The 71871-nt window shown below is 40.2% G+C and overlaps 3 protein-coding genes across 7 annotated transcripts; all 3 read right to left on the bottom strand.

The window, feature by feature from the left end:
• Window positions 1-4014: 4014 nt before the first annotated feature.
• ZSCAN16 (zinc finger and SCAN domain containing 16) lies at window positions 4015-10513 on the bottom strand. 4 transcript variants are annotated; one of them, XM_007973374.3, is made up of 4 exons: window positions 9310-10513; window positions 8174-8641; window positions 7174-7312; window positions 4015-4668 (listed from the first exon to the last, which is right to left on the bottom strand). In XM_007973374.3, the coding sequence occupies exons 2-4, from the start codon at window positions 8558-8560 to the stop codon at window positions 4148-4150; spliced, it is 1047 nt and encodes a 348-aa protein (XP_007971565.1). In that variant the 5' UTR covers window positions 8561-8641; window positions 9310-10513; the 3' UTR covers window positions 4015-4147. The 4 variants fall into 4 exon arrangements, with proteins under 4 accessions (XP_007971565.1, XP_007971566.1, XP_072861852.1 ...); XM_007973375.3 differs by having other exon boundaries at window positions 8174-8587; XM_073005751.1 differs by having other exon boundaries at window positions 8174-10513.
• Window positions 10514-43011: 32498 nt separating this feature from the next.
• Window positions 43012-52197, bottom strand: ZNF165 (zinc finger protein 165). 2 transcript variants are annotated; one of them, XM_007973371.3, is made up of 4 exons: window positions 51771-52197; window positions 46719-47129; window positions 46283-46421; window positions 43012-44007 (listed from the first exon to the last, which is right to left on the bottom strand). In XM_007973371.3, the coding sequence occupies exons 2-4, from the start codon at window positions 47127-47129 to the stop codon at window positions 43100-43102; spliced, it is 1458 nt and encodes a 485-aa protein (XP_007971562.2). In that variant the 5' UTR covers window positions 51771-52197; the 3' UTR covers window positions 43012-43099. The 2 variants fall into 2 exon arrangements, with proteins under 2 accessions (XP_007971562.2, XP_007971561.2); XM_007973370.3 differs by having other exon boundaries at window positions 51208-52172.
• Window positions 52198-61475: 9278 nt separating this feature from the next.
• On the bottom strand, window positions 61476-62755 carry LOC103221926 (putative olfactory receptor 1F12P). The gene has a single exon (XM_038005650.2). The coding sequence runs from the start codon at window positions 62412-62414 to the stop codon at window positions 61476-61478; it is 939 nt and encodes a 312-aa protein (XP_037861578.2). The 5' UTR covers window positions 62415-62755.
• Between the last annotated feature and the right edge of the window lie 9116 nt (window positions 62756-71871).

The following is a 71871-nucleotide window of genomic DNA, read 5'->3' as shown; positions in this document are numbered from 1 at the left end:
TGTCTGGCCCAGAATGTCAATAGAAATAGTTTCTCAAGGTTGAGAAACCTTGCTCTAGAGGATCTGAGTAAGACTGACTGAGATACCTACTCTTTTAAAACCTCAGCCTAACTCCCTTGTAATATTATGATGGGAAAAACAGGTTGTTTTGAAGCATTTCTGTTTCCATTTGTTTCCACTGTTGATGGATTTTGTGATGAGACTATAATAAAATAATTTCATCCTCAGGATAAGAATGTAGACAATTTAATAAAGCTAATACAGTGTGTGCTGTACACATAAGACTCAAAGTACCTTGGGATCAGGAGCTAGTCTTTTTACCTTTATATGGCTTGTATCAGATGATCCACTGTCTCCAACAATGATTGATGCCAATATATTAGAATCACTTGTCTATCTTTCCTATCTCCATCCCTTGTTTTATAGTTGTTCCTCTCCCTATGCCCTTGCCCTCCTTTTAAAATTATTCTCTTTTCATCCCTTTCTCCTCATTTTCCCCCTCTAAATCAATACCCACCGACACCTCCTATAGACCCTCCCTCAACACTCATCTATTTGTTCCATTCATACCTGTTGACACCCTCACTTAGAACTGCCAGTTCACTACCATCCCATCTGTGTCTGAGAGAGCTGTCCCCCATATTCCCTATAGCTGTCTGTTGTAATTACTGTCTTGTTAGTCCATGAAACTACAAAATATAAATTCTTGACTCCTCCCCCAGAAAAAAAAAACCCCTCCAGAAAGATATGAAGAACAACAACACATTTGCTTTCGACACAACTCTCTGAGGAACTGCTTTTGATGTTCAGGGGTTTTTTTTGTTTTTTTTTTTCAGACCAGGTGCTGTCCATTCGGGATGGCTCTCTTCTAGAACTGATACAGTGTCCAAAATATTACACCTCCTCTTCCAAGAAATGTGGCTTGATTGAGCTGTGTTATTTCCAACTGGTTGCACTCCCACCCGTTTCTTCTGTGGGTTTCTACATACTTACTAAGACACTGCCTGCGTCTCCATAGTACCAGCAACTACTTCAATTTCCTTTGACCTCATGCCTCTTTTGCCTTTTGCCTGCAATTATCCTAGATCCCACTGACTGTTCTTCTCTTACCTACATCATGCTAGGCTGTCTCTGGCCCCATGTCTTTCTGTCCCTCCCTGACTCTTACCGTTACCCTTCTGATTAACATTAGACCAAACCTGTGGTGGGCACTGTGGTGGCAATTTGGAATCAACATAAAATCTAAAAAGGGTAGAATGGTTGTAGTGCTCCAGACTACTCTTCACTCAGCCTTTAAGGGTGCAGAACTCTTAAGACTAGAACAGCTCTTTGTACATAATACGTATTCAAAACTACTAGCTGAATGGAATGTTCTGTCATATATAGCAGAAGTCCCCACGTCCCCGCCATGGCCAGGAAATCAGGAGGTGAGGGGCCAGTGAGCAAGCAAAGCTGAGCTCTACCTCCTGTCAGATGAGCAGTGGGATTAGATTCTCACAGGGTCGCAAACCCTATCGTGAACTGCACATGCGAGGGATCTAGGTTGCACTTTCCTTATGAGAATCTAATGATAAATGAAACCACACCCACTTCCCTGTCCCTGGAAAAATTCTCTTTCACGAGACCAGCCCCTGGTTGCAGAAAGGTTGGGGACTGCTGATACAGAGGATAAAGGAAAATCAGTCTGTCATGTGTTTACCAATTTTAGGAAATCTACTCTTGGGGTAGCCAAAATCATCTTTCTTACCATTGCAGAAGCCTCCCTAAATTCAAGGAAGGATAAGATCAGAAACGTGAGTTTCCCCTTTAAAGATCTGAACACTTTCTAAGCATTGTAGTGTTTCTCAGAAAGATTAAAGGTAAAGGGGGAAAAGCCATTATTCAGAAAGCACCTAACTTTATTTTTAAAATAAGGATGTTTCTAATACTAATATTAAATATTTCATACTTTACTTTTCAGGACCATTAAAGAAAATCCTTTCTTTGACTGTTTCAAATACTTTGAAATATTGCTCAGGTAATTATAGTAAGTCACAAAACAAGTATTCGTGTGAAACCTGACATTAAAAAATGTGTTGATGTAAGATATTCAAAGTAAATATACATTTTTTTAAAAGGACCATTATGTTAAAGGGACATAAAAGCTCAGTTTATGTTTAGGGCATTATGAGAAATACCTCAAGATTCATTTTCTTGGTGGGGCATGGTGGTTCATGCCTGTAATATCCAGCACTTTGTGAGGATGATGGGAGGATTGTTTGAGGCCATGAATTCGATACTAGCCTGAGTAACATAGTCAGACCCTATCTCTAAAACAAACAAACAAACAAAATACCCAGACACAGTGGTGTGTGCTTGTAGTCCCAGCTACTCGGAAGGCTGAGGTGGGAGGATCGCCGGAGCCCAGGAGTTCCAGGCTGCAGTGAGGTATGATTGTGCCACTGTACTCCAGCCTGGACAATGAAGCTAAACTCTTTATTATTATTATTTTTTAAAGATTCATGTTCCTATAGTTGTAGACATAAAAATGATTCTTATAGTTTTCCTGATCTTAAACACAACGATAAAGCAGGTGTTCTTAATAGATATCTTCAATTGAAATCTCTTAATTTTAAACAAGAGATTTGAAGAGATTAGATCACTTCTTTCCTGATTGTTTTGGTGATCATTATTCCTAGAACTAAGCAAAGAACCAGAGTTCTGCTCTTGGCAGTTTGATTGGTGGTGTGAATTTGAATGTGCAAGGCCTTCGGCCACAATTCCTGTCATGGTATAAGATTCTCAAATTAGAGATGTGGCCAGGTGTGGTGGCTCACACCTTTAATCCCAGCACTTTGGAAGGCTGAGGTGGGCAGATCACTTGAGTTTGAGACCAGCCTGGCCAGCCTGGCAAAATCCTGCTAAAAATACAAAAATTAGCCAGGCATGGTGGTGCATGCCTGTAATCTCAGCGACTTAGGAGGCTGAGGCAGGAGAATCGCTTGAACCTTGGAGGTGGAGCTTGCAGTGAACAGAGGATCACTCCAGCCTGGGTGAAAAAAAGACAAAAAAAGTGTATATCTGTGCTATCCAATATAGTGGCCACTAACATGTAGCTATGAGCACTTGAAATGTGAGGAACTGAATTTTCCATTTTATTTGAGTTAATGTGAGTACTGGCCCCCAATCTGGACAAACTGGACCAAGTTAGATCAACCCCTTCCTGTCTCCCTCAGTTTAAAATAACCTGAAATCCAGAAAAGAAGTTATCTATCTAGTTATAGATCCTTTCCTCCCCCCAGCAACTCCTAATGATCACAGACTGCCTTCTCCTCCATTTTGTTTTCCTCAGCCTCCTTTTTCTCTTCTTTTTGAGATAAGGTCTTGCTGTTGCCTAGGCTGGAGTGCAATGGTGCAATCACGTCTCACTACAGCCTTGAACTCCTGGGTTCAAGTGATCTTCCCACCTCAGCCTCCTAAATAGTTGTGCGGGACTACAGGTGTGTGCCACCATGCCTGGCTAATTTTTCTTAAGTTTCTGTAGAGGTGGGGTCTCGCTGTGTTGACCAGGCTGGCCTCGTCTTCTGATGGCTTATTCTTTATCACTTGCAAACAAAAATTTCCAAAAAAGAATCATAATCCCCATTTTAAGATAAAAAAGGGATATTTAGGATATTATATGAGTAATGATGGAAAACAAATTATTAGCATTGTTTTATATCTTAATCTCAAAAGTATTTTTCATCTGTTTTAACTTGTCAAAACATACCTGGTGAGCTTCCATTATCATCATGTACAGAAGGGGAAATGAAGGCAGAGAAAAACTGTATGTCTTGCCTAAAGTCAGACAGTGAATGGTCAACTAAAAGGATCTAGAGCAGAGACAGAATTAATTCACTGTCTTTCATCCAGGAACCATTGATCTTGGACTGCAGGTGAGCAGTGTTGTCAGTAGACAAAGCTTTCTAAAAGAATTCTTGATTCCCCCTCAAAACTGAACTAATTTGAAATAAAAGGACATTTTACTCAGGTAGATTCTTTGGTGCCAGAGAAGTTTAATGATGACTGAAGCTTTGACCACATTGAGGAAACTCAAGGTTTCTAAATTAGATTCTCTGATAACTAGTTAGGCCTGAGTGTCTAAAGAACTTTTGATATCACTACTATATTAGTAGAGTTTATTTGCTGTATGAATTCTTTGATGTCTAATAAGAGCTGAACTTACTCGGAAAGGTCTTCCACACTCATCACATTCATAGGGTTTTTCACCTGTGTGGATTCTCTGATGTTGAATAAGACCTGTGCGCCCACTGAAATCTTTCCCACATTCTTTACATTTATAGGGTTTTACTCCAGTGTGTACTCTATGATGTCCAATGAGATGTGAGCGCTGAATGAAGGCTTTTCCACACTCGTCACATTTATAGGGCTTCTCTCCAGTGTGAGTTCTCCTGTGTTTACTAAGGTCTGAGCTATGACTGAAACTTTTCCCACATTCATCACATTTATATCGTCTTCTTTCCCTCTGTTGCCATTCTGATCTGCCCTCATTTTCCATAATATCTTTGGACTTAGGATGCTGAGGAGTATCTTTGTTCAGTCTGTCATTTATCTCCCCAAGGAATTCCTTGTCTTTGGGCATATCTTCCTTCTGGAACAACTCTTCATTCTTAGTCCTAGTTTTATCACCTGTAACAAACAAACAGTACACAAATGGGTCCTATTGTATGTTTGAGAAGCAAACAGCCTATGGAAGAAAGAACATGTAAATGTTATAAATGTATTATAAAATAATGAGAAGTCAACAACACACATATCAAATATTTGGTACCATCTTATTTTTGGTATCATCATAGCACAGAGTCACAATGGAGGGAAGAAATTAAGAAGGAAGATATCAGCAGAAGAAGTTGTTTGAGAGTAGATTAAGAAGAAAAGGCAAAAATAGAGCTCAAGAGATAAGCTAGCAATACTGTATAAGGGAAGAAGGATAAATGAGAGGACTATAGATATGCCAAGGATAATTAGAGAGACTGGAGAACAAAGATGGGGATGGAGGTAAAAGTTTGGGAGAAACATGCAGGGGCCTGAAACATAGGTGGCAAGTAAAATCAAGTAAAAGTGAATGGAGAGGATAATAGGATTTGGGGTCTGAGAGGAATATAGTGAATAGGAACCATCCAAGTAGAGGCGTGTGTTTGAAGGATAATAATTATCTGGAAGCAGGGTGACAACATGCAGGTCAGGGTAAACAGGAATGAAAAGGAATAGGAAATGACAATGGATAGTCAGTGTATATGCTGGATAAAATATTTTTTTCCTGAAACTGATGTTCTTGCTGTTATCGCCTCCTGTCTAAATCCTAGCTTAGTGGTTTCTAACCTTACTGTGCATCAGAATCAGCTGGATGGTTTATTAAAACACAGATTGCTGATTTTCCCTCCCACAGATGACTCCTTATCAGAATCAAACTCAGAGCAGTTGCTATTCTTAGAATATTATTCTGTGATGCTATTTTTTTTCTCTGTTTCTTTGCCTAAAATGTCACCCCCTTTCAGTTCCCACATGACCTTCTCAGCTCAAGCAAGCCTACTCTGTGATACTTTTGCAGGTGCACCTTAGGGATAGCTATCCTCTTTGCAGTTCACAGTGTATCTCTAGTACAGTAATTATTATGCTATTGTAAGTGCTCACTCTCCTGCTTCTTGAAGAGAAGTAATGTAAGTGTCTTACCTTTGGATTCCTTACATTTAGTATAGTGCCTGGCATATAGCTGCTACTTAGTAAATGCTCAATGAAAGATGAATGAATCAAAAGATGGGTTGAGCTAGGCACAGTGGCTCACGCTTATAATCCTAGCACTTTGGGAAACTAAGGTGGGAGGATCACTTGAGCCCAGGAGTTTGAGACAAGCCTGGGAAACATAGTGAGCCCTCTCTTCTAAAAAAATAAAAATAAAATAAAAATAAAAAAGAACAGATAGGAAGTTCTCAATCTCACTTCTAAAGTCAAACAGTAACCAGTACTCCACTCCTAGAGTTAAAGCACTTAAAGGCTTCTTTATGTTACATATAATTAAATGTCATCCTTTCCAGATAGCAGCTAGGAACATCTTCGCTCAAAATAATCTTTCGGATTAGACAAATCATCGGCTAGGGATCCTACAAAATGGGAGAACTATATTGGTAAAACTTAAGTAGTAAGAATACAAAATAGGCTGGAGTATAAGGAACTACCCGGAGAGGCATTATTAGACATGAGAGCCTCTAGAGAAAGGGCGGTAAGCACTGAAAAAGGTAGGGTTTGGACAAACTGGAATTTAAAATTCACCTGCTTTTTAATGTAGCCTGGGGGATACACTAGACACCCTCGTTTGTAATTAGGGAGCTGGGATGGGGGACCAAACCCAGTTAATTTGACATGCAGATAAAAACAAGAAACTTTGCTGTACTGACTGATCATTGTCTCTTTTCCCTACTTCTTTCATCATGGGAATGTGTTATGGATTGACTTGTCTTCCTCCACAAATTCACACTTTGAAGCCCTAACCCCTTTCAAACATTACTGTATATGGTGATAGGGCCTTTAATGAAGTAATTAAGGTTGAATGAATTCATAAGGGTAGGACCCTAATCCAGTAGTACTAGTGTCCTTACAAGGGGAAGAGCCACCAGGAGTGTGTGTGTACAGAGAAAGGCCATGTGAAGACACAGTAAGAAGTCTGCAAGCCCAGGAGAGAAGCCTCACTAGAAACTAACCCTGTAAGCATCTTCTTCTTGGACTTCCAGCCTCCAGAACTGTGAGAAAATAAATTTCTATTGTTAAGCCACCCATAAGTCTATGATATTTTGTATGGCAGGCCTCGCTGACCAATATAGGGTGCCATAAGTTCTCCTGTCTCAAAATGGAAATTTAGGGAGATTTGGAACTAGAATCATTAGATAACAACAGAATTATAAGGATATTAAATAAACTGCATCCTCATCCCTTGGGCCAAATAACAGCTTTTTTTGTCCAGTGAGAAACTAAAATATAACTCTATCATGGAGCAAGGGTAATAACAGGAGAAAACTATCCACAGTGAGGTGGAGGACAAGCAGGGAATCTTTAAAAGGAGAAAGTTCTCCTCTCACCTAAGGAAGCACCTCTTTCCCCATATACTTCCCTCATATACTAAGAGCTGTTCCTGCTTACCATTCCTTTGTAGTTTCCCAGCTTCCTGCTCCAGTTGGGTCGTCTTGGGATGGAGCTGGACAGTCAGTGATTCATATGGCCTTCCCAAGGGGGCCAACTTGTCCATGAGTATGTCCTGTCTTTCTGAATTGCCTGGGACCTAGGGAAAATAAGGTGTGTAAGGTGAACTTTATGGAAACTTAAGTAACTTCAGATAATCAAATGAAACATCTGCCAGGGACATAGGAAGGGGGCACAAATTCTCATTTCATTGTAAATGCCAATAATGGCTAGGAAAAGGAACAGAGGCTAATCTCTACAATTCAGGACACTACAGAGTAAAATTCAGTGTCTCTTCTTTCATTGATCTGCAGAAGTCCAGGATCAGAGCACTGGGATTTGGAAGGTAGCTTAAAAATCATCTAGCCCAACTTCCAGCAAATGGGAGCATTTCTTCTATAACCATGCTGTCTGATACAGTAGTCACTAGCAAAATGTGGTCACTGAGTACTTAAAATATGGCTAGTACAAATGAGATAAATATTGTGGGTTAAAAATATATTTCACTTGTTTTTGTTTTTTTAATGTGGCTACTAGAAAATTTAAATACATATACAGCTTTCATTACATTTCTGTTGGACAGGTCTATTCTGCAATATTCTTGACATCTACTTGAATCTCCGCTTGAATACCTATATGGAAAGGGAGTTTCTTATGGGGTAGCCTGTTTTATTTATGGGTATCTATGAATGGCAGAAAATTATTTCTTTTCCTCTGATACCTGATTGCCTTTTGGTAACTTCCCACTGATCTTAGCCTTCCAAACAGGCATAGAATCAGTCTAGTGACTCTTTTCTCTTTACCCAGCCACACTTTAATTATTTGATATAGGTAGTCAGGTCCTTTCCTATGCCTTGTTCTTTAGAGTATAAATATTTTGAGATGTTTTTTCATATGCCTTTTGCTTTGGCTCCGTCCATATGCCCTTATCACTCACAGCCAGATGACTGCCCCTTCACACCTGCTTTCCAGGTTCATCAAGCTCTCTCTCCAGATCCTCCAGCACAGTCACTGCCTCCTCTCCAGTCTCTGGATGGTGTGCCTGCACCCATGCTTGCAGGTCTTTAGGAAGAATGCTCAGGAACTGTTCTAGCACCAGCAGGTCTAAAATCTGCTCCTTGGTGTGGCTTTCTGGCCTCAACCACTGACGGCAGAGCTCCCACAGCTGGGTAAGAGCTTCACGGGGTCCAGGTGCATCCTGATAGCAGAGCTTCCTGAAGTGCTGTCTACAGAGTTCCCTCCTGTGAGGACTGCACTTTGGTGAGCTGGAATACTGTCCCCAGTAATGGTCTTCTGCCTTAATTATCGGAAGTCCTTTTCGTTCCTCAGGTTCCAGGGCTGTGGTCATTCTGGGCTCTGTCAGGAGATTTATCCTCTATGTGGGATTGAGTCAAAGAGAATCTCTTAGAATCCTGCCTCAGAGACACTCCTAAGGCATAAAAAGTTGTTACCATAGAGAAATTACAAAAATTGCTGTGAACATAAACACATCATAATGAAGCCAAGCCACCAGAAGTCAATCAGAGGAAACAGTCTTATAGGAAGCTGAAAACAACAAAACAAAACAATAAACAGTGACGCAGGGACATAGTTTGAATCTGTGCTCTATTGTGTAACTTAGAGGAAGTTATTTATTTGGACTAGAACTACAGATCCTCATGTACAATTGTCGTGTGTTACAGGGTTGATACATAGATTACATGAGAACGTATGCAATGTCTCTGGCATGGCAGCAGGCACTAGTAAGCACTAAATAAACACCAAGTATTAACTGCTTTGTTAAAAGGCTCTTCATTCTGTTACTATGAGATGCATGGCCATTTGTGTCCCCAGGATTCACTGGTTATAGGATATGTGTGCCAACCCTGGAAGGGAATCAGATGCCTCTGCAAAGGAACCCGCAACCAGTGTCCCCCTTCCACCCGTCCTCTCCCAGAAGGTCGGGCCAACTCCTCTCCCATAGATCTGTTGGGGGACGGAGGGAGGGAGAGGAGTATTACACTCTGCCCGTGACAGGGAGGTGTGGGGAGGGTGTTGCTGCTGACCACAGCTGCGCCTTGTCCCCTTTTCTCCACCTGGGAGCCGGGAGACACTCACCTTACGCTCGGGGAGGAACAGGTGCAATAGCTAGCGTCCTTTGGACAGCCCCGAACAAAAGACTAGACTCAAAGACACCAATCAGCGCCCGGCCGCTTTAGCCGGGCACTTCCGGGCCGCTCTAGGAAGCTTCGCCTCTGTGGCAGCTTTAGGGCTTGCCTCCTCAGCCCTAGGCAGTGGAGCCACCCGGGTTCTACGCCTCGTATTGATGGGACTGCGGGGCCTGCGACCAAGTCTTATTTCTACTTTTTAAAAATGTTTTCCGGTTTAATTATTAAATAAGTAATATGGATAAGTAATGCATTCACATACATTTATTAAAAAGAGTAAATGTCCCCCAGCGTCTAGTTTGACAGTATTTTTCGTGACTTGTATATCCTTCCATAGATATATTACACCGTTATAGATTGTCCGCGCTTTTTCCCCTCTGCATAAAGAGTAGCATTTCTGTAACTTTCTTATTTTTCTTTTTACCAAGTGATCTTGGTAAAGACTGTACATAACTGTTTCCTTGATCTTGGTCTTTTTAAACAACTGCACAGTATTCAACTGTGTATTATGTGCCGTAATATATTAATAAACTACCCCATTGGTGGTCATGAGGTTGTTTCCAATTTTTCTTTTTCAAACATTGCTGCAATAACTTACCGTGAACTCACGTTTTTCATGTGTAAGGATATATCCATAGTCTGCATTTCTAGAAAGGGAGTTACTACAGCATAGAAGAGGGAAATTTGTACTTTTGTTAATGCCAAATCACCAATCATAGAATCTACTAGCAATATTCTTATTTACCTATACTTGTCAACACAGTGTTATAAAATATTTTGATCTTTGCTAAACTGATGGTTGAAAAATGCTCTTAGTTTTTCCTCCCTCTTCCCGTTTCTTCCACAAATATTGATTTACCTACTATGCCAGGCACTACTGTGGAAGCTGGAACTAATTTTGAGCAAAACAATGCCCTTTCTTTCATGGAATTTATAATCGTGTGTGTGTGTGTGTGTGGTGGCAAGGCAGGCAATAAACCAAAAAATATATAGTGTATAGATGGTGAATATTAGTGCTAAGGAGAAAATAAAGGAAATAGGGAATTTGGAGTGAGAATGAAGTGATACAGTTTAAATAGGATATTCATGGAGGACCTGACTAGTAAATTGACATTTGGGCAAAGATTGAAGGAGCTGAGGGAATGGGCCATCAGGGATAAAGATGTTTCAGGGAGAGGGATAACAAATGCAAAAGCCTGGAGTGAGGTGTGTTTTAAGTAATTTGGGCAAAGGAAGGATCCTTGTTTTTCTGGAGCTGAGTGAGCAAAAGAGCATTGGGTGGAGAGAGAGTGAGAACCTTCTGTGAGTGCAAGGGTATTTGTACTCTAAAATGATAAAATGCTAAGCTACTGAAAGTTTATTTTCTTTTCTCTTTTTTTTCCTTTTCCTTTTTTTTAAGTGATGGGTCTCATTCTGTCACCCAGACTGGAGTGCAGTGAGTGGTGTGATCATAGCTCACTGAAGCCTGAAACTCCTGGGCTCAAGTGATCCTCTTGCTTCAGCCTTCTGACTAGCTGGAACTACAGGTGTGAGCTACACAGCATGGCTCATTCGAGATTTCTGAGTAGAGAAGTAACATGATTAAACTTGGCTATTGAAATTATTATTTTGGCTGCTATGTTAACAGTAGACTTGAATGTGAAGGGGTTGGGCAAGGGCAGAAGCAGGGAGACAGGTTGGAAAACTGGACTGGGAAGGGGCTTTTTAAGAATAACACAAAACCCTAAAGACATAAAACTGAAAAGGCCATGGAGGAAAAGATAAATGAAACTGGTCTTGTAAAATTAAAATATTTGAATGAAAAAAGTAAAAATAAAATATAAACTAAAAGTAAAATATGCCACACATCTAAAAGACACAGCTGATTTTCCTTATATACAAAGACCTTTTATCTTACCAAAAAATAAAAATATGAACAAGCCAATAGAAAAACAGACAAAGTACTTAACCTGCATGCATTTATTGTCAGGCCTCTGACAATATGATACAAAGCCATCATAACCCCTGTGACCAGCAAGTATACATCCAGATGACCTGGAGCAACTGCAGAACCACAAAAGATGACATTCCACTATTGTGATTTGTTCCTGCCCCACCCCAACTAATCAATCGACCTTGTGACATTCCCCCCGCCCCCCACAATGAGTCTCATGATCTCCCCACCCTGCACCTTGTGACCCCCGCCCCTGCCCACAAGAGATAACCACGTTTAACTGTAATTTCCCACTACCTACCCAAATCCTGTAACACTGCCCCATCCCTATCTCCCTTTGCTGACTCTCCGTTTGGACTCAGCCCACTTGCACCCAAGTGAAATAAACAGCCTTGTTGCTCACACAAAGCCTGGTGAACTCTCTTCACACGAACTCACGTGACATTTATAGAACACAAAACTAAGAATAATGAATATGAAAAGATTCACTTATAAGAATTTAAATAAAACAAGAAAGATGTTTAAAAATCTTTCAGATTGCTAAAGACAAACAATTTATAATATTCAGTGCTAGGAAGTGTATGGATATATGGGCATACTTATTTTTAGAAGGTAAGACTTACTTAGAAGGTGAGAAGTCCATACCCCTTGATTCAATCAAAACTTAGCTTCCTGGATTTATCTATATAGAAATGCTTACTTAAATGTTTGAACGTATGTACAAAGAAGCACTGTTTATTTAAATTGGGAAACTCGAATGCCTAATATTTGGAATTTAAATTTCTATATGTCTATTCATTAAAATACCACCCAGTTTTTAGAAACTAAGAGATGCCAAAGGTATATTGAGTAAAATAAAAAGTTACAAAAGATACGGTATGATTGTTTTTGTGAAAATTATTATCTTAAAAATGTTGGCCAGGCACGGTGGCTCACACCTGTAATCCTAGCACTTGGGGAGGCCAAGGCAGGCAGATCACGAGGTCAAGAGATCGAGACCATCCTGGCCAACATGGTGAAACCCTGTCTCTACTGAGAATACAAAAATTAGCTGGGCGTGGTGGCATGTGCCTGATAGTCCCAGCTACTCAGGAGGCTTAGGCAGGAGAATCACTTGAACCCAGGAGGTGGAAGTTGCAGTAAGCGGAGATCATGCCACCGCACTCCAGCCTGGTGATGGAGTGAGACTCTGTCTCAAGAAAAACAAAATAAAGTAAAATAAATAAATAAATAAATAAATAAATAAATAAATAAATAAAATTCACCGTGAGTATCAGTTGGGGGTAATCTTAAGGAGAACTTGCATTTTATACATTGTATATTTCTGGAATATTTCAATTTCTTATGAAGATTTGCTACTGGGAAATGGGGAAAGATAATTGTTCTTAAAACCCTATTTATTCTCCACAACCTACAAAAAAATTTTCCTGTTTGGAGAATTTCATCAATATCTATTTTCCTCCTCTGAAATTCTTTGCCTGACAAGTCAAAGATAAGTAATGAATTCACATAAATTTATTAAAAAGAATAAATTTCCCCAGCATCTAGTTTGACAATTTTTTTGTGTGTGTGTGAAATGTATATCCTTCCGTAGATATATACCTTTTGTAGATATATACCTTTCATCTTAAAGGAGTTATGCCTTGTAAAAGGGTATAATTCCTTTAAGATGAAAATCAGATTCAAATTCCCTGTGCTTTTAAACAGTAAATATAAGTGAGCAAATAAATTTGTGTGAAACATTTAGAAAGTGTAGATATAAATAATTTTCAAATAAACTTTAGAACACTCTCCACTCTGGGAAGAAAATTTTAGAAAAAGTATAACCCCTGCATTTCTTTCCATTAGAAGTACATGATCAAAAGTCAAAGTCCCTTTTTCCCTTGACTGTGACATAACAAATAGCAGAGGAAAATAGCCTGCTAACAGTTTTAAAAATCTCAATGAAATTAGTGATTTTCTGGGAAAAAGTATTAGTTCCAAAATTCATTTGAGAAGTAGAAAAATCTAAATAAACTAACCCTACCCTAAAGACAATAATTGAAAATGTTATGAAAGAATAATCTCTGGACTCAGATAATTCTGTAGCATTTTAATTTTTCAAAAGCATTTACATGTGTGTGATGAATTCTTTCTAACTTTTCCATTTGGAATATACAGAAATTGGAAGAAAAAGGGGGAAATCTAATTACCTAATTACCTAAATACAGTTGAGTTTGTTGTAATTTCCTTTCAATTTTTAATATTTTACATAGTTGTGATTATATTATGTAATATATTCAGTGATGAAAAGAACACAAGCACGGCTATGCTGCTTGACTTTGTTTATTTTTTGAGACGGAGTCTCGCTCTTTCCCAAGGCTGGAGTGCAGTGGCGCTACCTCAGCTCACTGCAGCCTCTTCCTCCCAGGCTCAAGTGATTCTCCTCCCTCAGCCTCCCGAGTAGCTGGGACTACAGGCGCACACCACCATGCCCAGCTAATTTTTGAATTTTTAGTAGAGACAGGGTTTCACCATGTTGGCCAGGATGGTACAATCTCTTGACCTCGTGATCCACCCGCCTCAGCCTCCCAAAGTGCTGGGATTACAGGTGTGAGACACCATGCCCGGCCCGCTACTTGACATTTTAATGTAATAAAAACTTGTCATTTTATTATAAACTTTTCATAAGAATAATTTTGTCTATACATTGCTTAAAAAAATATATAGAACCTAAAAGAAGAATTGGAAAGTTTACATTAAATATATAAGGTGCTTGGTACAATGTCTGAACCACAGTAAGTGCTCAACAAATGGCAGCTACTATTGCTATACTTTATAAGGGCTTTTCCTTTTGCATGTATCATTTATTTAATTCAGAATGAGTATTATTATCTCAGAAAATACTGTTGCAGGGTGGAGAGGGGGAATAGACAAACATCTTCCCACAAAGGAGCACTCTGGATGCCTCTGGAGAAGCCAAGCATATATTTTTGCTCCTCAGGAGAACCTTTTTTGCTGAAGTGGCATCTAGGCTGAGCAGGATTCAACAAATTGGGGCCTAGAGTGGTAGACAGGAGAGGTATCCTGTGTCAACACTCAGAGACTAACACAGGGCAAGGATCCTGAGTGGCCCTCAAGGAATAGTAGTAAATTTAGATTTGGGTTAGGATTCTTCATATAAGGCATTTGGCTTACATGGCTTGGAAATAAAAGGTTGATTATTACTCTGAAGTCAGTGATAAAAAGAACATAAAGTACTCCTACCTCCAGAGACCTTCAGCTTCCATCTCACATTTCTCTAAAGGTTGCTGCGTTCTCCCCTACTATACTTTCACTAGCTTGGCTTCCATTTCCTCTTTGCAGTTTGTTTTTGTCATGTTCTTGTCCTTTTTAACCGCTTTTTCCCTTCCCCCCTTCTAATTTCTCTTCACTTTCCTTTGCTCATAGAGTTTATTCCCATCCTTCCCTTATTCTTCACTGCTTTTTTCCCCCTACCTCTCCATTTTCCCACTTTGGCCCCATTCTACCGTTTTTCCCACAACTGCTCCTAATACTAAATACTTCAAATGTAAATTATTCTCTCCTCAGTTTAATACCTGCTTTTGGCCCAGTGTTTTTTCACTATTACACTTAATGTTGACCCCCTTCATGTGTTTTTTATCTTACCCAAAGAACTAGTCTTTAAGGAGTCTCCTAGAAGCTATTATAGTTGACTTCCCATAGATTACCTACAAATTCTATCCAAATAAAATTTCGAAGTGGCTTTCCTCTAACTTCAGGTGATCAAAGAATATATTTAAAATTTTTAATCTAAATCTTCAGATTTGTTAGCAGAAAACCTATTCTTCATAGAAAAATTTAATTGGAAGGCTAATATATAAAACTAATGAAAGTGAAGCTGTTTGGGTGGTAAAGCATCTAGAGTCCTTGAAGCCTCACTAAGAAATCCTTAGGGCACACAGTTTAAATGGGTGAATGAAGGGGACAGTGAAGGGGTGGCCTGCCCCTCCACACCTGTGGGTGTTTCTCGTTAGGCGGAACGAGAGACTTGAGAAAAGAAATGAGACACAGAGACAAAGTATAGAGAAAGAAAAAGTGGGCCCAGGGGACCGGCGCTCAGCTTACAGAGGACCCACGCTGGCCCAGTCTCTGAGTTCCCTTAGTATTTATTGATAATTATCTTTACCATCTTAAAGATAAGGGAGTCGCAGGACAACAGGATCATTTTAGGGAGAAAATTAGCAGTAAGACATATGGATAAAGATCTCTGTGACATGAATAAGTTCAAAAGAAAATACCCGTGCCTTGGTACTCATGTGCAAACAGCGAGTCCCACCTTATGCCTTAAGGCGGTTTTCTCCTATCTCAGTAAACAGAGCATACAATCGGGTTTTACACCGAGATGTTTCATTGCCCAGGGACGGGCAGGATTTTTAACCAGCAAGCTGCCTTCAGGCACTTGTTTAACAAAGACACATCCTGCACAGCCCAAAATCCATTAAACCTTGAGTCACCACAGCACATGTCTCTTGCAGGTCAAGGTTGGGGGTAGGGTCACAGATTAACAGCATCTCAAATACAGAACAAAATGGAGTCTCTTAATGTCTACTTCTTTCTATATAGACACAGTAAGAGGCTGATCTCTCTTTTCCCCACAGGACAGTATAAAGCAACAGAAGCTGTGTGGCAGTGAGGACCGTGTCCAACTGGAGAGTAGAATGAATTTGAATGAATTATTAGAATGAATTATTATTTACACAGGTAGGATGGTTCAGTGAGGGTAAAACAAGATTCGTCACGCAAATTCCCAGTAACCTTTCACATCTTAAAGATGGCAAACAGTCCAAATGGGCTGTATTTGGCCTGCACAGGCATTTCCCCACCCAATGCAGTATTTTTAGTACTTTGTGTTCTAGGTGAGAGTAGAATGAATCAGCTCGTCAACTGCTGCCATGTGGGAATGTGGTGTCTAATGTAGTCACGTCATGCATTTTTGTAAAAGTATCTGGAAAGTTAGATTTTATGTGAAATCTCCAGATTCTTAAATAATGGCAATAGTTTTAAATATTTTTAAAAATACTGCATTGAGGGGAAATGCCTGTGCAGGCCAAATACAGCCCACTTGGACTGTTTGCCTTCTCTAAGATGTGAAAGGTTACTGGGAATTTGTATGATGAATCTTGTTTTACCCTCACTGAACCATCCTACCTGTGTAAATAATAATTCAGTCTAATATTACAAAATGGCTTTTGTATTTCACAATGCTTTTAGGGTAAGTAAAAAGCTATGTTATACCCAGACCGTTTGTTCCCCAAAGAAGACCACCAGAGTCCAGAGTCAAAGGCAAGCGGCAAGGATCTTTACTACAAGTTCGAACTTGGTCCCTCCATTCCACAGCATACAAGAGGACCTCGAACAATGCGAGTGCTTGCTTTTTATAGCCCGATGTAAACAGGATATGTAAAGTTACAGGGAACAAGGTAATTCTCTCGGTTACAGCATTACAATTGGTTAACATTATACATTTAGCATTCCTTATCGGAGATCTCCCAGGTGATGTTTTTCTGAAGTTTGAAAGAAATATGGAGGAATGTGTTTGTGCTGGGCTCAGGAAGTTGGGAGATATATGGGGGATGTGCCTCATTCCTTTCAGCTATAGTATTTTATCAAGTTAAAAAAATACAGGGCTTTTTTATGTAGATCAGATGTTCTAATTTCACACTCTAGAGAAGATTATTACTCCAACTTTAAAGAAAGCAAATGGAAGGGGAGAAAAAGGGAAGGGGAAAGAGAACAGTAGTAATTGCTAAAACCTCCAATATATGTCTAATAGAATTTTTAGATTTCCTGAGCCACTTGCTTTAGAGACATTTTGAGAGTATGGAATAAGCCCCTGCAGAGTCCCAGTTTATCAGGTGATGTGCCTAATGGCAGAGAATCAGAAAGCCTTGTTTAGCAAGCCTGCAGGTGCTTGCCCATTTCAGCCTTCACATGTATTTTCTTTCCTTTTTTCTGGGACAGAGTCTTGCTCTATTGTTCATGCTGGAGTATGGTGGTGTAATTATAGCTCATTGCGGCCTTGAACTCCTGAGCTCAAGCAGTCCTCCTGCCTCAGACTCCTGAGTAGCTGGAACTACAGGCATGCACCACTATGTCCAGCTAATTTTTAAATTTTTTGTATGTTGTATGTAATTTTTTGTTATATGTAATTTTTCTATGTTGCCCAGGCTGGTCTTGAACTCCTGGTCTCAAGTGATCCCCCACCTTCACCTCCCAAACTACTGGGATTACACGCCTGAGCCACCATGCCTGGCTGTATTTTTAAATGACTGCTGAAATTACAATAGTGATTGCAGAGTTCCCTACAAGACTGTATTGGTGGCATCTTTTTCTAGTTGGGCTTTTTTGATGTTCCACAGGAATGAGCGTAGATGAACAATGTTGCACCACGCTTGACATCACCGGGGCTTCTTTTCAGTGTGGATTTGCTGATGTAAAATGAGGTGTAAGCTCCGCTGGAAAGGTTTTCCATATGCACCACATTTGCAGGGCTTTTCTCCAGTATGGGTTCTTCGGTGTCCCAAAAGATGTGAGCTGTTACTGAAAGCTTTCCCACACACATCACACTCATAGGGCTTCTCTCTACCATGGATTCGCTGGTGTCTAACAAGAGCTGAACTGTATCTGAAGGCCTTTCCATGCTTGTCCCATTCATATGGTTTCTCTCCACTGTGGATTTTCTTGTGATAGAAGAGGCCCAAGCACTAGCTAAAGCTTTTCCCTCACTCACTACACTGCTGTGGCTTCTCTTCAGTATGAACTCTGATGTTGTCTCAGATATGAGCTCAGAGAGTGAAAATAGATTTAGAAACTTAGAAACCTTTAGAAACTTAGAGACCTATAGACTTAGAAACTTAGAAACCTTTAGAAACTTAGAGACCTATAGACTTAGAAACTTAGAAACCTTTAGACTTATAGACTTAGAAACTTATAGACTTAGAAACTTAGAGACTTAGAAACTTAGAAGCTTAGAAAAGCCACACCAGGTGGCCATCTAAAAGCACCCACCCAATGACCAGGTGGCCATCTAAAAGCACCCACCCAATGACCAGGTGGCCATCTAAAGCACCCACCCAATGACCAGGTGGCCATCTAAAGCACCTGCCCGATGTCCGTGTGGCTATCTAAAACACCCACCCAAATTCCTGGAACTCAAACAGAAGAACAAGTCCGGGAAATACCCCGCGCGGGTTCAAACCAGGTTCAAACCAACCAATCAGAGTAAGACACCTTGCTCAGGCCATAACCTGCTCCAATCATCTTGTGCCTCAAGCTTTGTGAATTTTTGTGGTTTTTGCCTTTATAAACTGCCTGTACTAGGCATTCGGGGTCCTGTGGCCAACTTCGGACATAGGACCCTAGCGCGCTAGCAATAAATCTCTCCGCTGTGACTTCCGTGTCGAGTGGTCTCTCGTGACGACCCCTGCCCAGGAAGGAATCTAAAAACTAGGTTCCTACAGAGGATTTCCCACAGTCATTACACTGGTATGGTTTCTCTTCCGTGTGAGTTCTCTGGTGTCAAATAACATCTGAGCTGTCATGAAAAACTTTCCCACACTCACTACATTGGAAATGTTTCTCCTGTGTAGGTCCTTCAATGCTGAATAAGATATGAACTGTAATAAAAGACTTGCACACTCATCACACTGATAGGGTTTTATTTGGCTAAACTAAAATTTACTGATGGTCAGTAAGTTGTGAGCTCTGAGTAAAAGTTTTGATACATACATTACATACATGAACAGCGTGTCTTACCGGTACAGATTCTTTTATGTCTAATGAGGCTTGAGTTTTGAGTGAATGTTTTCCCACATTCATCACACTTATATTTTGTCTCAGTTGATTGTGTTTCTCTGATATACTACTTTGCTTTTTTTTTTTTTTTTTAAGACGGAGTCTCGCTCTGTCGCCCAGGCTGGAGTGCAGTGGCGCGATCTCAGTTCACTGCAACCTCCAGCTCCTAGGTTCAAGTGATTCTCCTCTCAGCCTCCCAAGTAGCTAGGATTACAGGCTTGCACCACCACACCTGGCTAATTTTTGTATTTTTAGTAGAGACGGGGTTTCACCATGTTGGCCAGGCTGGTCTCAAACTCCTGACCTCAGGTGATCCGCCCATCTCTGCCTGGAGTGGTGGGATTACAAGCCACTGTGCTCGGCTCTCTGATATATTTCTGTCCATCCTTCATGTTCTTGGGTTTCTCCTCATTCAGAAGCCTTCCATTGATTTTGCCAGGCAAATTTTCTTGGGATTCCATATCTACAGTAAGTTCCTGCCCTTGAATCAGTTCTATATTATTGATTCTGATAACATAATCTGAAATAAAAAGTAGAGCATCCAAATGTCACTGGGGTATACAGGAACTAAAATCATATACTAGAAGTAAATGGCTTAAATATACTAACAAAATGGTTTTAAAACATTTGAGGAGGAAATTGGGGGATGGCAATGGAAGAGAGGATGGACAGAACTTTGAAGGCACGATTGAAGAAAAGAATGGAGAAAAATAGGGAGGAATGATAATCATGATCCAATGAGCAAGCACAGTAAACAACAGAAGAGATCTAAGATAAAAATATGTTCACCAGGAAAGGCCGAAAGTTGAGTAGAGAAAAATAAAAAGAGAGACAGGAAGTCAACAGTGGCAGGTACCCCATGAGTGCCATGAAATAGTTCTGTGCAGGTTGCCCTGAAGGCCTCTGGGAATACTGAAAAAGTCAGGGAATCAGAGCACAGGGAAGTATCCCATTTCCCATGTGCAGAACAAACAGATTAGGCACCTTAGACAAAACAAGATGTTATCACGGGGATAGAACAGAAATTACTTTGGTCCCTAAAGACCTCACTACTTTTTTTGTAGAGAACACTGGGGATCTGTCAAGCTTGAAACGGCATTCTGTGGGTCATTTCAGACTTCCCAGGCTAACAGTCACTAATAGAGAGAAGGTTCTTTAACAGACCCTCAACTTGCATCTGTCTTTGCCCAGGGGATCCATGTTCCTATAATTCCTCTGCCTATATTTTCTGGAGAGGTTCCTCTGAGCAGGGTCTCAATACCCTCATTTCTTCAGGGCAGGAGATGTGGCCATATCCTCAGTAATCTATAGTTTTTGAAAACATGAGATTTTCATACCCAAGGCATATTTGCCTGAACTTAATCCCATTTTTAGGACCCAGAGTAAAGGGGAGAATTTGTAACTACATAGGAAGAACACAGAGAAAAGCAGTGTTTTGAGTGGATAAGGAACATTAAATGGAAAAAAAAACAAAACAAATCATGAAGACAGCTGAAGCACTAGGATACGGACAAGTCACAGCTAACTCTAGGCAGAGGCAGTGGGATTCATTGTGCTAAAATGTGTTGACTAAACAGACTCGGATGAAGAAGAGAAGGAGCCATGGTGAGACAGTGAATTCAAATCTTTGAGAATGTGAATGAGGAATAAAGTTCACTAAGCAATCTGTCTGAGAAAAATGACTCTCATCTGGGTCTTGGAACTTCTGTGAAGGGCAGGAACAAGGGATGAGGCAGAGCTGAGAAAGCACATTGCCAAGAGTGAGATCAACCTTCTCTGGGGGCCTTGTTTTACACCAGAGCCTGCAATAATCTTCACCATACCAGCTTGCCACACTGCTTAAAAACCCCTCACTGTTAGTGGCTATTTAAGGTTATCTTAAAGTCTTTGGGTACTTCAAAACTTGATGTTACAGCTACCTGTCTTGGTCCATTTTGTGCTGCTATAACAGAATACATAGACGAGGTAATTTATAAAGAACAGAAATTTATTTCCTGACTTCTGGAGGCTCGAAGGTCCAAGATCAAGATGCTAACATCTGGTGAGGGCCTTCCTGCAGTGTCATCCTAGTCAGAAGATGGAGGGGAAGAGAGAGAAAGAAAAGGGGAAAGAGGTGTTGGAGGAAAAAACACATCAAACTCATCCTTTTATTAGGAACCTACTCCCATGATAACTAACCCACTCCCACAATAAAGACATTAATCTTTTCATGAGGGCAGAGCCCTCATAACCTAGTCACCTCCTAAATATCTCATCTCTCAACACTGTTGCACTGAGGATTGAGTTTCCAGCATGTGAACTCTGGGGGACAGGTTCAAACCATAGAGCTACCTGAAATATATCTGTGTGCAGAATCTGAAAGCAAATTGCACAGATACACATTTATAAAAGAACATAGTCTTTTAGAACCATTAGCAGATAAAAAAGTGACTATCATAGATGGCATCCAAAAGACTACTACAGATATAGTAACTAAAATCCATATTAGCATCAGAAGAAAATATATGGATTATTATAAAAAAGAAGCACAACATAGAAACTCAATTAGTAACTGAATAAAAGAGGTTGAGGAAAATGGTGTATTTCCAGTCAAGATGGCACAGTGAGTTTGAAGGGGTGGCCTGCCCCTCCACACCTGTGGGTGTTTCTCGTTAGGTGGAACAAGAGACTTGAGAAAAGAAATGAGACACAGAGACCAAGTATAGAGAAAGAAAAAGTGGGCCCAGGGGACCAGCGCTCAGCATACAGAGGACCCACACGGGCACCAGTCTCTGAGTTCCCTTAGTATTTGTTGATAATTATCTTTACTATCTTAGAAAAAGGGAAGTGGCAGGATAATAGGATCATTGTAGGGAGAAGGTCAGCAGTAAGACATATGAATAAAGATCTCTGTGACATAAGTTTAAGGAAAAGTGCTGTGCCTTGATAAGCATATGCAAACATCTTCATAAACCTTTTTAGTGCATAAAGAGCGGCATTGCGCTAGCAAGTCCCACCTTTCGCCCTAAGGCGGTTTTCTCCTTTCTCAGTAAACAGAACATACAATCAGGTTTTACACCGAGATGTTCCATTGCCCAGGGACCGGCAGGAGAGAGATGCTTTTCTCTATCTCAACCGCCAAGAGGCCTTCTTTCCTCTTGTACTAGTCCTCCTCAGCACAGACCCTTCACGGGTGTCAGGCTGGGGGACGATCAGGTTTTTCCCTTCCCATGAGGCCATATTTCAGACTATCACATGGGGAGAAACCTTGGACAATACCTAGCTTTCCTAGGTAGAGGTCCCTGCGACCTTTGGCAGTATACGTGTCCCTGGGTACTTGAGATTAAGAGAATGGTGATGACTTTTAACCAGCAAGCTGCCTTCAGGCACTTGTTTAACAAAGCACACCCTGCACAGGCCAACATCCTTTAAACCTTGAGTCACGACAGCACACGTCTCTTGCAAGGACAAGGTTGGGGGTAGGGTCAAAGATTAACAGCATCTCAAATACAGAACAAAATGGAGTCTCTTACGTCTGCTTCTTTCTATATAGACACAGTAACAGGCTGATCTCTCTTTTCCCCACAGAATTCATACTTCACCTCCAAATACAAAAAGTAATAGATAAAAATTAAAAATCTGTAAACACATCTGTGCTTAAAAAAAAAAAAAAAAAAGGAAAAGGAAAAAAACCCAACAAGATAAACATTTCTGTGTACCAGAAAGGAAGCAAAAACACAGAATGGTGACTATAGCTGAAGCTCTGGGCCTGCTGGGCTCCTGGTCTTACAAAATGACTGAAGTCTTGTCACCAGGGGAACCTGGAGAACTACAAGTGCTCCATGAGAGGAGGGACTGGCACCATCACACTGCATGGTACCAAAGGCTAAGTGGAACAGACAGGCACCCACATACACAAGTACCTTAACATGCACAGAGCAAGACAGTACCCTGTGACCAAGAACCATGTGAAGTCATCTGGAAGCCTGTGACTACGTTGATGATATTTGTGATATCACATGGAACAGGAGTACTAAAATATCACTGTATAAAACCTCGTTCTGGAGGAGGAGGTGCAGGTAAAGGTACAACAGAATTGGTAAACAAAGAAGAAGAGAAAGTAAATAGACCAGAACTCCAAATGAGGCTAGAAATAGAAATTTCTAAACGAATGAATTGAATGCTAAGAAAGATGGTGACAAAATCACCAACTGGAAGATGAATTCAATCCAGATGAAATTACTTTCATCAAACAGCCTGATGAAATTAATAGATTAAAGATATGGGGAAAAAAGAAAAATAACATACCATCCATGGCAAATAAACATAAATTTATGAAACGAAATAAGCAGAACAAGGATAATTGCTATGAAAACTGAATAGAAATTTTAGAAGTAATAGTTTTTGAAATAAAATCTTCAGTGGAATGGATAAGCTGAAGACAGTCAAAGGGAGAATAAACTGGAAGATAGTAGAAGAGGAATCCACTAGGATGTACCACAGAGAGACAAAGACATAAAACGTGAAAAAGCAGTTAAGTGGAATCGATGATTGGTAAGTGGTTTTAATGAGTACATATTGGAAGCTCCAGCAGATGATAATGTAAAAAATAAAAAAGATGCTTATTTAAGGAACTCATAACTGAGAATTCCCCAGATTGAAGAAAAACATGGGTATTGGAGCAAAAGTGCATTTATAGGCCAAGCAAGCTGAACAAAGATAAAACCGTATTGGACATACTTAGTGAAACTCAGAGCATAAAAGTTAAGAGTAAATTTAAAAAGCTACTAAAGAGCTTTTAGGAGGAAAAAATGTTAAAGGCAGTCAGAGAGAAAGGCAAGGTTATCTACAAAGGGAAGCCCGTCACACTAACAGCAGACCTCATTCAGGAGGAAGTTGTTCAATTTCCATGTAGTTGTGTGGTTTTGAGTGAGTTTTTTAATCTTGAATTCTAATTTGATTGCAATGTGGTCTGAGAAACTATTATTATTTCAGTTATTTTGCATTTGCTAAAGAGTGTTTTACTTCCAATTATGTGGCTGATTTTAGAATAAGTGCCCTGTGACACTAAGAAGAATGTATATTCTGTTGATTTGGGGTAGAGAGTTCTGTAGATGTCTCTCAGCTCCACTTGATCCAGAGCTGAGTTCAAGTCCCGAACATCCCTGATTAACATCGATGTGAAAGTGCTCAATAAAATATTGCCAAGCCAGATTCACCAGCACATCAAAAAGGTTATCCACCATGATCAAGTTGGCTTCATCTCTGGGACGCAAGGCTGGTTCAACATACATAAATCAATAAACATAATCCATCACATAAACAGAACCAATGACAAAAAGCACATGATCATCTCAATAGATGCAGAAAAGGCCTTGGATAAAATTCATCTTTTTCATGTTAAAAACTCTCAATAAACTAGGTATTGATGGAACATATCTCAAAATAACAAGAGCTATTTATGACAAACTCACAGCCAATAGCATACTAAATGGTCAAAAGGTGGAAGCATTCACTTTGAAAACTGGCACAAAACAAGGATGCCCTCTCTCACCACTCCTATTCAACGTAGTATTGAAAGTTCTAGCCAGAGCAATCTGGCAAGAGAAAGAAATAAATGGCATTCATATAAAAAGAGAGGAAGTCAAATTGTCTCTGTTTGCAGATGACGCGATTGTATATTTAGAGGACCCCATCATCTCAGCCCCAAAACTCCTTAAGCAGATAAGCAACTTCAGCAAAGTCTCAGGATACAAAATCAATGTGCAAAAATCACAAGCATTCCTATACACCAGTAATAAACAGCAAAATCATGAATGAACTTCCATTCACAATTGCTAAAAACAGAGTAAAATACCTAGGAATACAGCTGACAAGGGAAGTGAAGGATATCTTCAAGGAGAATTATAAACCACTGCTCAAGGAAATAAGAGAGGACACAAAGAAATGAAAAAATTCCATTCTCATAGAAAAAAAGAATCAATATCATGAAAATGGCCATACTGCCTAAAGTAATTTATAGATTCAATGCTATTCCCATCAAACTACCACTGACATTCTTCACATAATTAGAAAAAACTACTTTAAATGTAATATAGAACCATAAAAGAGCCCATATAACCAAGACAATCCTAAGCAAAAAGAACAAAGCTGGAGGTATCATGCCTACCTAACTTCAAACTATATACTACAAGGCTACAGTAACCAAAACAACATGGTACTTGTAGCAAAACAGACATATAGACCAATGGAACAGAACAGAGACCTCAGAAATAACACCACACATCTACAACCATCTGATCTTTGACAAACCTGACAAAAACAAGCAATGGGGGAAATGATTCCCTATTCCATAAATGGTGCTGGGAAAACTGGCTAGCCATATGCAGAAAACTGAACTGGACCCCTTCCTTACATCTTATACAAAAATTAACTCAAGATGGATTAAAGACTTAAGTGTAAAACCCAAAACCATAAAAACCCTAGAAGAAAACCTAGGCAATACCATTCAGGACATAGGCATGAGCAAAGACTTCATGACGAAACTCTAAAAGCAATTGCGACAAAAGCCAAAATTGACAAATGGGATCTAATTAAACTGAAGAGCTTCTGCACAGCAAAAGAAACTATCATCAGTGTGAACAGGCACCGTACAGAATGGGAGAAAATGTTTGCAATCTACCCATCTGACAAAGGTCTAATATCCAGAATCTACAAGGAACTTAAACAAATTTACAAGAAAAAAGCAACCCCATCAAAAAGTGGGTGAAGGATATGAACAGACACTCCTCAAAAGAAGACATTTATGTGGCCAACAAACATAAGAAAAAAAGTTCAACATCACTAATCATTAGAGAAATGCAAATCAAAACCACCATGAGATACCATCTCATGCCAGGTAGAATGGTGATCATTAAAAAGTCAGGAAACGAAAGATGCTGGAGAGTGTGTGGAGAAATAGGAACACTTTTACACTGTTGGTGGGAGTATAAATTAGTTTAACCATTGTGGAAGACAGTGTGGTGATTCCTCAAGGATCTAGAATCAGAAATACCATTTGACCCAGCAATACCATTACTGGGTATATACCCAAAGAAATATAAATCATCCTACTATAAAGACACATGCACACGTATATTTATTGCAGCACTGTTTACAATAGCAAAGACTTGGAACCAACCCCAATGCTCACCAATGATAGACTGGATAAAGAAAATATGGCACATATACACCATGGAATACTATGCAACTATAAGAAAGAATGAGTTCATGTCCTTCTCAGGGACATGGATGAAGCTGGAAACCATCATTCTCAGCAAACTAACACAGGAACAGAAAACCAAACACCACATGTTCTCACTTATAATTGGGAGTTGAACAATGAGAACACATGGACACAGTGAGGGGAACATCACACACTGGGGCCTGTTGTAGTGTTGGGGGCAGGGGAGGGACAGCATTAGGACAAATGCCTAATGCATGCGGGGCTTAAAACCTAGATGATGGGTTGATGGGTACAGCAAACCACCATGGCACATGTGTACCTATGTAAAAAAACCTGCACATTCTGCACATGTATCCCAGAACTTAAAGTATAATAATAATTAAAAAAAAAAAAGAAAAGAAAAAGAAAGTCATGCAAGCAAAGTGAGGGACCAAGCATATAATTAAAAGGTGGTTTATGTTGACGGAAAAAACAAACAAAAATTCCTGGAAACAGAATCCAAAAGAGAAAAAGCAGAAAGGCCATATATACATACATCTCACGCACACACACACAGACTCTCTCACACACACACACTCACACACACACACACACGCCTGATTATCAGCTTTTAATTAAGCTGACTTCTGACCATAGAGCTCTTAATAAAATTCTTTTCACATCTTTTATCAGATTTCATCTGGGACAAACAGCCAATATTCCTAGCTTTTAAGCTTTTTTTTTTCTTTCTTTTAAACCAAAGGTACCTTTTCAAGTGACTCACCTGAACCAATAAGCCTTACCTAAGGCCTTGTGATGCACAAGGAAATCTCCAAAGAGGTGCAAAGCAGTCCTCACAAGACCCAGAACCACTTCAAATGTCAAAGAAAGAAATTCTTGCAAGCCACAAATGGTATACAACGTATGTTTTAGTCAGGCCATATTCTCTAGGGTCTCTGCTTCTCAGCTGATGTCCTACACATAAAGGCCAAATGGAAGATTGAAAGAGACAGCTGGTAAAACAGGAAAACCAAAGGTGCCTATAGGGGTAGTGCCAAAGGTGGGAAAATATGGAAAAGTAAATTTATGGGAAGAGTAAAGTCTGCTTCTAGATTCTCTGGGGCTGTCTCTGAGCTGATATGTAAGCTTTGTAAAAGGACCAGTCTTCAGGTGGGAAAAGGCAGGAAAACCTTTGTCTTTGAAAATCGCTTTCCTGCCATCAGGCAGCAAGGAAGGAGGCAGAATGTCCTCATGCATTTTCACCTTTTCTAGCTCAGTGTTTTAGAGAAGAGTATTTTAGTTTCCTATAGTAGAAAGAATTACAAATGAGTACCCCAAAATGTCAAGAGTCATATGAATAATTTGAAACAAATAAATTTATTCTAATATATGTTTGTTTGTTTTCCCCTGAGCTAATGGTGTCTGCTAGAGGTGTTTGAACCAGAGCAAACCCATCCTGAAAAGGAGCTGGGCAAAATACAGGCTGAGACCTATTGGGCTGCTTTCTAGGAGGTAAGGCATTCTAAGTCACAGGATGAGATAGGAGGTCAGCACAAGATACAGGTCACAAAGACTTTGCTGATAAAACAGGATGCAGTAAAGAAGCTAGCCAAAACCTACCAAAACCAAGATGGCTAAGAAAGGGATCTCTGATTGTCCTCGCTGCTCATTATATGCTAATTATAATACATTAGCATGCTAAAAGACACTTCCACCAGCACCAGGACAGTTTACAAATGCCATGGCAACATCAGGAAGTTAGCCTATATGGTCTAAAAGGGGGAGAAACCCTCTGTTCTGGGGAATTACCTATCCCTTTCCCAGAAAACTCATGAATAATCCACCCCTTGTTTAGCACATACTCAAGTATTATCAGTCAAGCAGCCCAAGCTGCTGCTCTGCCTAGGGAGTAGCCATTTTTTATTCCTTTACTTTGCTAATAAACTTGCTTTCACTTTACTCCATGGATTTGCCTTGAATTCTTGCACGAGATCCAAGAACCCTCTCTTGGGGTCTGGATCAGAACCCCTTTCTGGTAACATATCCACTGAGGAAAGGAATTTTGTGATGGCCTAAAGAATTTTAACTCTTTCAAATCTGATCTCAGCTAGAATGCTGCTTAGTTAATTCCTTGGATGGTAACATTTCAAATGAATAATAAGATTTATATCTTCAAGAGACTGCAAAATCCAGCAAGACATTCAAAGGGTATTGGCTGATACTGGGTAAGGATTTAATCGGGTTTACTTCCACTTTAATGGTGGCAGCTGAATACATTTTACCAATGTCAGTGGAGGATTGGGACCATAAATGGTCTGGCAAAGCTTGCAATAAATTATCAGTGGCATTTATTAGTTCCAGTGTAGAAAAATATTATTGGATATGTATTTTTTATAATCTTAGGAGTTTCATTCTTATTCCGTAGTTGTTCATTTGCTCCTTCTGTTACAAATTTAAATACATTTCTCCCTTTCAAGAGAAGAAAATGTGTGCATTTTGAAATTCCAAAAAATATTTGCCTAAGAGATATATGGGAGCTGAGGGAACAAGCAGAAAGGAACAACACTGAGTAAACCTACCTGGAATTCTAAGGTTTTGGACTTACATACAGTAATAGGTTCATTAGATACGCCTACCATTTAGTTTCATTACTCTGAGGAAGCAGACAGTTTAAGGTAGTAGGGTAGAGAACAGAAAAAGTAGCTCTAGTGTTTTGAGGGTATGTGTCTGTTCTCCATTCATGAAGATGTAAGATACATTTGGAGAAATGGGAAAGCCCCCTTTTGGTCCTTGAAGCAACCCTACTTATCTTGTCAGGCCCTGTCCTCTTGTTGTTCCTGTTGTCATTTAAGTTTTCCACAATCCTTTTAAAAATGGTCAGGCATGGCTGGGCATGGTGGCTCACTCCTGTAATCCCAACACTCTGGGAGGCCAACGGGGTGGCCAGATCACCTGAGGTCAGGAGTTTGATATCAGCCAGACCAACATGGAGAAACCCCGTCTCTACTCAAAATACAAAATTAATCGGGTGTGGTAGCACATGCCTGTAATCCCAGCTACTTGGGAGGCTGAGGCAGGAGAATCGCTTGAATCCAGAAAGTGGAGGTTGCGATGAGCTGAGATCGCACTCTAGCCTGGGCAACAAGAGCGAAACTCCATCTCAAATAAATAAATAAATAAGTAAAATGGCCAGGCTTTTTGCAATAGAAGCAAATGCCTCTTTTGTCATTAGAAAGAGGATCATTCATCTTTTCTCAAAAGGCCTAGTTTGACTAGTCAATTGTCGTAGTTACAAACTAAGGCCTCTTTGAGGCCTTAGTTATTTTTTTTTTCTTTGTAGCTTTAGAAAGTTGATCTGCTAAGCTTGCTAATTCATGAATTTATATATTCACCCAATTAAGCTGGTGTCTTTTAACTAAGATAACCAAGTCCTCATTTAAGTCGTTGAGGAAAGTAGAATTTATAAGATAATCATTCTGGTGATCTTGGAGATTAGAATCAGCCATTCAGAATTTTGTTTAAAAATTTTCTTCAAATCATTCAAAATAATCAAGTACAGAATCAACTGATGTTTGAGTACCTTGTGGAATTCTACTCTAATCTACATGTTTAGAAAAGACCTAGGAGACTTCCTCAGGCAGTGATAATGGAAGGAGAGGCAAGTCACGACAGGGGAGTTCAGATAAGAAAGAATATGAAGGCACAGGGATGTAACCACTCAACAGATTTACCTTGCCCACTGCCTAGACAAAGCTGATATATCAAGACAGGGGAACTGCAATAGAGAAAGAGTTATTCATGCAGAGCCTATGGTGTGGGAGACTGGAGTTTTATTATTACTCAAATTAGTCTCTGAAAACTCAGGGATCAGAGTTTTAAACTATAATTTAGCAGGTAGGGGTTCGGGAAGTGGGGAGTGCTGATTGGTCAGGTTGGAGATGGAATCACAGGGGGTCCAAGTGAGTTTTTCTTGCTGTCTTCTGTTCCTGGGTGAGACTGCAGAACTGGTTGATCCAGATTACCCGTCTGGTGGTGTCAGCTGATGCACTGGAATGCAGGATCTGCAAAATATCTCAAGCACTGATCTTGGGGTTTACACCAGTGATGTTATTCCCAGGAGCCCCTTGAGGAGGTTCAGACTCTTGCAGCTGGAGGCTGCATGGCCTCAAACAGTAATCTTACAGCTAATTTGTTAGTACTACTAAAGTAGACTGGTCCCCAGGCAAGAAGGATTTGTGTGGTTTTTTTGGTTTGTTTTGTTTTTCTGGGAAAGGGCTATTATAATTTTTGTTTCAATGTTAGATGATAAATTCCTTCCCAAGGTTAGTTCGGCCTATGCCCAGAGATGAACAAGGACAGCTTAGAGGTTACAAACAAGATGGAGTTGGTTAGTTTGATCTCTTTCATTGTCATAATTTCCTGAGTTATAATTTTTGCAGAGGCTATTTTAGGAGTAGAAGGAGGAGGAGCTGGAGGTGAAAGAAAGCAAGTCTCTGAAGTCTTTTAAAATTCAGAAATAGTTTCAGATATTCTTTTGTTTACCTCTTGTGAACCCCGAAAACCTGAGACAGGTCTCAGTTAATTTAGAAAGTTTATTTTGCCAAGGTGAGGACACACACCCATGACACAGCCTCAGGAGGTCCTGACGACACGTACCCAAGGTAGTCAGGGCACAGCTTGGTTTTATACATTTTAGGGAGAAATGAGACATCTATCAATACATATAAGAAGTACATAGGTTCGGTTTGGAAAGGCAGGACAACTTGAAGCAAAGGCAGGAAGACTGGAAGTGGGAAGGAGGCTTCCAGGTCACAGATAAATGAGAGACAAACGGTTGTATTCTTTTGAGTTTCTGATTAGCCTTTCCAAAGGAGGCAATCAGATATGCATTTATCTCAGTGAGCAGAGAGAAAACTTTGAATAGAATGAGAGACAGGTTTGCCCTAAGTAGCTCCCAGCTTGAGTTTTCCTTTCAGCTTAGTGATTTTGGGGGCCCAAGGTATTTTCTTGTCACATTCTTGAATAGAGAAAATTTTCTCAGAATTTCTTTAGAAGTTTCTAGTTGCCGTTGGAAGTAAGTCTCCCCATTCAATTTGTCTGGTTCTAAACCAGCTTCTTCCAACTGTGTGCACCAATAAATGATTTAGCCATTTCTAAAGATGCCTATTTTGGCCATTGCTGCTATGACCATCCTGGTTTAGGTGGGTCCATGTTCCTAGGTGTTTATAAGAGGATACTCCATAAACATTATAAATTCAGTTGGTATTTCTAAAAGTGGCTGTCCCTTAAAAGAGTGCTCAGATTTTTAGGCTTGATTTCTCATATTTTAGGAACTTTTCAAAAGTGACTAAGGCTAGGAATGTGTTTTGAGTCCAAGTGTGCTGCTTATAAGTGTCACTGCTCTAGGTGTCACCCAAGGGTTGTGAATTGCTCTCTTACATATCTTGGGCTATCTCTAACTACCAGATGACATTAGAGTGCTCAAGGTATAGGGGACCATACCCTCATATTATACCTGAAGAGCAGAAGGGGATCCCTAAAATGTTATTTTGGTGAGGAATGCCCTACGAGGCCACTTCACATCCTAGGCCATATACCTGACACCTCTGCAAAGTCTTCAGTCATCTGGAACACCTGAATGGGTCAGAAGGCGCAATTGCTTCTTTTCTTCAGGGCAAGAGAACTCACCCTCATATATTTTTCAGTTATAACTAACAGGAATTAGTAACAAATGAAAATCTACATCTGGATTTCCAGCAATAGAAAACACCTGTAGTCTTAAAAGCATGCCATGTAAAATGAAACCACCAGTGCCTAATTGCTAGTACTTTGAACTGAACTATGTCTAATGTCTCTCTAATGTGGGACAGAGGTGGAAAAGGCAGGAATTCTCTGCAAAGCTCTTTGCCTGACTGTGACCTAAACCTTCTGTCCTCAGGCAGAGGCAGAAAAGGCAGTTTTTCTTGTAACCCAAATCTTCTATCTGCGGGGTGACAACAGAAAACCTTCATTCTAGAAAGGGAGGATTGGAAAGAATAGCTCAAACAAAGTATAGACTTTAAACCAAAAAGTGAAAAGGTACAGATTTTCAGTAGAACTTACCTCTTTATCTTCAACAATTTCTCTCGGAGTCAGAAGAATGAACATAAGGGGTTGGAGGTGGCCAACCTCTTGAGTCCAGGAGGAACGTTGGATGGTAGGGGATGGGTTATTCTGAATCCTGCTCACAGTGCCAAAAATTTCAACCTAAAAGGAAAAGATTGAGGCACAAAATATAATTTAAGGAGTTTACTTGAGCCAAAGTGAGGACAGCTGCCCAGGACACACTTCCAAGTTGCCTGGGGAGTGCTGTGCCAGCCTTGGTTACAAGCAGGCTTTTAAAGTCAAAGGGAACAAGGAGTGAACTGATGCAACATTGTTTGACGGTAATTCTCATTGGTTTACAGAGATAACATTGATTAATGATTGGTTATATGTTAACATTGGCTATATGAACTACGGGGTATGAGTTATGGTGTCCAGCATATTGTACTTTATTGCTTCTTGGCGTCAGTTATTTGAGAGTCCACACAGCAGGTGGCTTCAAGAGATAATTATTTAACTTGAGGTGGAGTGACATGACTGCTGTTTCATTCTAATGTCTCTCTGGGCCTGATAATTTAAAGGGGCTCACATTTCTTAGATAAAAGGTTTATTTTCTTTTTTCCCCCCACAACCCAAATACATTTTTTTGACATAAGGATTATTCTGAGAAACAGCAAACATGGGAGAAGATCTGAAAACAAGGTAGAAGTTACCCTAATGAAAGTGAAACTTGTATTTATAAAACAGGACATCTCTATTTGTAAGGGTGTCTCCCTCTCTATACCAGGAAGACTGTGAATTACAAGACAGTCATATCAATGGAGAAGGCACAAACTTTAATTTGTACAACAAACCTTATTCTTGTTTACTTTTCCTGGTCATTCCCATAACTGGTCTCTCTCACACCTCTGTTTTTAGCTAAAGATGGTGTTTAAGCCTGAATTCTAAGCCATCTCTTCGAGAGTTACTCTTTCTTTGAGCTTTTCCCCATGCATACATGAGATATAATACATGTTAACCATCTTATTTGTTTTTTTCTTATTAATTTGTCTTTTATTACAGGGGCCCCAACAAAAACTTAGAAGGGTAAAGGGAAAATTATTTTTCCCTCTTTTATAGACCAGTCAGGGAAACATAATAGCTAGGGGTATATTTTAAATTATTAGCATTAATTTTATTGTTCATCTTTATGTTATGCAATGCCAGTTTTAAATGCAAACATAAAAGCATTTGTCTCATGTGTAGAATTACCAAGATTACACAAAATTCATATTTTGTAGCTTCTACATGCATATGTATTTTGTTTTTACCACATTAGTGAAAACACTGTATAAAACGAACTCATCACTTGAAAGGCACACAGTCTACCAAAACTCTCTATCTTTAGCTTACTGATGAATTAGGAAGGATTGAAAGAAAAAAGAACTATGAGTTACTCGATCTTTCCCTTTCCTTCTGTGTCATTTTCAGGAAGTGTTTGCCTAATATCGAAAGTAACATGAATAAAAAAGAAATACTTTTTCCTTATGAAACACAGGAGTCATGGCTGACACACCTATAACAAAAGACATACTAACAAGAGGAAAGCATTACAAATTTATCTAATTAAAGTTTTACATGCCACAAGAACCTTCAGAAATGAAGACTGAATCAGGTAAAACTGTATTTTTAGCCTAAGTATGATGAAAAAAGCAGATGGTTGTGGAGAAACCCAATTGAACAAAAAGGGTATGATTTTACGGTAATAAACTGAGCAAGGTCTCTTTGTTCAGATTCTTCTTGGTCTCTCTGCATGAATTCCTTTCCTTTAAGTATAAGGCAGGACATCTGACCCATGAGGATCTTGTGACCTACTTTCAAGGGAGGTAGGTCAGAGAGAGTGACCTTAGTAGGTGTTATAGTTTGCTTTGAGAAAGCAAACTATAAAAAGAGAAAGATGGGCAAGAGACAGGAGGCAGGATAAGGTCAGAGAGACTTTCTTGCTTCTGAAGTCTTCCTGTCTCCTTCAGCACATGCCAAGGTGCCATACTTTGGCACACCATGCTTTGAGCCCTGATAGTTCCTTGGCTACTCCAGTTTTTTAGACCCTGCCATTGACAGATTTCTGACTTAAAAGCAAGTTCCTGTTCCTGCAGAAAGCATGATCTCTCCAGGCTGTGAGTGCCCCAGCTTACTCAAATACTTTCCTTGTACTCACTTTGAATCTTGCTGAATGAACTGTAATGCATTGTTGACCCACCAGAATTCCATGCTCATGGAGGATCACAAGTGCCATATGTGAATGGTGCAGCAAGAAACCACAGATAACACGTATAGCATGGAGAGCTTCTGCTCATGTGGATGCTCTATTGTTCTACTTACCTCACTTACAAAACACAAGTTCAAAGGTAAAATTAACAGTTTCAAGCCTGTGACAACAGAGCACTAAACTGTGCTCAGGGCCCTCTAAACACAGTACCCTCGTGAATACTGGGCCCTGTGGCCTGTGTGACTGCATAGGTCACACATCTTTGAGGCCAGGCATGAAGATCTAGCAGACTCAATGGGGAAACTGACAAGGAAGACAATTGCAGAGAAGCCTTTAAACATACAAGTTGTAATTGTGAGGATAATTTTGCCTGGAACTCAAATCTCATTAGACACAGGAGAAACCAGACTGGAGAAAAACCTTATAATTATAGTGAGTGGGAAAATCTTTATTTAGTGTTTCCAACTTAACTGGGTATCTGAGAAGTCGCTCTTGGGAGAAACTGTATCATTGTAATAAGTGTAATTGGTCAACACTCTTATCCTGAAAATCTATGTCAAAGTGAGGTCTTATAAATGTAAAGAATGTGGGAAAGCTTTAAATTAAAGTGCCAGCCTTATTCAGTACAAGAGACTTCACACAGTAGAGAAACTCTATGAATGCAATGAATGTAAGAGAAGTTTTCGGGTGAGCTCAGCTCTGATAAGGCACCAAACTTCTATGTAGATAAAAGACCCTAATAATGGAATAAATATGGGGGCCAATTTTGCTAAGAATTCAGGCCTTTCCCAATGGATAATGCATTTTGGAAAAGGATGCTATGAGAAGGAGCACAAAGAAAGCTCCAAAGTCATTTCCTTCTCACATGGCACATTTTTTCCTGACTTGATGGCCCTCATATGGAGATGATTCTTCAAAATGTCTTGCAAGGTAAAAAGACTTTCCCTTTACCCTCTGAGGATTTGATAACTGAGTCTATGACAGAAACTGATAACAGGCAGGTTAACATGAGAAGATGTACAATTTTATTATGTGCATGGAGGCAGTACAGAAAAGAAAGCATACACCTAAACAACCAGTGAGATTCAGGAGTTTCTATCTACAGGGGAGGGGAGGGGAGATGTAGGCAATTTAGGGAAGAAATAATTTTTGGGAAAGATGAATGGGTCCTCAGAAGAAGAGATGATAGTTTTTGAAGAAGTTTGTCTAGGTGTTGTGTCAACTTCTAGCCTCTTCTCTTGTGATAAGAGTTAATCTTCCCTGGTTGATGAAACTCTCAGGGAGGGGACTGATGACAACTGAGCTCATGACAACTGAGCTCCTTTTGGAGGATCTGTCTTTAGGCAGATAGGGGGAGTTCAGAGAAAGCTTCTCCTTACATTTGTTGTTTTTCAAGTCGCTTTGGCTAGAATTAACCCATATACCAAATTGGCATAGTTTGGAGTGGCATTTCCTGAATTCCTTCAGTCTTCTAGCTAAACACTCATAAGTCTTCTTTGCAATGCACTAGACACTTATAATGTAAGGGTTTATGTATTGTCTTTGTATAAATAGCTGTAGCTTTGGAGACTGTTGCTTCTTTGCCTCATAACCGTGTAACTGTTGACAAGTTATTTGACTTCCTTATACTCATAATTTTCTTCAATAAGATGAGGGTAATATCTGCCCTACTATCTGCCAAGGATATCTGAGGATAAAAGAAGGTAATACATGGAAAGTATTTTGAATACATCATTCTTGTGCTGGCATAAGAAAGCTGTAGTATAGGTGAGTATTGGCTCTGCCAAATCAAAATGGAAGAACAAAAGGATTATATGACATATAAGTAAAGAAATAAACAATAATAAAATACCTGTTAAAATGTCATAAATCTCATTTAAGCAACATATTACAAATGTGTTTCTAGGCTATGGACCAAAATCTTTTCCCAGGGTTTATGTTATAAAGGGTTTTTTATTTTGTCTTTATAAAATGTACATACTCAGAAGACAAACTTTACTGTGTTTCTAACCAAATATTTTTTCTTGAAAAAACGTGGAATGTCAGTGCTTTCAGATGAGAAAGATGGGATTAAAATATTTTAAGACTTCTACAAAATTTTACGAAATGATGTGGATACATAAAAAGTTATGTTTCAGAGTTAGTGTATTAGTTCGTTCTCACATTGCTACAACGAAATACCTGAGACTGGATAATTTATAAAGAAAAGAGGTTTAATTGGCTCATGCTTCTGTAGGCTGTACAGGAAGCATGACGCTGGTATCTGCTTGGCTTCTGAGGAGGCCTCAGAAAACATACAATTATGGCAGAAGGCAAAGGGAGAGCAGGATTCTTACATGGCAGGAGCAGGAGCAAGAGAGACAGAGAAGGGAGAGGTGCCACACACTTGTAAACAACGAGATCACACAAGAATTCACTATCAGGAGAACAGTACCAAGAGGATGGCGCTAAACCATTCAGAAGGATCCAACTCCATGATCCAATCACCTCCCACCAGGCCCTATCTCCAATATTGGGGATTACAATTCAACATGAGATTTGGGTAGACACATATCTGAACTATATCAGTAAGTAACTTTGGGTTGAAATGAAAAGAATAAAGAGGAATTATTTCTAAATTCAAATTCGTTATACAGTATGAATTTAAAATTTGGCTTATTATCTGTAATAGTGGATGACTAAAGAATTTTTATTATATTGTATTATGAACCTTCATAATTTGCCTTTTTCAGTGCTTCTGAGAAGTAGGTTCCTTTGTAGGAGCTACATATCAGAGAGCTATCTTGGCCTACATTTCACTGCTGGAGACACATTATTTAGAGCCAGAGCTGGAAATGAAAAATAATTCCTTAACTCCCCCAAACTGGTGCTGATTGGGAGGAAACTAAGGGGTGAGAGTTTCCAACTACAGACTCATTTGGAAGATGGGGAACCAGAATAAAGAAAAGGAAAACTAGGCTAGTTAAGTCTGAGTCTTGAATCATAAAGATCTCCATATCTCAAGGGTATAATCTCAGTAACTAAAGTTTCCCCAAATTAAGGGAAAGAAATATAGTACAGAGTAATACTTAGGGATTTTCTAGGATATAGCCACTGTGAATGGAGTATGCATCCTATATTTTTTAAATTTTTCATGAATTCTATTCCTAAGTGTATGTTTTACTTTGAATAAAATCCTAAATTGGGTTACTTATACTTTTGGGAGCATACACTGGTTTTCTGTGAAAAAATGGCCCTTAGAAAATGTAAATGGTTCTTCAGTCAAATTCTACTAATACTTTTAATACTTTTAATACTTTTAATACTAATACTTTTAATACAAAATCTATTAATACTTTTGTCCTTTTCTTTAAGCAAGCAAGCTATGCTCCATGCAGATAACTATCTTCCCTGCTTGTGATATCTTTAAGAATATATTCCTTGTAAGTGAGGAATAAGAGCTGGTAAATGGAAGGAGACCTCTCGTGCACATTATTGCCACAGAATTGGGACATGAAGTGGTGTTAAGTTGGGCTGCCATAACAAAATACTATACTGGTGGTTTTAAATAAGAGAAATTTATTTTCTCACAGTTCTGGAGGTTGAAATCAGGGTACTAATATGGTTGGTTTCTGGTGAGGGATCTCCTTCTGGCTTTCAGATGATCACTTTTTTGCTGTTGTGCTCACAAGACCTTACCTTCACGTGTGCATGGAAGAGATATCAAGCTCTCTGGGTCTGCTTTTAAAAGGGCATTAATCCTATTATACCAGGGCCCTGCCCTCAAGAACTAATTACCTCTCAAAGGCCGCATCTATAACACCAACTCATTGGAGGTTAGGGCCTCAATGTATAAATTGTTTGGGGGTTGTTGGTGGGACCACAAACATTCAGTCCAAACCACTGAGCAAAGGAAGAGACAGAATAAAGGAACAACCAAGAAGAGAGCTGTGTTGAGCAATGGGAATAAAAATGAGTGTCAAAAGTAGAGGAGGATGAAAGTGAGTGGAAGGTCTGAAGATGGCATGTGGAAAGTGACAGGCAAGAGAAAAATAATTTGTTTCTATTGAGAGGACAAATTCCAACATACTGAAGTTAGAAGTAATGGGTCCAATGAGGAAGTAATACTGAAGACGATTGACCTAAGGGATATTTTAGAATTATTTGTAATGTTTGAATTAAAGACAACAGGGACTAAAGAATAAAAATGTTTAGATGAGTCTAAAAGATCAGGTCAATGATGTAGCTTCTATTACAAGGGAACAGAAAAGAGGGTACAAAATGGCTTTAGGTGATCCAGGGGATTCAGAAAAGGTAATTTTAAGACAAAAGAGTAAAGTCTACTTTACAGAGAAAGCACTAAGTGTGTAGTAGAGATTGGTATATGAAGTTATATATTATGAAAATATTACAAAAAAGTAAAGCTACTTTTGTTTTATGAGAGTGGCCTAGAATAGCTTTTTAAAAGAAATTAGGGAAGCTGGTGTACAACTTCCTACTGAGGCTGATATGAGGGAGGACAGCATTATGCCATTCTGCATCAAGTCCTTTGTTAGTGCCACATAAGCTGGAATGTAGTACTTCAGGGGATGGACCTTCAGTCTGATTCAGCATGGTGTTATGTCTGAGATGCTCCTGATGCTGTTCAGCCTGGGTAACTGGCAGAGCTTTCAACCACTCCCTTTCTCTTGAGATGGATTGCAATGCTCACCTTGCTCATGAATGGCCTGGAATTCTGGATATTCCCATTTAAACTGTCTTTTCATTGGCTGGAAAGGAATAGTTGGTGGCTTCTGTGCTGCTTGATGATGATATTCTGAGTGCAGTCCCATTCCACATGCACTGGCTGCAACTTGGAAACGATTAGATATGGCTGGGCTTGTGAAAGACTCAATGAGGGAACCACAGTTAATATATTTAAAAGACATCTTACAGAACACATCTCAGGGCATAGAATAGAGAAAGAATGCTGACACAGTCTTCTTCCACCCTTAAGAAGTAAGGAGCAAACCAGAAAGGATGAGAGTGAGAAACACAGAGAATTATATATCTAGTGGGAGGGAGTGGAGATTGAGCTCTGCAACCTTGCTTCCCTGGGTGTGTGGCTGCTTCTTTCTCTGGCTAGGGTGTTCATGTGCCTTTTAATCACACCTGACATTCTGTTTCATCAAGCTCTCTTTCCAAATCCTCTGCCATGATCACCACATCCTCTTTGTTCTCCAGCTGATGCTCTAACATCTGGACTTGGAGCTCCTCTGGCAGCATAGTCTAGAACTGCTCCAGCACCAGCAATTCCAGAATCTGTTCTTTGGTGCGGGTCTCTGGTCTCAGCCACTGATGGCAAAGTTCCCAGAATCAGCTCAAAGCCTCACAGGGTCCAGGTGTCTCCTGGTAGCAGAAATGCCTAACGTTCTGATGAGCTACCTCCTGGTTGCTGGAGTTCTTCCATATGAAGTAGCCCATATCTTGGCCCCAAGTGTAGTCCTCTGCTTTAACTGTCAGGCGACTTTTCTATTCCCTTTGAGATGTAATAGTCAAGGCTGCAGCTGTTATGGGCTATAACAGTTCATGTAAAGTCTTATTTTGCAGGTTGGGGTATATAGAAGTCTGCTTTAAGGAGGCTGTCCTTGGGCAAGTTTCTTTTGGGTCACTCCCAAGGCAAAATAAATCATTACTAACTTGCAGAAATGAAAAGGTTGCTAAGAACTTTTATTTATTTTTTTAAGATTAAAGACATCTAGTTATCTTGAAACTCACTGAACCACTAATTCAAAAGGAAAATGGACAATTTGGGTGAATTTTATCATGTGCGACAGAAAGCACAAACTAGGTAAGACAGACATACAATTAATAATATGATTTGAAAACTGCAGATACGCGAATGAAATCACTTTTGTCAGACCCAGGTAAAATACGGCTGGGAAGGCATGAAGGAGAGGAGGCTCATGCTTACATGTTTGAGATAAGAACTGTTTCCAAGGTCTTTCTAAATACCGCACAAGAAACCCTTTCATTTCCTCCATGCATCTCCTGCTTTGACAAGGTTTATCAGTAGACATTCTTTAGGACTGCTGTAATTCAGGTACGATGTTCTGGAAAGAACACCTGCCCAATTATGGCATCTCCACCATGAACTGACAACTCCAGATTTGAGCCTCTGAAACCAATGAACACGGTCTCTAAGCAGCTTATAGGAACCTCTCTTTTTGCTAATAAAAACTTGCCTTTACCCTTCCCTCACTGAATGCGTTAGTGGCTTGCCATTCTGTGCATTCTAGGTTATAATCTTCATTTCTCATTTGCGAGTCAACTTTTTTTAAGTTTAACAATGGAAACAATGTGAAGCTTGACTACAAATATTATAAAATTAAGACACCAAAGCAAGCATACTAGTGTGTCTCACTACAAATACATCTACATATAACACTTCTGATCATTAGAAAATAATCCAATTGTGTTTAGAGGTTCAATGACAGCATAAACAGATTTAAGTGTGATTATACACCTCATTTCTCCCACAGGGCTCCTCTACTAATGCCTCTGGGAGACAGCTTCATACTGCCAGCACCAGGAGGGGAGAGGAGAAGAAAGGAAGTCTTCTCTCCATGCCCTCCTGGGGCCCATCTTGGTGTTGTGTGTGGTGAAGGGGGGACGAATCTGGGGTCTCAGTCGCAGCCGCCTCTTGCAGCTGCCACCTTCATCCCCGAAATCCTGTTCCTAACAACAGGAACCCTGAGAAAAGTTAGAGGTGTGAAGTCCGCACATAACCCTGGGCCACAAACTCGGTCCCGGACGCCACAGGACACTCACTCACCCGGGACACACATCCTGGCTGGAAGATGGGCGTGTACCGGGGCTCCTGCTGCTTCCGGCCCCTCTAGGAAGAGGCTCTCCGTGGTGGTCTCGCGCACCCCGTATTGGGAGGGAGCCGCCGCGGGGTTTAAGGGTGCAGTCGGTTCCTAGCTTAGCGGGTGGCAGCTCCCTCCATGATTTTGAAATGTTGATGGATTAACCTTCTAGAAGGGTGCTAGGTCTCCCTTTTTCCCCCGCCACCAACTTTAGAGTTGTGGTGTATAAGCGCTATCTTTTCTGATGTTATATTCCATAGGAATATTTTCAGTGACATAATCAAGTTTAAGCGTTAAGAACTAGGGCCCTGGAATAAAATGCGTTAAAATCTTGGTTCTACCACTTACTATGTGATCTTTAGCAAGATAGTTAACTTCATTACTGCTCAGTTTTCTCACCTATAAAATGTGAAAAATAATAACCATTACAGAATGAAGTAGGACATACTAGTACTGTGCCTGTAAAAAACTGTGGGCTCAACATTACCTTAAAAAACAAACCAAATATTGTGTTACTTAGATTCTGTCAGGACATTTTTAAAGTCATTGAAAGTAAATGCTATCTCTTACAAAGCCTCTTCGTGGGAGATTTTGTACATTTCACATTATCATACATCTAACATCAAGCTCCTGTTTACATTTTATAATGTAAAAACCTTACATACTATGGAATGTTTCAGACTTAAATCATTCCTCCCTACCCTCTTTCATATACTATCGTTCTACACTCTCTTCTGTCTTTTCTGTAGACAGAAAAGCCAGCAGCAATGAAGTAACATTTCAGGACCATTATTTCCAGTACTAACTTCCTCAGTAATCTACCACAATTGCCAGTAGCCAGAGAATCCTATCACTTTCTGTCAGGAGAGCTCCCTATAGTCCCTATCAACCTACCCCAGAAAGGTGCCAAAAACCAGTAAAAGCCCGGTTATCCTGTGTTTATCCTCCAACTTCTGAGGTTTAGTTCAATTTGAACACATTTTCTCACTCCTAACCCAATTCTATTCTCTTCCTGTCTTACTTAAATATCTGGATTCTGGCCTCTTCCCTGGGGTGCTCTTCTGCTTTTTTACTTCCTAGTATGACCTCTGGACACAGATTTTGGCCTCATATAGGAATGCCACCATTACATAAGTCCTTATTTGACATGACTGTCTAACTTAACATTAGCATCTAACTTAGTTTTGTGGTCTTCAGTTTTTAAAGGGATGCTCTGAAAACACTGTTCTGCAGTGCATCGTGCAAGCTATTTCACTCCTGGGTTTAGCTGACCTCTTTTTGTGCAAAACTAACTAGGAAAATAAACTAGGACTGATTATCAGTCTCTTTACCTAAATCTTTATTTTCTTCCCACACTGTAATCATGGTTGTTTCCCCAGTCTCTATTTCTCTACACTGCACTGCCATAGACTACCCTATTTATTAGGCCCCCTAAATGTAGCTCTTTCGGTTTGACTTTAGTAGTCAATGAAAGAAGGGGTACATCATCAGTCTCACAGAAAGCACACACACACAGATGAAGACCAGACACTGGTCTTTCAGTGTTTCATCTTGCCAAATATTTATTTTTTATTTAATATTTTTCATATTGTGTCATTTCCTCAGCATTTACATACAAATTTAAGTCCCTTACATTAATAGGTTTTCCCTCATGTGAATTCTCTGGTGTTGACTAAGGTTTGAGCTCTGACTGAATGCTCTTCCACACTCACTGCATTCATAGGGTTTTTCTCCAGTGTGAATTCTAAAGTGTCGAATAAGATGTGAGCTCACTCGGAAGGTTTTCCCACATTCACTACACTCATAGGGTTTCTCTCTGGTGTGAATTCTCTGATGCCGGATAAGATGTGAGTTCAGGTTGAATGCTCTCCCACATTCTTTGCACCCAAAGGGTCTTTCCCCAGTGTGAATTCGCCGATGTCTAGTAAGATCTGAGCTCTCTGCAAAGCTTTTCCCACATTCATTACATTCATAGTGTCTCTCTCCAGTGTGGATTCTTTGATGCCTAGCAAGTTTTGAGCTGTGCCTGAAAGCTTTCCCACATTCATTACACTGATGAGTTTTATCTGCACTGAAAACTGCTGCATGTTTGGCAAGTTTTGGGCTCCTGAAAGATTTTCCATATTGGTGAATTTTTTCTCCAGCATAAATTCTTTGAGGGTTAATAAAATCTGAGTTCCATTTGAAGCTCTGGTCACAGGTACCATGTTTACAAGATTTCTGGTGTGTGAATTCATTTGAGTTCAGATTTAATCTCCTCTCACATCCATCATGGCTTATTATTTCACCTCTGACTATATTTTTGTGGGTGAGGATTTTACCAAAACCTTCATCCTGGGCAGATGACAGTCTCTGAGACTCCCCTGATTCTTTTTCCCATTGCCTCTTTACCCTGCCTGCAGACTTACAGATGTCTTGAGATTCACCAGATGCTTCTGATATGTATCCTGAGATTCTTCCAGATGTAATTCTCTGTGATTCAATTTTTTCAAAAATTTCCAGCTTTGGCATGGATCTACTGTTTTCACTCTCATTATCTAAAATAAAAAAGAAAGAGGTAAATATCACCTGTTTGCTGCACTAGAAGAAAGAAAATTTTTCAGCATGCTCAAGATAGTTACATATTGATATGCCCACTTTAATATATGACCTTTCATATGAGAGGAATGATAGAACGAAAGATGATGACAGGAATGAAAGAAACATTGGTAAGAACAAGTAATGCCTGCAGTGGTTGGCAGAGAGAGGAATCAGACATGTGAAGCATATATATTAGAAAAGATTGGGAGGAGGATTGCCATCAGCAAGAACTCAAGAGATAGGGGGAGACAGAGTAAGGAGAAGGAACTCTACAATGTTGACTGAAGGGGATCTTGGGAACCTTGGATCTATGATACATTTCTAGAGGGAAAATGGAGGCACTACCTCAAAGAAAGCAGATGAGAACACAAAAAAAGTAAAGCTATAAGTTACTCTGAAGTATGTGTGAGAAAACTTCCATCCAACTATCGTCTATTTCTTCCTCATATTCCATGGTAAATCAGTCTTCTAAATCCTGTCATCTCTGTCCGCTAAGTGTCCCTTGTATAAATCCCTTCTTTTACATTTCTGCTACCATTGCTATAGCCTTCAACCTCACCATTTCCTATATAGACTTTAACTGCCTCCTTGCTGTTTTGACTGTACTTTTCTTCTTCCTAGTTATCCTAAAGATCCTTACTAGACTAATGGTCATTAAACACTGTCATCCTTACATACTCTACTCAAAAACCTTGAATCTCTCTCTCTCTCTCTTTTTTGTTACAAGACTAAACTCCCCAGCCTGGTTTCCAAGATCCATTTATCATCTAGTCTTCACAATCCCACCTTGTAGCTCACAACTCTATACCATGCTGGAGTTGAACTGCCCTTCTTTGTTATAAGGTATCCTTTGTCTACAATATGCTAGGGCAGGAAAGAGGGTTAGGGAGTGCTGTTCGTGGGGTGAGGGAAATTTACAATTTTATATAGGATAGATGGAGATGTTTCCAGAACAAACCTGAAGGCAGAATGTGTAGAACTTTATTAAAAATTAATGGTGGCTGGGCGCGGTGGCTCATGTCTGTAATCCCAGCACTCTGTAAGGCTGAGGCAGGTGGATCACGAGGTCAGGAGTTTGAGACCAGCCTGGCCAACGTGGTGAAACCCCGTTTCTACTAAAAATACCAAAATTAGCCAGGCTTGGTGGCAGGCACATGTAATCCCAGCTACTTGGGAGGCTGAGGCAGGAGAATTGCTTGAACACAGGAAGCAGAGGTTGCAGTAAGCCGAGATCACGCCACTGCACTCCAGCCTGGGTGACAGAGCAAGACTCCGTCTCGGGAAAAAACAAAACAAAACAAAACGAACAAACAAACAAACAGTAAGTTATTCTTGGGTTTACTATAGGGACCATTCACACCTTAAGTGATACTGTATCTATGAATCTTTTAAATAGATGAGTTTTAGAATAGAGATGCGTAGTCTATGGAAGTAGTCTCTAGAAGTATAGCTAACTTTCTATAAAAGTGTAAAAGAGCTTTATAAGACCAAGAGCATAAGAGGAAAAATATGGACCAGGGTCTATGTTACTTGTGAATTATATACTATTTCTCAGTATATCATCGTGTATCTGTTTCTCTTGATCATTATATGTACTTCTCTATGAACATGTTTTGCTTCTGCCCATGTATTTCTTTTTGTTTTGCTTCTTTTCTCTTTTTATGATATTTTCTCACACATTCACTTTTATTTCCTTTAAATTGGTCATATCATAAAAATGTTCTGTGTTTTGGAAATATTCTGGATAAGGAACAAAATTATCTTTTCCCCCACAATTGGCCAAAGACTCACAGGAAAACAAGTTCTCTCTCTTCAGTTTTTTTTTCTTTTTGAGATGGAGTCTCGCTCTGTCGCTGAGGCTGGAGTGCAGTGGCACGATCTTGGCTCACTGCAAGCTCCGCCTCCTGGGTTCACACCATTCTCCTGCCTCAGCCTCCCGAGTAACTGGGACTACAGGTGCCTGCCACCATGCCCAGCTAATTTTTTAGTACAGACGGGGTTTCACCATGTTAGCCAGGATGGTCTCAATCTCCTGACTTCATGATCTGCCTGCCTCGGCCTCCCAAAGTGCTAGGATTATAGGCATGAGTCACCGCACCTGGCCACAAATTCTCTCTTTTCATTGGGTAATAAAGGAAAGGACCACCTACAGTTACCAAGACTAGTTTGTGAAGGGAGATTCATTCTCCTGTTTCTTCAGTGATGTGCACTGTATGGCATTCTGCCCCTTACCACAGTCCCATAGGAGCTGGGGTTCTGATGAATCAAAATAGGCCTTGGTTTCCACTGGCTGTAACTGGACACTAAGTGCTGGTCCAGGTGGTGACACTTTTTTCCTGAATATTTCTTGTGCACGTTCATGGGCTTGAACCTGAGAAAAATAAAGTACATTTGGGCTTATAAAAGAATTCCTGTGTTAAACATCTTCTAACAATGAAGAGAAACTCCCATAGGAATACAAAACTGGGGAAGGAAGAATCGAGTCTGAGTCATTTGTAAAATGTCATGTGGAATCAGACAGACAGGAAAGGAGACATAAATGCACATTCAACCAATAGCAACCAACCAACTCAACCAATTGCAAGCTAGATACGCAATTTCAGGCCTCTCCTCCCATTGTGGGACTTTATCCATTATGGAGGTGTTAGATCTCCCATCCCCTATGCACCTGGAGTACTGCTTTATCAGTGCCTCTCTCCAAATCTTCCACTATAGTCACTGCCTCCTCTCCACTCTCTGGGTAATGTTCATGTACCCAGGCCTGCAGATCTCCTGGCAGGATGGTCAGGAACTGCTCCAGCACCAGCAGTTCCAGAATCTGTTCCTTGGTATGGATCTCCGGCTTCAACCACTGACAGCAGAGCTCCCGGAGCTGGCTCAGTGCCTCGCGAGGTCCAGGAGAATCCTGGTAGCAGAACTGCCTAAAAAGCTGCCTGCAGAGCTCCTGCTGAAGGAGTTCACTTCTCTGTAAGCAAGCGTCCTGCCTGTGGATAAATTCTTCCTCTTCTATCTTCACTATCAAAAGTCCTTCATCCTCTGGAGAGTTCTGGGCTGCAGCTTTCTTTGATTCTGTAGCCATCTGTGGAAAGAATATATTATCAGAACTGCTTTGGAAAGGGTCTTCTTTAGTTTCAAGAGTCCTCCTGAGGGATCAAAAATTACTATTACTGTCTAGGAAGATGAAAGACCATGTAATAAAAATCATCATTCTCCATTACACAAAAATTTACTGGGCATTTATTGTATGCAAAAGCACTGACATACTTGGTTTGTAGAATACAACTGTTATGATTTCTGCTTCAAGATAGCTTAACGTTTAAATTTAAAAATAAGAATTTAAATTAGAAACAATAAACTTAAATGTAATACTAAATATTAACAAGGTACATGTTATTAAATTTTAAAAGTCACAGAGAAAATAACGATGAAAAAGAAAAATGATAGAAGTGCTTCATAAAATGGAGATGGGAAAAATACAGATGGTTGCAGTGGTCAAGGGAAGCTTAATGAAAAAATGAAATTCTGAAGAATAGAAAAGATTTGACTGGGATGCGAGAGAGAAAGAAGTAGGAAATTACAAACAGAGAAACAGTCTGAACAATTGGGTAAGGGTAGGAATACAGAAGTGGGAAAGCAAAATGTTTAGTAGGTTTGTATAAGAAAATTATCGAGACAAAGCTTGGAGGTGTCACTGTAGAAAACATCAAATGTCAGGTTCATGAATTTGGAGTTTATCTTTTAGGCACTAAGGAGTCATTGAAGAGGAGTCAATTCTTCTGAGCAGAATGACCTGCTGAACACTGTAGAGATGAATATGTTCTTAATTTCTAGGGTGGGTAGTAATAGGAAAAGACAGAAGCCACTGTATTCATGAAAGTATGAGGTTCTTTTTGTTTGTTTGTTTTTTGAGAGGAAGTCTCACTCTGTCACCCAGGCTGGAGTGCAATGGCACAATCTCGGCTCACTGCAACCTCCGCCTCCCAGGTTCCAGTGATTCTCCTGCTTTAGCCTCCTGAGTAGCTAGGATTTCAGATGCACATCACCACACCTGGCTAATTTTTTTGTATTTTTGGTAGATATGGGGTTTCACCGTGTTGGCCAAGCTGGTCTCAAACTCCTGACCTTGTGATCTGCTCACTGCCCAACTCGGCCTCCCAAAGTACTGGGATTACAGGTGTGAGCCACCGTGCCAGGCCTGAGGTTCTTTTACTGAACATTTCACTAAGTTGACTACTGACTGATGCAATCACATACATTTTATTAAGGATCTTATCACAAGCAAAGTGTTGGGCTATAAGTTGTATAGCAATGGTTTACAAGAAAGTCTGAATCTGACACTGGGCTTGCTGCCTAATCATCATATGGGATCTTTGGTAGAAACAGCTTCTTAGACCCTACCTCTGGAGATGCTGACTTGGGCCCTGCTCCTAGAGATGGTAACTTGGTCAGTATGGCATATGCCTGGAAAATCTGTATTCTAATATACAGCTTAATGGATTAAACAAGAAGTGTTTGAGTTTGTGAACTAGTTGGGAAGAAATTATAAAACATGGAAATAAAAGATTTAAATGAGAAAACATTTAACATGACATATACGTTGCACGTTTGTTAAATGTTGAATATTGAAGTATAAAATGAATTTATGGTGGAGATGCTGAATGTTCTAACTGTCCTGCGGTGGGAAGAGACTGTGAATGGTAGAAGGTATTTCCCAGAGGTGGTGGGTGTTAGAAATAAATTTTTGGGCGGCAAAATAAATAGCACTCGAACATGAATTTTCTCATCAAGGCAATTTTGCTTCTATAGAAAGGTGCGTCTTGCAGATGGAGCAACGGCGAGAGCACACCTGAACAAGGGAGGGGAAGGGGTTCTTATCACTGACACAGGTAGCCCTTACTGCTGTGTCGTTCCCCTATTGGCTAGGGTTAGACTGCACAGTCTAAGCTAATTCCGATTGGCTATGTTAAAGAGAGCAGGAGTATGAACCAGAGTGGTGGGGTGAGCAGTTTCAGCAGGAAGGACAGTTATGGAATGGGTAACTAAGGTGATGCAGGTCAGAGCAGGTGACCAGGGGTGACTCAGGTCAGAGCAGGTGACCAGGGGAATAGATGTGAACTACTGATTGGAACTGGTGGAAAAGGTTGTTTACTGAAACTAGGGGCAAGGAGACGAGGTTAAACTTTAAAATGGAGAGCAAAGAACTGAACATACTGACATAATAATTCTTTGAAGAGAAATTTAGAACTCACTGTATTTAACATGGGGCTTAAATTGGACAATAAAGGATGAGAAAGATTCAGAAAGGAAAGGACAGGAACAGAGTTGAGGAAGTGGGAATGAGCAGCAGGTTGATGGTGAGATCAGCTTACAGGGTAAGGTGGCTGGAGTGACTAAGAATTCTACTGCCTCTGTTAAGAAATTGCTCAACTCTAGTCTGAGTTCTTACAATTCCTAACACATACATATATGAATATATAAGTCCTTGTATTATTTTTAGTTGTTTGGCTGTTTTTTTCATCAACTGATTGCTGTTCCATGAGGTTAAGGACCATGCATTATTAAGTGTTCTTAAGGCTTCATATTTGTTGATTGAATGAAAGGAAAAATTTGGAAAGTTTCAGATGACTTCTGTTTTGGATAATCTGTATTTAAGATGATAATAAGACATCTACTTGGAAAAATATTTCCAACAGAAACAATGATATTTCAATAATGGAAAAGAACTTGGAATGGGAAGACAGATTTTGACAAGTGTTGGGAACAGGGCCCCAAATCTGGCCATAAACTGGCCCCAAAACTGGCCATAAACAAAATCTCTGCAGCACTGTGACATGCTCGTGATGGCCTTGATGCCCTCGCTGGAAGGCTGTTGGTTTACCGGAATGAGGGCAAGGAACACGTGGCCCACCCAGGGTGGTAAATGGCTTAAGGAGTTCTTAAACCACAAACAATAGCATGAGCGATCTGTGCCTTAAGGACATGTTCATGCTGCAGATAACTAGCCAGGGCCCATCCCTTTATTTCGGCCCATCCCTTTATTTCCCATAAGGAATACTTTTTTTTTTAAATGCTACTAATATTTAGATGAATTTATTTCTTTTATGCTTATATCTATACATTTTTAAACATATAGAGATTGAATTCAATGTGCATTTACTTAACATTTGCAAGAAATTAACTATATGAATATTTAATATATATTCATTAACATACTTTTAGTAAATCTTATGACTGGCTTGCTGTCAATAAACATGTGGGTAAATCTCTGTTCAAGGCTCTCAGCTCTGAAGGCTGTAAGACCCCTGATTTCCCACTCCACATTCTATATTTCTGTGTGTGTGTCTTTAATTTCTCTAGCGCCGCTGGGTTAGAGTTTCTACGACCGAGTTGGTCTCCGCAGACGAGATTCATGAAAAGGGTAGTTGAAGATATCTATCAGTATTAATTCTCCAAGAGTATGAAATAAATATCACAGGTTCAGACTGAACCTTGGAAAACAGTTTGAGTGAGTATAAGAACAAAATTTATCAATGATAAAAAAAAAGGAGGGGGTTAGTTCCATGGTATATTAACCAGAGAGTCTCAATCCCTTGTATTTTACTGGGCCATTCCTTTGATGTTTCTTGTTATGTTTCCTAGATGCCCTAACCAAGTAGTGTCCTAATGCTTAATGAGCATGATCTCATTTACCATAGTAAGATGGGTATAAAGTAGGCCCATATAATCCGAATGAAACTTCAATTATGCTAAGCAGCTGGTTCTACGACATGTTATCTCAGCTGACAGTCCTATCTCCAGGTGTTTTATCACTTCTCATCCATTTAAAACCTAGTCCCCCTAAAGTTAGTAGCTTTAATAAATATTTATTGAGCATCTAGTGCCTTATAATAGTGTTAGGAGGACTTACAAAAACGGGTAAGCAGAAGTGTAAACAAAAGCTAGGAGAACAGAGAGGAACGAGTAATTAATTATGAGAAAGGTGGAGGTTAAAGAGGAGGGCTCCTGATGGATGAACATGCCTTGGTAGGTATATGGAGGAGGGGAAAACGGGTGAGAGTTTTGTTGGTGGAGGGGGAGAGAGTCAGGGGAAATTCGGTAGAGACCACAAAGCAGAACAGAGGCTTCAAGGCGCATGCTGGTAAAGGCTCCCATAGTACCTTGTGTTTCTCAAGGGTAGGAGGTCAGTGTTGGTTTCACTGCATCCTCGGCACACAGGAAATACTATTTACCGTGTCAGTAAATTTCAGGACAAGCCGGGGTTGTCCCCAAGTGTCCTACAAAAGGGCAGTTACTCTTCCCAAGGGAAGCAGGGGACTGGGGATGGTCGTCACAGCAGTTTCTTTTGGCAGACAATGACAGATCCGAGACATTTGACACCCCTCCTCGTTCCACCTGGCTGGAATGGGCAACTCCTCTTACCAGTGACCCCAAATTCAGGATCAGCAGGACAGCCCCCACCCCACGCCACCACGCCCTCTCAGCGCTCCACTATGACGTCACGCGCGGCGGAGGTAACTATGGAGACCGCCAAACCCTCACTAAATACGTAAGCGCGCCTGCCCTCCCAAAGCCGAAGCTGGTTCCACCTTTCTCCCGGATTCCTCTGAGGTCCAAGGTCTAGTCACCCAGAGGCTGCTAATTTCAAAGGCAATATGAGAGGGACTGGATGTTTGGAGGGAGAAACAGGGCTGGACGTCTGGGTCCCCAAACCCGGACTCACCTCTCGACCAGGGCTGATTCCGATCGGACACTTCCGGTGGAAGGACTGAGCGGCACTACACTTCAAGGATTCCGTCCACAGGGACTTGTGAGTCTGCGCAGAAGACGGGATGCCTTTGGACTACGATTCCAAGAATCCTTCCTGGGTCGCTTCGGGCGCAGACTTTTCGCCAAAGTCCTGAAGCTCTCAGGGCTTGAAGGAGAAGGCGTCTTTTTTCTCCATTGTAGTAGTGTGTCTCGCTAAATAACAGAGGGGACTCTCGAAAAGAAAATGACGTTGGCCGGGCGCGGTGGCTCACGCCTGTAATCCCAGCACTTTGGGAGGCCGAGGTGGGCGTATCACGAGGTCAGAAGATCGAGACTATCCTGGCTTGCAGGGTGACACCGTGTATCTACTGAAAATCCAAAAAAAAAAAAAAAAAAAGTTGCCGGGCGTGGTGGCACGCCCCTGTAGTCCCAGCTGCTTGGGAGGCTGAGGCAGGAGACTCGCTTGAACCCGGGAGGCGGAGCTTGCAGTGAGCCGAGACCGCGCCGCTGCACTCCAGCTTGGGTGACAGAGTGAGACTCAGAAAAAGAAGAAGGAAAAAAAAATATTTACACTCGAGCACAAATTTTCTCAGCAAAGCAATTTACTTCTATAGAAGGGTGCGTCTCACGGATAGAGCAATGGCTGGAGCACACCTGATCAAAGGAGGGGAAGGGGTTCTTATCCCTGACGCAGGTAGTCCCTAGTGCTGTGTCGTTCCCGTGCTGGCTAGGGTTGGACCGCACAATCTAAGTTAATTCCGATTGGCTATTTTAAAGAGAGCAGGGGTAAGAGCGGGGTGGTGAGGTGAGTAGTTTCGGCGCGAAGGACGGTTACGGAACAGGTGACTAAAGGTGACTCAGGTCATAGCAGGTCACCAGGAGTGACTCACGACAGAGCAGGTGACTAGGGGTGACTCAGGACGGAGCAGGTCACCAGGGAAACAGATGTGAACTACTGATTAGAACTGGCGGAAAAGGTCGTTTACTGAAACTAGAGGCAAGGAGATGAGGAAAATGAAGTTAAACTTTAAAATGGAGAACAAAGAACTGAAGGTACTGACATACTGGTTCTTTGAAGAGAAATTTAGAACTCACTGTATTTAACAAAGAGTTCAAGGCCAGCCTGGCCAACATGGTGAAACCCCGTCTCTACTAAAAATATAAAAATTAGCTGGGTGTGGTGGCGAGTGCCTGTAGTCCCAGCTACTTGGGAGGCTGAGACAGGAGTATCGCTTGAACCCAGGAAGTGAAGGTTGCAGTGAGCCAAGATCATGCCACTGCACTCCAGCCTAGGCGTCAGAGCAAGACTCCATCTAAAAAAAAAAAAAAAAAAAAAAAATTATTCGGGAATAGGAAATTGCATTAAAGAATAGACTTGCCAGAGTAAACTATGTTTCTATTCAGGGAGGTAAGGGAAGACAAAGGTTTTTAAAGGAAGAATGAGGAGGTTTATGTGATTGTTTAAGATCATTATCCTTGACTACAAAGATTGGTAACAAGGATGACACCAGTCTGAGGTTAGACAAACAGTTGCTGGGCAGATGTCCTTGCAGAAGTATTTTTGGTGTAAGGTGGGTTTTGCAGTCATATGTGATAGTTTTCTTATGAGGCGTACAAGCGTGAGAAGGGCTATGAAGAGACCCTTGAAGAGACCCTGGCTCTATCTGTCAGATTCTTGCTTTTGTTTTTATTTTTTAACACTAGTGGGCCGGGTGTGTTGGCTCACTTTTCTAATTCCCCACTTTGCGAGGCAAACACGAGAGGATTAATTGAATTCAGGAGTTCGAGACCAGCCTGGGCAACATAGCTGGGACCTTGTCTCTACAAAAATTAAAAAAAAAAAAAAAAGTCGAGGGTTGTGGAGTGCACCTGTACTCCCAGCTACTCACGAAGCTGAGGCGGGAGGATAGCCTGAGCCCAGGAAGTGGTGGCTGCAATAGTGAGCTGTGATTGCACCACTGCACTCTAGCCTGAGTGACTCCTGCCTCTATTTAAATCTCAGACGGTGAAATTGAAGCCTACGCAACAGGGATGCAACTGAAACTTCACCTCCTCTGCAAAACCTTCCTGCATTCCCATGCAACTTTTCTTCTAAGGCCTTGTTTGATTCATCACCTTACTCCAGTGGAACTCAGATATTCAAAATGGTATTAATTATAACCACTGGCTGTCATTGGTCCATGCGTGGCCTTAAAGTGTGAACATTTTTTAATCCATTACCTGATCTATAAGAACTATACATTGACAACAACTTAGATTTAATACTACTCTTTTTCTAGTCCCTCTCTGTACTACCTCTCATCTGAGGAAACACTATCACAAATTTTGTATTTGTTGTTCCCTTGCTTTTTAACAAGATGATTCCATTAGATACGTACTGTTTTGTCCCTCGAAAGTGGTGGCAGGGGAGTTCACACAAGGGAGTGCCCAAAACTGTCCTAGTTGGGGCTGGTTGGAATTCCAAAGAAAGAAGCACTATGTGCCAAGGTGATCAGTCTAAAGCATTTATTGAGGAAACTTACATCGTGTTGGAGAAATCCTCCCCATGGATAGGAGAGAAAAGGGGTGTTCTACCTAGATATGTCTGCAGTGAGGGGGTCAGGGTATGGAGTTTATATGAGGGTTTAAAGAATTTGGCTCAGGGCCAGAGCTAGTTTCTTTCAGTGTTTTTGGCGACAACTTAGATACCTTTATCAGTGCCTGAGAATGTTCAAGACCCAAGTTTGGGTTCAAGCATGCTGGGAAAAATCTGCAGCTGGCTAGGTCAAAGAGAGGTCAAGGCACTCTGATTTTCAGTCACAGAATAGTCAAGGCTCTATGATTTCCAGTCAGAGATCCTGCAATCCATTTTCCTGATTGGCTCTTACAATTTCACATGCCCATCTCTTCCTATATGTTCCCTGAGCTAGTCAGAAAGGGTGGGATCATTGGCAATTTCTTTCCCCTGGCTTTATGAAACACAGCAAACAAAACCTACGCTAACAGTAAATACAAGTGCACATGACAAGATTTAAAATCACATTTTCCAAAATGCTTGCTAGCAGAGCTTTCCACCAAGGACCCCATCCTGGAAAACATGACTTTGTGTAGACCACTAGGCATACCCTATGTGGTCAGTAAGCTGTAATTGCTTTTATAAGTGAAGGATGGATTGATTAACTTCAGCTTCTTTGTCTGGAATATGCACACAATGTTCACTTTTGAAAAGGGCGCACGTTCCCCCTTGCACAGATGTCAGCATCTCTAGGGCCATTTGGTTTTGTAGATCACTTTTTTCATTGCTGCTTTTTCAATGTTCAAGGCGTCCATACCATGTTTGGCATCATTCAAACTGTGGAGACGAATCTCTGAAGGGCTTCCAGCTTCTACATGATATCAGAAGAACCTACTGGAGGCACAAATATAGTCAATAAGTAATCCCACCAAGAAAAAACAGACCTACTCCACTGACTTCTCCAGATGGACTCATTGAGGGATACAGGAATGGTGTCAGAGATTCTGGAGTCATCCAAGCCACCCCAGGGGAAGCCTGGGCCGGAGGTTAGTAGCACAGAGCCACTGGGTACCATTTGGGGCAATTCAGTATATTCCTGGCCTACAAGACTGTTTGTGACAAATCAGTCTGTGTCCTTGAGGATAATGGTGTATTGGCATTGGGCAGTTGGGAGGAAACCTAGGTACTAGAATACCTTAGGCATTACCTGAATGTCTTTAGCGTGATTAAGTTGTTCCTAACAGATCTCTGCAACTCAAGAGAGCATCCTTGCTGTAGGGATGAGCTAAAGAAAGCCATCCCACATTTGCCAGTATGATCTCCATTGCCAGAAACTGGTGCTCTTCAGGGCAGTTTTCACTTTGATGGTTGCCTCCTGTGGGACATGTTTAGAGAAAAACTTAAATTTTGTCTATAGTTGTTCAATGTCATATCTCATTCACTCACATTTGCATGTGTGGTGTTAGATGGATCTAGGGTACCTATTTATATGTATTGTCTGGTTATCCAAGTTTGTACAGAGATCCAGTCTTTACCCAGTAGTGGCTCAGTCCACCATAGAGTTCCTACATGGCTATTCAAGGTCATAAGACCAAACACTCAGCAGTTAGGTTGGCCATGCAGGTGGGCTGTGTGATGGCCCCAGGCCAGGAAAACATTTTGGAAGGATTTCCAGGTGCCAGTGGGAATGATATAACAGCAAAGGAGAAGGCAACTCAAGCTAACAGTGAAGTGACAAAAATTTATTAGAAACACATAGGATGTCTCCCACCCTCTGGCCTAATAAAACTGGTATTAACTCTGCCTTGCTACAGTAATTTTGGTTTCCTTGGGAATCTTCCAGGAGAGCTGTACCAGAAACTCTGCCCAGTGTGGGAAAAGTTGTAGACTCTATAGTGATAGGGTTGGATGACACTATACTGGTGTCACTTTGGTTCCCATTGGTATGGGGGCACTGCCTGCCCACTGCCATTGTGCCTCCCCAGAGCCTTCACTGAAAAAGAAAATGAGGGTCAGGTCCAGGGAGATAGTGGCCTCTTGCCTCTATTCCCTCAGGGGAATAAGGATACCAATCCAGCATGGTGCCACTTTCCTCCCGAGGTGCCATCTCAGTGTTCCCTGCCCAGGCTTTATGAGGCCAGGGGACTGCAAAATCGGGCATTTGTGTGGGACTGAGTTAGGGCTTAAGGCAGTGTCTAATTTTTTCCACACCTGCATGCTTTGCACCAGACTATGCCTACCAGACATTCATAAACTCATTCTCCTCCCGTAACAGAGGGCTTATGCAAGAACATACAGCTTCCATTAAAGCCACAGCCCAATTTGTCAATGAGGGGAATCCTGTCAAGAGCTCAATTCATTCCTTTAAGATTTTTTGTTGTTGTTTTTTCCTCTCTCTCTCTATAAGTCCTGTTCCCTGTGGGTTGTAGGGCAGATGAAATTGCCATGTAATGCCCTCCTTTTCTGCCCAGTCTAAAATCAGGGAACCTGTGAAATGTGTTCCTTAATCACTGATAATTTTTCTGAAGTACCGTACATTAATTGCAAGTGTTGCAGACCCTATATAGTCACGGTCTGGTTTGCTTTTCGACGGGGAAAAGCTTGCAAAAGACCACTCACATTGCCTATGGATGTGAGTGCATATCAGTATCCCTTCTCTTAGAGAGTGGGCCAATATAATCTATTTGCCATGTGTCAATGACTTTCTCTCCTCTTTTTATGTTTTTAGTGGTCATTGGCACTTGCTGGTGATGGGCCTCGCAACAAATAGGACAGTTCTTTATTGTCTTTTCTACTTTTGTTTGGACACTGGTAAGCCAGCTTGTTGGGCTAGTTTCTACGTAGTATGCAGCCTCGTATGACCTCTCTTTCGATATATCCAGTGTGTTGTATCTATCTGTTTTTTCAGAGGTGATCACTGACTAGTCTCAGGCCAGAATATTCTCTTACGTATTTCCATTAGGGGGTGATTGTTTGAGCTGCTACATGGAACACTGTGACTTCAGCCCTTGCTTGCTGTAATTGGTCCCAAATGTCTGCCCATAGTTGTGCTCCCCACAATGCCTTTCATTTATGGACCATTGATCCTTTTTCCACTGCTGGATTCCTTTTGCTAATATTTATATATATTTTTGCCTCGTAATTATGAATGGGATTTGTCTAGCTCAGTGTTGCCTAATCTCTGCCAGATTTTGATATTAATATTGCTTATTTTGAATACATTTTATAGGTTTTAAAAAATGTTCTGGTAATTTTTTAAGTTTGGTATACCTTATGAACTCTTCCAGGTTTGGTTCTTTTTGGATGTTAGTCCTTTGAAAAGTTTATTCATTCTATGGAAATCAATCTGTCCTGATTTTATATCTGTCAGTTTTGATAAATTTGATTACCTAGAAAATTACTCATTTTGTTTAGATTTCCAAACTTTTTTGCATAAAGTAGTAAAACACCTTAGTTTTATGTTTCTTCACATTTTCTGTTTCTGTAGCTATTTCCTCTGTTTCTTATTGTGTATATTTGTGCTCTTCTCTTTTTTTGTTAATTAGTTTAGGTAGTAGTTTCTCTATTTTCTTTTTTGTTTTTTTGTTTTTGTTTTTTTCTGAAGGGGTGGCCTGCCCCTCCACATCTGTGGGCGTTTCTCGTTAGGTGGAATGAGAGACTTGAGAAAAGAAATGAGACACAGAGAGAAAGTATAGAGAAAGAAAAAGTGGGCCCAGGGGACTGGTGCTCAGCATACAGAGGACCTATGCCTGCACTGGTCTTTGAGTTCCCTCAGTATTTGTTGATCATTATCTTTACCATCTTAGAAAAAGGGAAGTGGCAGGATAATAGGATCATCGTAGGGAGAAGGTCAGCAGTAAGACATATGAATAAAGATCTCTGTGACATGAATAAATTTAAGGAAAAGTGCTGTGCCTTGATATGCATATGCAAACATCTCCGTAAACCTTTTTAGTGCATAAAGAGCAGCATTGCACGTCCCACCTTCAGCCGTAAGGCGGTTTTCCTCTTTCTCAGTAAATAGAACATACAATCAGGTTTTACACCGAGATGTTCCATTGTCCAGGGACCGGCAGGAGACAGATGCTTTTCTCTATCTCAACTGCCAAGAGGCCGTCTTTCCTTTTACATTAATCCTCCTCAGCACAGACCCTTCACGAGTGCCAGGCTGGGGGACAATTAGGTCTTTCCCTTCCCACAGGGCCATATTTCAGGCTATCACATGGGGAGAAACCTTGGACAATACCTAGCTTTCCTAGGCAGAGGTCCCTGCGACCTTTGGCAGTGTATGTGTCCCTGGGCACTTGAGATTAAGAGAATGGTGATGTCTTTTCACAAGTATACTGCCTTCAGGCACTTGTTTAACAAAGCACACCCTGCACAGCCCAAAATCCGTTAAACCTTGAGTCACAGTAGGGTCACAGATTGACAGCATCTCAAATACAGAACGAAATGGAGTCTCTTATGTCTACTTCTTTCTATATAGACACAGTAACAGTCTGATCTCTCTTTCTTTTCCCCACATTTTTCTGAGACGGAGTCTCGCTCTGACTCCCAGGCTGGAGTGCAGTAGTGTGATCTCGGCTTGCTGCAAGCTCCACCTCCCAGGTTCACGCCATTCTCATGCCTTGGCCTCCTGAGTAGCTGGGACTACAGGTGCCCGCCACCACGCCCGGCTAATTTTTTGTGTGTGTGTGTATTTTTTTTAGTAGAGATGGGGTTTCACTGTGTTAGCCAGGATGGTCTCGATCTCCTGAACTCATGATCCACCCCCCTCAGCCTCCCAAAGTGCTGGGATTACAGGCATGAGCCACTGCGACCGGCCTCTGTTTTCTTAATTGTTTTTAAGATATCAATCTCTTAGATTTATTTACTTAGTTTTCTGTTTTCTAATTCATTAATTTCTTATTTTCTCTTAATTTCTTGTGCATCCCTTTGGTTTATTTTGTTGTCTCTTTCTAACCTTTCAGTTGGATCCTTAATTAATTAGAAAATCTATATTTTATGTGCTTATGGCTATGAATTCCCCTTTGCACACTGCTATAGCTCTTCTCATACTTCTCTTATGTAGTGTTTTGGTTATGTCATTTTTCCAGATATCCTTAAGTGTTTATATTTTCTTCTTGAGTCAATAGTTACTTAGGAGAGAATTAAAAACATTTCAAATGGAGGACTTTTCTCTTTCTGGTTACGTCGTTACTTTTTAGTTTTATTGAATTATATTCAGAGAATGTCTTAACTGGGTTTCATTATAGATGCTGTTACAGATGACACACAGGAAGTTTATAGGTGCTGATCTCAGGATGAACACCTGTGAGAGAGTAAAGGCAGCAGCATTGGGCAGAAGGGAGAAGTTGGGGTGTGATGCAATTACAACAAAAGCTTTGGCTGCTCCCATAGAAGTAACATGGCCCTTCAGAGTTGTCTTGAGGAGGTTAGGACTTTATACTCCCTCAAGAGACCAGTATCTGGTTGCAGCTTACCCTACGGAGGGGCCATGACCTTGGGCCAAGCAGTTCTTTCCAGCTGAGGGCAGTTTCTGGAGAGGGGCTGAGAGTGAGGATTGTCTGAGAAGGCTACTAGCCACAACACTCCCAGCAACTGGAGAAATGCATTCTTCAGTCCTGAAAGGGGATCTGGGAGGCACAGTATGGTATTCAGTACAGGTGAAAATTGGAGATATTCTCTTTCTTGGTCTTCCTTGTACTTAGGGCAAGGGCATGTATTCTGTTTGACTAATCAAATACAGCCTTACTGCAATTTGAATCAATGACAGGTGGTACAAAGAACTAGAAGCAATGGAAAATCTCTCTAGTAGTGGTGGCAGTGGCAAAAATGTCCAGTTTATGGGTCAGCAGTGGCATCAAGCTAGCATAGGTATCCAACATCCAGGGCAGGCAGTGTCAGTGGCACACGCTGTGAGACCCAGTGTTCAGTGACAATAACTTTGGTGGTCAGCTCCTGAGGTGGTTCTATATGTTGTTTTGACTGTGGGCCTCTCAGTCTAGTTCTCCAGCCCTTCCAGCAATTTTTCAACTACCCAACTCTATATTTTAAATCTCTGCTTCTCCCTGTAAATTATTGTATCATACAAAATAGTTGAACATATTTTTACCAAGTTTGAAGAGATATTTTGGATTGTATGACTTACAATTGGGATATATAGCGTATGAAAAAATGTAGTTTTTCACGGCTCTGGGAGACATTGTAGACACAGAAAACAGCCAATTAAATCAGATATGAACTCCAAATCAAAAATCAAAAAGGCATACGCTTTCATTTCAGATATAGTCTACATATAGATAACTTTATACATAGTCCAGAGTAAATGACAAATACAGAATTTTAAGCATTAAAATGACATTATAGCATGCCAGACAATTCTCAGAAGACTAGCATGAAGATTTGTATAGATATAGATACAGACATAAGTTTCACTTTTTCCACATGGGAATACAGACAAATTATAGGAAATATATACAATATAATCATAAAACATGAATAGGTGCAAAACATCAGAGTGATAAATAACTCTATCCCTCACTCTCATCAGTTTCTGATATGGACTCTACTACATTCAGATTAATTTTTTCAATTGTTTATTCATACTAACATACCATGCTACCTCTTACCCACAAATCTTCCTTGTATGTATTGAATATTGTCATCATTCCTATATAAAACGTACCCATGTTCAGGACCCAGATTAACTGTCATCTTTTTCCTGAAGCTGTATTTGACCTCGTAAGCCCTCACCAATGTCCTCTCTCTTTGACTTCACATTGCAGCTATGATTCGAATCTTTCATTATGTAGTAATTTTATTCTACAGTGTTTTTTATGCACAACAACATGGCTACCTACTCAAGTCCATTCTGGGAGGAGAGCAGTCCTGGGAAAACGCTCCATTTTGTGCTCCCTGTGGTATATTCACATATTTATCTGAGCTGTGTGTGATGTCTTAGTGATACATTCAAATGTTATAGGGACTTAAATAGTTGTCCACATCAATAATATCTTAGGGAGCTCAAATTAATAATAAGATTATGTTACTCCTAGGGTTTGTAGTAAACAGGTTAGTAATAAGTCTAATTAAATATTTAATAACAGCTTTGCAATTATGATGAGAATGAAAATGATATTAAAATATGACTCCTGTTGAACTCCTTTCAGCCTGTATAAATCACTAGGAGAAGATTTTTCTGTAGCTTAGGGTCTTTTTTAAAGTCCCCTTCAGTTCATTGTTTCTTAAACTGTAAATGAATGGATTCAATACAGGCGCTACAACCATAAAAATGACTGATGCAGCTGAGTCTTTTTCAGCAGAGTGATTGGATAAGGGGCTCATGTAGACCCCTGTGATTGCTCCATAGAAAAGAATGACCAAGGCAAGGTGAGATCCACAGGTAGAGAAAGCTTTGAGTTTTCCTTGGGCAGAAGGGACTTTCATCACAGCAGAAACAATGAGGATATAGGATACCAGGATACACACTGAAGGTACCACAAAGATCAGCCCCACCGTAGCCAGAACACTCAACTGATTAAGACTGGTGTCAGAACAGGACAGAGGGAGGAGAGAGTTGATATCACAGAAGAAATGGTGGATAACATTATCAGAGCAGAAGTGCAGATGGGCCATCATAAGAGTGTGCAAGAGAGGGTTCAAAATGGCAATGACCCAAGGTACGGCTACCAGAGAGGCACAGAGGCGCGGGGCCATAATGGTGGAGTAATGTAAAGGGTGACAGATGGCCACATAACGGTCATATGCCATCACGGTGAGAAGAAAATTGTCCATGTTGGCAAACATCATAGAGAAATACATCTGAGCCAGGCAGCCGGGATAGGAGATGGTTTGAGTTTGGGTTTGGATGTTCAGTAGCATCTTGGGGACTGTGGCTGAGGGAAGGCAGAAGTCTACCAAGGACAGATTGGCAACGAAGAAATACATGGGTGTGTGGAGGCAATGATCTGAGCCAATGGCCAGCAAGATGAGTAAGTTTCCAAACAGCCCTGTTAAATAGAGACACAGGAAAAGTACAAAGAGTAGTACCTGCTGTTGTTGCCAACTTGAGAAGCCCAGGAGGAGAAATTCAGAGATATTGGTGTGATTTTTCTTTTCCATTGCTTGAATATATCTGCATGAAGACCCAGAGAATGAAATATTTTTGCCAGTAAAAAAAATATGTCCCTTGTTATTTTTTATATATTCACCTAGTCTAGTAGCACTTACTAAATGTTCTTTCTTTAGGCCATCCTACCTTATCTCTGATGCTCTCTCTCAAACCTCACTGAACCTTTGTCCTACCTCATCAGGTGTCTTTACATCTATCCTCTCTTACTGGAACCTCGCCTTATCCAAGATGTCCATGCAATCTGTATATATCTCCCCTCAGTAAGCAGAGATTCTTTTCCTGCTTGTGATATTGTCACCAACTCTTGCATGTTCTGCCTTATATGTGCCTGTCTGACTGCTGTGTGTTGAAATGCATTAATGAGTCTGACATACTAAATGACTTTATGTCATAAAATGAGATTTAAACAAAGAATTTTTCTGAATATTTTTCCAACACTATATGAACCCCCCTGCTTGAAAACCAGTCAGACACCTACCATTTAGTATTAATAAAATGAAAATAAATGATATTTATTCAAGATTCAAAAGAAAAATATGTTAATTTGCTTGACCGGTATAAAAAGTTAAGCCTTCAAAAGTAGTTTACATGAACTGTGAGCAACATAGGAAAATATTTACAAATAAGTTAAAAAGTTATGTAACACCCGAATTTACATAATACATGTACATAAAACTAAAGAACACAGAGAAAAAGTTATGTCAAACAGGGAGGCAGATTTAAAAGATTCTCTTTTAATATTTTTGTAATATTTTAACTGTAACTACAAAGAAGGGGTTCATGTATATAAAGTATTATTACTTTGAGTCTTGCATTTCTGGGAGTTGCAGAAAACGCAAAGTAATAGAAGACAGAGTTCTTGACCTGAGAATCTTGGAATCAGGTTGTAGAGGAAAAATATTGTCATGGAAAATAATTAAGAAGACATTCATGTACGCAAAGGGGATAGTTTCAGAAGAACAGAGGACTCTGTAACAGGAAGAAAAGATGCTGGAGAATGTGAACTCTGAAGTTAGCCTACATTGAAATCAGACCTCATCACTTGTGGGCTGAGTGATCAAGTCAGACTCTCACCACCATCTCTTATCTAGATAATTGCAATGAATTTCTTTCTTTTTTTCTTTTTCTTTTTTTGAGACAGAGTCTTGTTCTGTCACCCAAGCTGGAGTGCAGTGGTGCAATCTCTGCTTACTGCAACGTTGACCTTCTGGGTTCAAGTGATTCTCCTGCCTCAGCCTCCCAAGCAGATGGGATTACAGGCACGTGCCACCACACCCAACTAATTTTTGTATTTTTAGTAGAGACGGGGTTTTGCCACATTGACCAGGCTGGTCTGGAACTCCTGGCCTCATGTGATTCTCCTGCCTTAGCCTCCCAAAGTGGTGGGATTACAGGCATAAGACACTTGCCCCACAAATTGCAATGAATTTCTAATTGGTTTTCCTTCCCACAGATTTTTCCCTTACAATCCAGAATTATCCTTCTACAACAAAAATTTCTCCACTTTATTTCTTAAAATGTTCTAATAGTTTTTAATTGCCTTCAAACCAAATTCCAAACCCCTTATCATGGCATACAAGGTTTTTCATGATTCCCTTCATTACAGGTGTGTGCCACCATGCCCGGCTAATTTTTGTATTTTTAATAGAGACAGGATTTCTCCGTGTTGGCCAGGCTGGTTTCAAACTCCTGACATCAGGTGATCCACCTGCCTTGGCCTCCCAAAGTGTTGGGATTACAGGCGTGAGCCACCATGCTTGACCCCATGATCTCTTTTTTACCTCTCTAGCCATCTCTTGCTATGATTTGTAATCCTTAGAATTTTCTGACACACTGAAATTTTATGTCTACATGCTTTTTCTCATTTTGGAATTCTCTGATCACCCTATCTAAAGCTTCCCTCAAGACATTCTTTATAACATTGCCCTGTTTTTATCTTCATATCACTAATCATTATCTGAAAATTTTCTTGTCTTCCCCCACAAATATCTTTTTTAATTTTTAATTTGTAATCGGTAAAATGTAAAGTTCATAAGAACAGAAAATTTATCTTTTAAAAAAATTACTGCATGTGTAGAATAATGTCTGGTGTACAGCAGGTACTCGGTATGTATTTGTTGAATGAATGAATGAATGAATGAATGAATGAATGAATGAATATACTTATTAAAGACTCAGAAAATGTCTTCTGAAATATGTACTCTCAATGTATATTTTATAATAATTTTTATCCTAGGCCATATAGTATATAGTTGTTTTGGCTTTTTTTCATGATTCCTTCTTTCTTGTAGTGTTTTGGAAAGCATGTGTATTGAATCTTATTCATAGTTATGTAGGAAAACCCAGTTTTATGAACAATGATTTATAGTTGCCTATGAAGTCAGACTGATTTTTTGGATAGAATGAGCTGCATGCCAAGGGATGCAAGACAACACCACATGCGATTCTATGATTGGTTCTCTATCCAGCCCCACTGTTATGTGTCTAAGTCAAAGGGTTGGAGAGTCTGGTGGTGAGAACTGAAGGACTCCATTGAATAATAAAGCGTGAAAATAAAAGAATGAAAGAGAGGCATTCTATACACTTCTATGCAAAATGGAGGAAGGTTTTGCCATTTTAGACTCTAATGAATATGGAGCTCATGTGGGAATTTCCTGGGAACTCCCAGAAATAATTAAAGCAGTTTTTCATAGGCTGCAGTACATATCATGGTAGATAAAATAAGAGCCTCCTATTTATACCTGGTCTTCAGGCTGAGTAGTTTCAGGAAACACGAGTTATAGTTGTATCATACCACTTGGCACAACTCCAGCCACATAGTATTAGTTTAATCAATGTTCTTTAACAACTATGGAGATGGCAGGAGACAGGATTTTCACTATGGAATATCAAGGGGACATAGATGAAGAGGAGGACAAACTATGAGTTTTGCAGGAAGCAAAGGAATTAAAATATTAAAAGTTCTTTCTGGAAAGTTTTTTTCTCACTGTGTCCTCCTTTACCTTTACATCTCGTGTTGGGTACTACAGAAATCTCTGCTTTCATCATTTTCCTTAATTTCTATTGAGAGTCCCCAGAAAGTTTTCAAATGAACTTTCTGCCCTTTCCCTGGTGAATGGAGATCTTCTGATCTGGACTGCCCATTACTACTGTTCTGCCAGTGCCTATTTTAATGAAAGAGATGCTGAGGTCTGGGCATTGACCCTCTCAGAGCTGTTTTTGACAGGCAGCCCTTTGTTTCTGGAGCCCAAAGTGCCAATACCTTTTTCCATTCTGCATATAGGTTGTGGAATTCCTCTCTACCTTGACAGTAACCACTTCTAGTGTGTGGATCCTTCACTTCTGCTTAAAAGACAGATTTCCAACAGAAAACAGCTCCTGTAGTCTTCTCCATACTTTCATAAAAGTCTCTGCCCTTTCACTCAGGGGACTTTGAGGGAGATGGGGAATAACGAAGTAAAATGGGGTTATCTCTTGAACAGTGGAGGCATGGAATTTAAAGGTTTGAGCTATGGTCACTTTATGCTCTGTAGACTGAATAATAGAGGAAACCTGCCTGCAGAAAGGGAAGAATAAGTAGATTTACAGAAAAAGGGAAAAGAGTCACAGAATGCTCCTTCAACTATGACTCGTTGCTTAATATCTTTGACCATCTAAAGAGATTTTCACTTATTTATTTTTCCTCCCACCTTTGCACCTTTGACTTTCTTCTCTACCAAATTGGATTCTTTCTAATCTCAGTTCTGAAGACACAAGTACCTTCTTTTTTGTTCATAGCCTTGGGCCAATTTCATACTCATTGGCATTTCAGGCTTCATTTACTCAGCTTTTTCAACTACAGTTTATTATTTTTTTTCCCATGCCGATTATTAACTCTTATCTTAACTCTTTTGCATGATTAGGTTACAGAACTTATCTAAACATTGAGAATGTATAAAGGACTACTCTGGAAAACAAATATCCTGGAAGAATTAAAAGGCTTTTCAGTAATTTATAGGGCACATTAAAAAGGAGGATAGACACATAGAAATACTTTTGGTGAAGAGTAATGAATATTTATTGATTTCATTAGTGCAGGAAGGTAGTGGCAGTAGTGATGAGAGTAAAGACATTACCCCTCTTTCTCAGTTTTCCATAAAGCAAATATTTTCCCTGTTGGAAACATGATACAACAATTTAAAGTACATGAAATCAGCTGAATAAATTCTATGACTGTATTTTTTACAAAGATATAAAAAAAGGAAAGACAAGAGTTACCACTATCAGGTACTGTATGCTACACTAAATAAATATTTTCAGTTTGTTAATCCTCACAACTCTTATATATATATATATATATGTACATATATATATCACATATCTTCATTAGTTTGCTAAAACAGAGTTTTAGCAAAGCAAGAATCTGAATTAAGCCTTCTTGATTTGAAATCTAGCCCACTCTTCACTAAGCCACCACAGCATCTAGGATTTCATACCTTCAGAGAGTTGGCTGCTATTAATCAATTCATTCATTCATCCCATGAATAGTTATTAGGTACCTACTATATTTTAGGCAGTGCCTGTTGACCTTGAGTGAAGCCTAAACTTGTTTAAGACATGCTTTCTCCTTGTTTCTCCAAACCTGCTCACTTCCCATTATACTTACCAGATGCTCATATCAGGGCTCTCTGACAGGGATGTTAGTTTCCAAGTCTCACCCAGAGGGAATGGAAAATATAAAAAGGGGAGAATGTTGCCCTTCCCCTTGGGATGCACAAGGGTGAGGGATGGAATGATTCTTGGGCAAGGTATGTCTGGTGCAGTGAGAGCTAGAGTGATCAAAGGACTCCCTCACATTAAAATTTATAGCTTCTTTGCAGCTCCTGGGAACTCAATCTTGATAAGCTCCCTCAACTCCAGTAAAAATTACTTTATTCCTTTGTGGCTTCCCCAATTGTGACTGTCAGGATAACGTACCTGGCAAACAATTCCTTGGGAGACTCAAGGAATTAAATGGTCTGAAGGTTCTAGGAAGGATTGTCTAAACGTTGACTGTTTTTCTAGGCTACTCCTTTCCTGGTCCTTTGGCTAGAGAAAGTCTTTCTTGGTCAAGGGAATCCTTGGTGCTTTCTTTCTTGGTGCTGTCTTTGGTCTGCGGCCATTGACATTTCCTGGATCCTGGCTTCTTCAGCACTCAGTCCAGTCATGTAAAAGACATAACAAAAAAAAAAAAAAAAAAGGAAATCACTACAGTATTGTTCCTTGGGTCCTGATATCTGATATCTCTAGCCAGTCTGCCTTCTTTTCTCCATCTTTTAGAGTGTTCTTATGTTTGTTTTATATACAACTTCCTAGATTTTTAGCTGTACTTTTTCAAAGCACATATTTTGCGCTTTTGGAGATGATCCCTAACAGGAATTAAAAGGCTGTCTTATTGAATAATCTAATATTTGCATCCAAGTGTTAGCAAGGCTATCTCCCACCAGGTCCCTCCCTCATGGGAATTACAATTTGAGATGAGGTTTGGACGGGGACACAGAATCAAACCATATCATATACAAACATTTATTTTGTCCCTGATGAAAACCTCCATTTCTTCAATAGTATTCAAATTACCTTTCTTCTTTAGCTGTGATAACCCGCTATCAATTTTTGATCTTTTATTTGATCTATAATAAATTAACTACTTAAAGAAATGTGTATTGAATACCTATATGTATTGAAATATATAAGATGTGCCAGACACTGTAGTAAGCTATGGAAAGATAAAGGTAAAGACGTCTTACCTCTCTTTTCTTCTCCCAGTAAAATCCAGAGCTTCTTGAGTTTAATCTGCTGCCATTAATTATTCAGATATTTTTATGGGGGGTAGAGAAACCTGGCAGCACAAATACTAGACAAATTAGTATCTTCCCAAAGACCTTCATTTACTATCTTCAAAATGCTTTCAATTAAAACAGTTTCCTTCCATCTCCGTCCACTTGCTTAACGCAGGTATTCCCTGAGTCTGGCACTGCTCTGACATTTTTTTAATGGTCATGGTTTATCAAGTCAACAAGGTTCTGGAATCAGGTCTAGTTAATATGTCACACTCTTTCTCTGTACATTTGTACTCTGGTAAGGCTGCGTTGTGCTTGCTGTTTATTAGAAACTACCACTTATTGCCAGAATATTGTTTTTACCCTCTTAGATTCTCAAATATTTAATTATCAAATATTAGGCCAGGTGCAGTAGCTTACACCTGTAATCCCAGTACTTTGGAAGACCAAGGCGGGCGGATTGCCTGAGCTCAGGAGTTCAAGACCAGCCTGGGCAACATGGTGAAACCCGGTCGCTACTAAAAATACAAAAAGTTAGCCTGGCATGGTGGCGCATGGCTGTGTACCAGCTACTCGGGAGGCTGAGGCAAGAGAATCACTTGAACCCAGGAGATGAAGGTTGAAGTGAGCTGAGATCATGCCACTTCACTCCAGCCTAGCTCACAGAGCGAGACTCTGTCTCAAAAAAAAAAAAATTATCAAATATTAATTATGTACTTTTTTCCTTTCTTGTTTTTTGAAACCCTTGCTGGGCTTATGTCTGTTCAGGACTTCAGTTCATTCTGTCAGTTTGTGTTTTTTACTTTTTTGACAGTTGGATAACTAGAGTCATTTTTTTAAAAATTGTAGTTGGGTAACAAGTGCTCTGTTTTAGGGGGAGAGTTGATTGTTTTTTTCCCCGATTTCATTTTCCCTGTCATCTCACCTCCCCTTTGTTTTTTATAGCCACATTTCATTTACAGTAAATGACCTTAATTTTATTTTAAATTCAGTAGGCATTTTTGTGATTTTTCAATATTAACAATGATATTTCTTGCCTTAGGAATGTCCTTCAACAACAGTGCGTGAAGGAATCTCCCAGAAATCTAGATTCCATATTCCAGGAGCCATTTTATATATAGCATTAGAATCAATGAGCATAGCAACACTGGATTCTACTTTTCTTCCAAATAAGAGAGACTTCCAATAGTAAAGATAAAGGAAAAGAACACCTGGGAATATTAATATAATTTGAAGTGGAGCTTTTCTGGGCAAGAGATCTTGTGCTGGTGGTTTAGGCAATTTGATGAGTCCTCTTCTAGGGTCTTTGGAAGCTTTCCTGTAGGTGGCCATGCTCTGATATGGACACCAGGAGCAGAGCTTGGAGCTTCTGATGTTGGAGCAATTGCTGACCATCCTGACGAGGGAACTGCAGAGCTGGTTTTGAGAACAACTTCCAGAAAACAGGGAGAAGGTGGTTGGTCCATTGGTGGAATGAGAGAGAATTTGATGAGCTGAGACAGCAGGCAGGAAGGGAGAGCTTGGAATTGTAGGGGTCAGATATTTGAGTTTTTAGGATCCATGAGCACAATGATGCAAGAGGAGATGCTTAATTTAAATCTACAGAAGATTGTAAACTGGTATTGTATTGTTGGAGGTGAACAATGTCAGATGACAAGAGTTTCCTTTTTGTGTAGAATGAACTGATAGAGAATTGAGAATAAAGATAGCTTCCAATTTTACATCCAGTTATACCTGTAACTGGATGTAAAATTTAGTTATACCTAAAGAGATTGTTAAACCACATAGTATTAAATAAATGCTTTTCAGAACCTGTGTCTGCTAAATGCTACAGGAAATATAAATAAATCACTATATGCCTTACCCTAAGAAGATTTACAATGTAATTGGCAAATAACAACAAAAAGCAAATAAGTTATAAATGAGAATACAAGAAACTAACAAAGATGATGCAGGATTACTTGCCAAATTAATGCAGTAAGCCATCGTGTTTGAGCTCAGAGAAACGTGAGAACAAATCGATTGGTTTAGTAAGCTTCCAAATAATAGAACTTGAGCTGAACATTGCAGGATGTGAATCTTTGCCTAGATGGAGAAGAGTAGGGAGACGTTTTCAAGCAAAAGAAAAAGTCTAAGCACAGAGTATGCTTTACTGGAGGAGGAGGATTCATGTAGGGTGGTGGCTTAAGAGCTATATTGGGAAAGATCAAAGAAGTTATAGGCCAACTTTTTTTTTTTTTTTTTTTTTTTTTTTTTTGAGACAGGGTCTCACTCCGTCACCTAGGCTGGAGTGCAGTGGCAGAATCTTAGCTCACTGCAGCCTCAACCTCCTGGGCTCAATGGATCTTCCCACCTCAGCTTCCCAAGTAGCTGGGACTACAAGCGCGCACCACCATGCCTGGCTGATTTTTGTATTTTTAGTAGAGATGGGGTTTCACTATAATGCCCAGGCTGGTCTTTAACTCCTGAGATCAAGCCATCTGCCCATTTTGGCCTCCCAAAGTGTTGGGATTACAGTCGTGACCCACTGCACTGGCCAGCCCAACTTTTTATAAAGGATCAGACAAGAAAGCAGAGACAGACACAGATACACAGGGAGAACAGAGGCAGAGATTAGAACAATGCGTCTACAAGCCAAGAAATACTAAAGATTTCCGGCAGCACCAAAAGCTAAAAGAAAGGTGTAGAGCAGATTCTCCCCTAGAGCCCTCAGAGAGCATAGCCCTGCTGACACCTTGAAGGAGGGAGTGGCTAATAGCATGCCATGATTGATGGTGATCTAGGAAAATGAAGAAGAGGTGTGACTTTAGCCAGAAATAGTTCTTTGCATTTACATAACGCTTTACAATTTATAGTGCATTTCCACATTCTTTATCTTATTTACTTACCACAACACTGAAGGACAATATTATTCTTATTTTACAATTGCACATACTCTGAAATAGGGAGGTTAAATTATTGATTGCAGTGGCATAGCTTCTAAACAATGGGGCCAAGATATGAGCCTAGATATGCAGACTCCAATGTTAAGCTCTTTCCTTAGAACTGTGGCATATCTTTTACAATTCCTTTGAATAAGCATCCACTCTCACTAGGTAGAGACTAATGATCAGCAAAATGTGGCAATCACCTTTTCTTAATGTTTTAGTCAGCTTGCTGTCCATTTAAAGAGTTTCTCATTGTGATTGTCAGTTTCATGTTTACAATTTTTAATTTAAGATGTCATTAATTGTCATAACTTAATTATATAAGAATTATAGCATTGGTCTCAAAATGACCAACATTAAAAATTTTAATAAGTTAAAAATATAAATTATCTAACTAGGCTGGGCATGGTGGCACATGCCTGTAATCCCAGCCCTTTGGGAGGCTGAGGCAGGTGGATCACCTGAGGTCAGGGGTTCGAGACCAACCTGGCTCTACAAAAATACAAACATTAGCCACATGTGGTGGCGTGCACCTGTAATCCCAGCTACTCAGGAGGCTGAGGAGGGAGAATTGCTTGAGCCTGGGAGGTGGCGGTTGCAGTGAACTGAGATAGCACCACTGCATTCCAGCCTGGGTGACAGAGTGAGACTCTATCTCAAAAAAAAAAAAAAAAAAAAAAATTAGCTGTTTTACGGTTTCTTGTATATTCAGCAACCTAAAC

The sequence above is a fragment of the Chlorocebus sabaeus genome, chromosome 17 (assembly GCF_047675955.1).
Source record: "Chlorocebus sabaeus isolate Y175 chromosome 17, mChlSab1.0.hap1, whole genome shotgun sequence".
NCBI classification, from domain to species: domain Eukaryota; kingdom Metazoa; phylum Chordata; class Mammalia; order Primates; family Cercopithecidae; genus Chlorocebus; species Chlorocebus sabaeus.
The sequence above is the reverse complement of the archived record's forward strand: the minus strand, read 5'-3'. Positions and strand labels throughout refer to the sequence as shown.

Coding starts and splice junctions, on each gene's coding strand:
- ZSCAN16 (XM_073005751.1), bottom strand. CDS start 8,560: ATGACCACAGCCCTGGAACCTGAGGAACGAAAAGGACTTCCGATAATT. Junction 7,313..8,173: donor TTGATGAACCTGGAAAGCAG/GTGTGAAGGGGC, acceptor TATTTTCCCTAG/GTCCCAGGCAATTCAGAAAG. Junction 4,669..7,173: donor TGGGAAACTACAAAGGAATG/GTAAGCAGGAAC, acceptor TGTTTGTTACAG/GTGATAAAACTAGGACTAAG.
- ZNF165 (XM_007973371.3), bottom strand. CDS start 47,129: ATGGCTACAGAATCAAAGAAAGCTGCAGCCCAGAACTCTCCAGAGGAT. Junction 46,422..46,718: donor CTGATAAAGCAGTACTCCAG/GTGCATAGGGGA, acceptor TATTTTTCTCAG/GTTCAAGCCCATGAACGTGC. Junction 44,008..46,282: donor CCAGCTCCTATGGGACTGTG/GTAAGGGGCAGA, acceptor TTTTTATTTTAG/ATAATGAGAGTGAAAACAGT.
- LOC103221926 (XM_038005650.2), bottom strand. CDS start 62,414: ATGGAAAAGAAAAATCACACCAATATCTCTGAATTTCTCCTCCTGGGC.